Raw genomic sequence first — 72,089 nt, 5'->3', positions numbered from 1 at the left:
TTCCTCGGCTTGGCAACGAAAATGGTTAAAATAACATGTGTCGGACATAGGTTTCAACGACCACTTGTTGGTTTGTTGGTGGCAGGCTATAATGGGTAGCCGGAGGCCGCAGGTTTAAACCCATGGGTCTATCAGCCCATCTGTCTTTTGAATATAAATCTAAACTTGTCATTGGTAGTTGAACCACCTGTTAATTTTTAAATATAGTACTTTTAACGCATGTCCGCCCACCGACGACAAATCCGACACTCACTGGGGGTCACCAGCAAAACTAACGAGGCAAAATATTTTTTCTACTGGTGGCCTTATTCCGATGATTGTCACCAATCTAGTTTGTCCCCTGCTTAATGGACCACTAACCAAGTGCCACGTGGAAGCTCCTCATTGACTTCATCTTCCAATTGTCACAGGGATGTTGGTCCGTACTACCATGTCACCCTGTTGATGTCGCGGCGCCAGGTGTCGCTCTGTAAATGGGTTGTAGCACCATATCACCCTATTGGCGTCATGTTAACATCATCCTACCACCTGTCATAATGTGATTGGTTCATACTTCCATGTCATCTTGTTGACATCGACGTCTATACTGCTAACATCATCATCTGTTATACTAACATCAGCGTGCCAAGTGTCCTTGCCTGCAAAATTTTTAGTTTTTTTGGAAAAACTTCAATGGGCGATAACGTTCACATACGGTGTCTATTTGAGGTGTCATTCACGCCGTAGGATTTAAAATGAAGAGCTCTTCGATTTGGGATATCTTACACTAAATTTCAAGGAGTTCAAAAATTTAGCCTTTTGGGATCCTCTTGACTCATTCCTCCCCACTAATGAGCTTTTGGGCCGCCAAAAGCTTTATCAATCAATTGGAAAGTGAGAGAATTTCTCCCTCACTTTCTCCTTTTCAATTCAATGGGCCTTACTTGGATTCATTCCCCTGAAACCAATAACAAGATACTCCACCTCTCCTTATTGTGAACTCCTAGTTCTCCTGTCAATAATGATATCCTCATGTAGCTTGTCTAAGTATTATGGTGCAAAGTCATCCACTATATGAACCTATCCGACCCCTTCAATGTCAATGATCAAAGGGGGCTCATAAATCTTCAAGTTTTCAGCGTTGACCACTGAGTACATCTGCGTGTATGCTAGAAATCGAGATGAAAAGCATTGTCTCCAATTTTTTCTAATATGGTGAAAGGACCACATTGCATTGGTCTTAATTTCTTTCCTTCCCATTTCATTATGTCCTTGCTAACTTGGAGCCACACCCTGTCTAAAAACTGTAATTGTTGATCAACCTAATGGTTGTCATGTAGAGCCTTTTATTGAGCTTGAATTTTCTCCAATTGCTCTTGCACTGCCTTGTGAATCATCTGAATTTGTTGAATGAACTTTTGTGCTTTTTCCCTATCATATTGCTCAGTGGAATCTTCATCTCTCTCAAAGACCATGTCTAAAGGATCCTTTGGCAAATATCCAAAGCATTTCTTGAATGGTGAGCTCTGAGTGGAAGAATGCACTACCTTGTTGTATGCATTTTTTACATAACAAAGTTGCTCATCCCTCAACTTGGGGTGCTTTCCACAATAGCTCTAGAGTAAATGTATCACCGTGTGGTTGAAAACCTTTATTTTCCCACCATTTTGCAGATGAAATTCCATACTCCTCTGCAGCTTAGTGCCCATAATTCTCCACAAACTCATCCAAAACTCTCCAAGTAAACGAGAGTCTCGATTAGACACAATGGATGTGGGAAAACCAAACTGAACCCATACAAATTGGAAGAAGAGATGACCAGTCTCCTTTGTAGTGATCTACTATTCACAAGGAATTAAGACACACATTTTTATAAATCGATCCACAATGGCATACAAATATTCATGACCTATCCTATACAAAGGAAAACCGCCGACAAAATCCATTGACACACTTTCCCATGGATGACTCGGAACAAGGAGTTGTGTGTAGAGCCCCAATTTTATAATACTAGGATCGCAAACTGAACACAACACACATCCCTTTACATATCGAGTCACAACATTTTTCATGTGGGGCCAATAACAAAACCTCTGAAAATGACACAAATTTTTCCCTACACCAAAATGACCTAGCATAAGAGAGGTATGTGCCTCTCTTATACATGTATTCTTTCATTGGTGGGGACACAAAGTTTTCCAAGATGGTACAAAAATTTTCCCTACAAATGGTAATTGTGTACCTACAATCCATGAGTCAGCTTGAATAGATATCCTTAAAATATTCATCATCAACATATTGTTTAGCATAAATTTCAAAATATAAAGAATCATTTTGCAAAACTATAGATGCAAAAATAGGAGGGAAAGAAAGCATATATGACACTTTGTTGCTAGCGCCCTTCTTGTATTTTATTACTAGGTGAAATTGCTGAAGGAACCCCATCCATCTAAAATGATGTGCTTTTTGAAGCTTGGTTTGTGACTGGAGGTACTATAAGGGATGGTGATCTATGTGAATGATGGTCTCCTTTCTAATCAAATAGTGCTTTCATTTCTTCACACTTTGGACCAAGGCATACAACTCCTTGTCATATGTGGGATAGTTCACAACAGCTTGGGAGAATGTTTTCGAATGGTAACATACAGGTTTCCTCTGTTGAATCAAAATTGTTCCCATGTCGTACCCACTGGCATTTGTCTCGATATCAAAATGCTACCGGAGGTTAGGTAAGGTACCGATCTTCTCTTTCATGTATCAAAGTATTTCTACTACTTTCCTCCCGCTGAAAGGTTTGATTCACACATGTCAATGCATGCAAGGGGGATGCAATGACGAAGAAGTTGGCAACGAATATTCTCCAATATTGTATTGCACCCAAAAAGCTACGAACTTTTGTAACGTTGGTTGCTTTAGGCCACTTCACAATTGCACCAGCTTTAGAAGGATTTATTCTTAACTGTCCACCTCCAACAATGTGACCCAAGTAAACCAAAGAGGTTTTACCAAATTCACACTTAGACATTTTGACATCCAATTTTTATTTTTGAAAAATATCAAGCACCCTTTTAACATGGCTTACATGACTTCCCATGTTCTAAAAACAATAATGTCATCAAGATACACAAGTAAAAAATCATCAGGAAAAGGTTTGAAAATGTCATTCATCACTCTCATGAATGTGGTTGAAGAATTACACAGTCTGAATGGCATCACTAACTATTCAAGCAACCCCTATTTTGTCTTGAATGCAGTCTTCCGTACATTTTGTTCTGCAAACGTAACGTGATGATAGCCACTGGGCAAGTCCATTTTTGTGAAATAGACATCATTTTTCAATTGATCTAATAAATCATCAATGCGAGGGAGAGGGTACATATTCTTCATTGTTATTTTTTTAGTGCCTTGTAGTCCACACACATCCTCCATGTGCCATCCTTCTTTGGCACCAACACAATGAGTGAAATGCATGTAGAAGAACTTGGCCTTATGACCCCTTAGTTCAACACTTCCTACACCTATTTCTTTATCTCCTCCATATCAATGGTTGACAACCTATACCTACCAATATTTGGTAAAGGAGCATCCTACTGCAAGTGAATTTCATGTTGGATCTCATGCTTTGGAGGCAACCCACTTGGTTCCTGAAAAACCCATTATAGTTAGAAACAATTTCATACAATTCTTTTTATGAGTGGGATTAAAACCTTGGAAAGCTTCAGATGTTTGCACATATTTTTCTCTCACAACCATGAGAATGTGCCCTTTGTTGGAATTGATCAATCTCTTCATATGACTTGCACTTACAAGACTAGCACTAACTTGGCATGATGATCTCTAACAATGTATTCCACCTCATTTTTCATGAGATGATAATTGTCATGGTGAAAGAAAATTTCCTTCTTGTCATATAAATATGGACTCCCCAATAGAATGCCACATATATCCAAAGGTAAAACATCAAGGTCAACCTCATCTACTAGTTTGGATACAATCACAAACCTGGCCCTACATTGTTTGGTTACATGTAATTTGGCTTTCTCACACACCCAACCAAGAGAGTAGGGTTTCGGATGAGGCTTGGTCTCTAACCCTAATTTCTTAACCAAGGATTTTGAAATCAAATTTGCTTGCGAGCTTAGATCAGACAAGGTTTTCACTTTAGTATGTTTCATCATAACTCTAATGTGGAAAAATTTGGTCCTCTTTCGTTCATTAACAAGAGACTCATTTGAAGAACTTGTACATGCATGCAATTCAGAATTTTCATTAGCATGAAGAGAAAGGGTACATTGTATACCCACTATTATGATCTGTGTCTCGTCATCGGAGTCAGATCCAAGGTCCTATTGCATAGTTGCCAGCATATACTTGCTCTTTCCACCAAATCTCTTTGGCTTCAACTCTATATGCAACTTCCAACAATGTTCATCACCATGGCCTTCCTTCTTACAATGTGTGCAGGATGGTTTTTCTCCTTCTTCCTTCTTGGTTGTAGTTTCCTTCTTGTCCTTTCCCTTGACTTTTCCCTTAAACTTGCCATTATGAGGTTTGAAAGATGATTTCTTGGGTTGATCTTCTTTGTCATTATTTCCCCTACTTTCAAGGTGAATGGCCTTCACACTGGCCACATCAATAGTAGTAGGCTCAAATAACAACAAAGAATTCTTATTGTAACAATGTAAAGAACCAATATACTTAGTTAAATTTTCCGGTGAATCAAGTGAAATGCCCAAATTTAAAGCTTGTTTTCTAAACTCTTTTGTGAATCTTTTTACATTTTGACCCTTTCCTTGTCTCAAATATTGTCATTCCATCAAATCCTTTTGTCGATAACCCAAAGGATAAAACGTATATTTTAATGAAGAAATAAAATTGGACCAAGAAGAAAGGAGATTAATCAAGTTTTTTCTACCTTTTATGCAACTTTCTCTCCCACCAAACAAGAGTGGTGCCACTCAACTGAAGATATTCTAATTGGATCTTGGCCTCATCTTCCTTGATCTGTTGAATCTAGAAATAGATCTTGATCTTTCTAATCCAATTGTTTAATTTCTCTGCATTACATTCTCCATTATATGTGGGTAGATCAAACTTTACATCTAGCTTTAAAAATGGCTTTTTAGATGCATTCCTATGATGCCTATTAGAATGACAAGAAGAGGAAGAAGAAGAATTTTCATTGGTGGATGGATAGGGAGGGGGATCTCTCCTCAATCTCCGTGGTTTACCAAGGCATGCTCATTTAACTCTTTCTTCTCAGGCTTGACTGTATTCTCATGTTTTGCAAACAATTTTCCACTTTCTCTACCATGGTGAAGAAGATCTTGCAATAATTTTTCTCTTCCTCCATTTGAGCTTCCTCATCTGCCATGTTTTGTCTTCATGCTATACACCCCGCTTCGGTATCAAAGGATTTGAGTTTTCCTTCACCTCTTTGGAGCTTGTTCCTGGTTAGCATTTTCTCATGCAACTCGCATCAAGAAGACCTTCTCTTGTACCAAACTTGATCTAGATATTTTACTTCAAGGATGCATGTAGAATTATATTTAAAATAGTATGTAACCAAGCAACATAAAGACATAAAAGAAGTAGAATTCAAAAGAAACCATGAGATGAAAGGCACAAAAATAACTTTATAATGGAGTTCACCCAATGTAGGCTACGTCTTTGGGCCCTGCTCAATGTGGGGAGACCACTTTCATTAATTGGCAGTAAAATCAAATTACAAGCAATTACAAAATGACACCTTATACTTCCACTTTCGGGATGTCTTGAAAATATAGATTCTAAAGAAATAGGTTGCATGGTTGGAATCCCAGAGAAAAATCGTGAAAAATGACTATAAAGTCGACCTTGTTCTGGTTTGGTCAAAATCTAGCCCCCGGGAATCTCAAATACTCCCCCCAAAATTCCCTCTTGAGGGTTCACTGAAGTTCGGCTACCCAAATGATGAAAATAATTGCATTACTACGTTCCTTGTGGAAAATCATGTAAAATGAGTATAAACTCAGCATATTTCTGCTCTAGTGATTTCTGAGGCTCTAAAGAATCTAAAGGTTACCTCAAATATTCCCAAAGAATATTCTCCCATAGAATATTCCTCAAAATATTCTCACCGTACAAATATTGAAACACATGCCCAGGGGCAAATGGTTTCAATGGTGGCAAGGTTCCACTGTGTCTTTACACTTGGCGTGCTCGCTGCTCTCCTCAGAGCGGCGACGAAAATGGTTTAAATAACATGTGTCCGGCATAGGTTTCATCGACCACTTGTTGGTTTGTTGGTGGCATGCTATAATGGGTAGTCAAAGGCCATAGATTCAAACCTGTAGGCCTACCGGCTCATATGTATTTTGGATATAAACCAAAACCCACTGTTGGCATTCTAACCACCCTTTAATTTTTAAATATAATATGTTTAACCGCTCATCTGCCTGCCAGTGGTGAATCCGACACTCGTTGGGAGCCACCGGAAAAAATAACGGGGAGACAATGTTTCCATCGCCAATGGTCGTATTTCGACGACTACTGCTAGTTCAATTTCCACGCACGACGTGGCAACTTCTCATTGGCTCTCTATACACTGAGACCATCCGCCACTTGTCACAGCCAGGTTGGTTTGTACTGCCACGTCACCCTATTGACATCATCTTGCCATGTTTCATTTTGTTATTGTTTTGTACTTCCATGTCATCTTGCTAGTGTTAGCATTCGTATGACTGATGTCATCATCCATACTACTGACATCAGCATGCCAAGTGTCCTTACCTGCAAAATTTTTAGTTATTTTGGAAAAACTTCAATGGGCCATAACTTTCACATATAGTGTCCATTCGAGGTTTCGTTTGCACTGTTGGATTCAAAATGACTAGATCTTCAATTTGAGATAGGTTTCTCTTAATTTCGAGGACTTTGAAAATTTGGCCTTCTGGGATCCTCTAGGATCACTTGTGGAGCTCCTTCCTCCAAACCCTTGATCCTCGAGGCTTGGAGTACCTCCAAAGATACACAAATAAAAACTCCTTCTTAGCGAGGGAGCTACTTTCAAGACTAGGAAATAACCATCATCATCAACGACACTAGCCCATCTGGCGTCCATCACTACAGCATACCCTATAGAATGAACCTGGAAACCTTGGTAGTGCCTCTGCCTCATCACATATGAACTTGAAGATCCAAAACCTCCATAGGGATTCTCCCTTTAAGGCTAGACTCCTTCTGAGCCTACAAGATCTCCATCGGCTCAATCCTGTAAGCACTCATCCTCTTGGATCAAATACTACTCATGCAAATCACTCCAATCTCGGATATGAAACATCGTGATTCGATGAAGACTATAGCCTACCAACCTGTAGTCCATAACATGATTCCATCTCAATCAACCTGATCTCGAAACCAAAGAAACCCTTGAGTTGTCCCAACCATCCCTGACAAATCAACAAAGTCCATGATCAACAATTTTCCCTACAACAAACTGTTGTTCACCAGGCTCACCACCAATCCACCAAAACTCCCAGCCAATCTTACTGCCAACCCATTCAATACCACATCTCCATGTCTACAATTGAACCCTTTACGCCATGATCTAGACACCCACAACTCCCTCTGAGTTTCTTCATTGTGCACACGTTGATTCATTGTCCATAAAAGTTGCTCAAATACGCTCTGATACCATGTTTTTTTGCCATGATCCTAGTGTCTGGGATAGAATCTTAAATCTTTGATGCTACCAAACCAAGAGTCACAACGATACTACTTTCCAAAGTGGAATATAAACAATAGTAAACCCACTAGTGGACAAAATATGGATAACATTTTACAATTTTCAACCCAACTTCGTTATATTAATCAACATATAATACAACACTATAGGGCTCTCATACCAAGGATAATAGCCCTCCTACATCCACTGATACAAGACAAAAAACTAGGGCTTGGTGTCTGTCCATCGACAATCAGTCTGCCCATATAAGATACACTGACCATTTGGCTGATGTAGCACACTCTTTCAGCTCGTCTCAGTCGTACATTGTAGCTACCTAGTAGTTTGGCTGCCGATCTGTGGCTCCTACTTTTATCAATTCTCCAAGTCCATTTGGACACTAAACCTCAACTATCAATATTCTCACTACTTGTGCCTTAGTCCATCAAGGGCACAACACATCGAGACTCTTGTCGAGTGGTTCACAACTCCATTTGTGAACAACTCTCAATCCATCCATTGTTTCTCCTCAACTACTCTGGGACTTCAACACACTATGGTCTTCCTGTGTTGCTCCAATGAAGACCAACATAAGGCACAGAGGGTTGCCACCTATCACTATAAGATTTCTATCTCCCAAAATGAACATGAGCTAGGAGGAATACCCATCATCTATTGTAAAAGTCCTTCTCCACACACAAGTCTAGGGTTGCTCAACTGCACCTTTGGTTGATCAAACCTTGCACTCAAATTCTACCACTCTAGAAACCATCTATGTTCATGAAGATGGTGCACATTGGTCTCCAACTTGGGCATTGTCACGTTGTCCTCCAGCAGACCATAGCCCAATCGCTTTCTATACTTGGTCCACTCTCACGCTTCGCTCCAATAGACCACGAGTGACCAATCCTCGTTGTAGCATCTACTCCTAGTTAGGGTATCCAGTCATCTAGGAAGCCCTTCCTCTTGGCTAGCAACAGAATTTGCTAATAGTCTTGTTCTAGGACATAGTCTACATACAAATCATCAACTCAAGAGGATGACCAAACTGCCCTACAACATTTTGTTGTTCCTCTTGACATTATACAATTTTGATGATGATTTTCTCCTCTAGGTGTCCCCCAAATGTCCTAATCTTGGACTATCATCCACCTAGCATCTAATCATCATCAAGAGACCATATGAAACTCCCTGTTGTTTCTCTCTTTCCTAAGGTTTTTTTCATGTACCATACTGGTTAGGGCACACTAACAGCCCTACACCAATGCCCTAAACTTCTCCAATCAGGTTGTTTCCTTCAGTTGTTGGTTGCAAGGTACCCAAGGTGTAGTTGTGGGCCTTGTGCACCTCCACAACGCATCCTACAATACACAACTCAGACCACAACTAATCTTCCCACTCCAACTCTGCAATCAAGCCTAATACAATAGTAGAATACCCATGTTTTCCTTCGCTACCCTCAGAGGATACTACGGCCTGGTTAGAAGACCTTTCAACCTCTAAAATTCACCTCCCAATTATTGTTGTAGCGGCCCCTCACTACGACATGTATAAACATAGATATGCACACCCAAAAACATACACAAAATAGTAACATTTCTCACCTAAATTCTGCGGCCGTATAAACATAGATATGAACTCCCAAAAACATAAACAAAACAGTAACATTTCTCACCTAAATTTTGTGGCCTGATCTGCAAGGTAAGAATGCTCCATTGTGGTCACAAACTACCCTCAAGCCATCCCTCTTGCCTCCTGTTATGAGGTTGAGAGTTGTGGCTCTTCTTCTCTAAAATTCACACCCAAAACAGTGAGAATATCTCCATAAACTCAGCTACCTGCCTCAATCTCCCTTGCTACAAACTCGCACTATATTTCAAAGCTCCTAGTAATGATTGATGCACCTTTTGATGTGTAAAATAACTCCAAACTCACCTCTTATTTATATCCAACAAGAGGGCTCCAATGAATTTGTCAAGAGAGCTAAACTAGCCTTAGCCGACTTGCTTTCCTTGACAAATTAGCCCACACATAACTTCAAAAACTAATAACTCTTCAACGATAACTCGAAATTGGACGATTTTTGATGCTTCAGATTTGTCTCAACGAGTACTATCATCCTAATCCATCACATGTTGAAATCTCATTATGGATTTGGCCTAAATATCGATGGGTGAAAAACTCCAAGGTTGGGTTTCAAGCCCACAAGGACACTTGTGGAGCTCCTTCCTCCAAACCCTCGATCCTCGAGTCTTAGAGTACCTCCCAAGCTACAAAAATCAATAGTGCATGCGTCTCCAAAGGCTACCTTTAATGTTTTTTGTTATTTTATTTTTTTGTAAATAAGATATTATGTATCACTGAATCAAAAAATAAATAAATAAAACCTGAAAATTTCATTTTTTGGGTTGTGCAGGGGAGAGAGCCCGACACAAGGACCAACAAAAAATCCTAATGTGGCCTTAGCATTATCTTTTTTACATAGTAGCCATGGAAAAAATTAATTTTGTGTTCTTTGATGGAAACAGAGGAGAACCCTTTTTACAACATCCTCAAAAAGGAGAGTATTACTTATTACCGAAGCGGAGTATACTTGGCCTAAGTCTAATATTTCCAAGACTAAGAAGTCCATAGTAGTAAAACCTCCGCAAAGGAGAAGAGACAAAAGAGAGTTGGCCGAAGTCATTCTTGGTTGGTGGTCACCAGATCATCATCCAGGCTAATGGGGGTCTCCTAGGTGCTCCCCTATTGTTGCGCGATAGAGTTCAGGCAACTTGTGGAGGCTCATGCAAGCTCCTTCTTGATGCTTGGGGTGCCTTCAACTGCATAATGAACCTTCGCCATCACCTTCCTCCTAATGACCATATATTGTGGTGAATCCCGAGTTATGAACTGACAGTGATGGACAGCTTCAACATAGATTACAAACTTCTCAGTAAGGTTGCCAATATTTGTTTCGAGTACCTTGGTGTGCTCCTCCTAATCCTGCATTGCAAGCCCCATGATGGTTTTCATCTGCCACCATGTTTCTAAGGTAACATGCATAGAGGTTCTCGCGCGCTCTAGTGAGGGTAGGATCAGTGATCCAGGTGAAGTCGGTGTCAACTTCCTTAATCGTGACCTCTCTGCGAAGAATATTTTCTTGGGCTTCCAAATTGTCTATGCGCTATTGAGTTTCCGAATTAACAGCTGTTGAGTAGCGCAAAGCTGCATGCCTCGTGGAGGTCTCCATGCGGGTAGTAGGGGGAAAACTCAAAGAATGCCATCGGGAGGTTTCACGACTGCGGCCTCCTCACCAACTGGAGCCAGGGATGGAGCTATTCTTCAGAGCCATGAGAAAAATAGAGGGGCTAGGGAGTGAGAGGAACCAAAGATTGAATGACGAGCAAGGAGGAAGAAGAGCAGAGGAGAAGATAAGGGGGAGAAAGGGGAGGGGGATAAAAATCGAAGTCAGGGGATGAAGGGAGGCGTGGGGTGGGGATGACGGGCGAGAAGGGGAAGCATGCGAAGAATTGACGTTAGGTGGTGGAGGAAGAGCCAAGAAGAAAGGATGTGACGGGGAGGCAACGTCTGCACAAGGGATAAGGGAGGTGGCAGTAAGGGCCATGAAAACTAGCGAACCGAGGATGGGTCTGGGCGTGTGCGCCACAATGATTTCGTTCCTCCTATACTTAGAATCAGCCTTGAAATGATGATGGGTACGAACAGTTATTGTTCAGAAGATCTATATCTTTGTCATTAATGGATGTGCAGTGCTGAAGGAGGTCATCGTCCTCTAGATCCTTCCAAGCTCTGGAGTTCAGCTTAAGGGTCCTAGATGTACCCTCATTTGCAAGTCTATCCGCGAGCTTATTACCACTCCTGATGGCCTGAAAGTGGAGGCCTGCCATTTTGTCTATTTTGTTTTTGATCCATTGTATAATTTTGTTTAGTCATCAGTTGTCAGAGACTTTTTCCATGTCGATACGCTATTGTAACTTTTTGCCTATCTGGGTAGCCATCGTGGAATCTCCTTCCATGATCAAAGGACTAAGCTTTAAGTTGTGCGTGATGGTGATACCATTTTCCAGAGCATGAAGTTCAGCAGCATTTTTTGTGTTAGATCTAAGACTTTTGTGATCCATAATGTAGAAATAAGTCTTTCGGATTAATCACATTGATAGGATTTTGTCAAGATTTCGAACCAACTAATGTGGTCCATCCTCAGGGCAAGGTGAAGAATTAGTGGATCTTAAGGAATAAATAGTATGGATGCATCATTGCCTAGAATTAGCTATTGAGAAATAGCCATTGGTAAATTAGTTAAATTGTTTAATCAGGTAAATAAAATAATATTAGTTAGTTAAATTAGTTCATCAGGTAAGTAAAACAATATTAATTATTAGAGGAAAGGATTTATTTATTAAAATAATAAAATATATTTGGTTAAAAACTAGTAAAAATAAATATTAAATATTAAAAATGAATATAAAATAATTAAAAATGAACATATAATATTTTAATTATTTTATATTCATTTTTTATATTTTATATTTATTTTTATTAGTTTTTAACCAAATATATTTTATTATTTTAATAAATAAATCCTTTCCTCTAATAATTAATATTATTTTACTTACCTGATTAACTAATTTAACTAATTTACCAATGGCTATTTCTCAACAACTAATTTTGGGCAATGATGCATCCATACTATTTATTCTTTAAGATCCACTGATTCTTCACCTTGTCCTGAGGATGGACCACATTAGTTGGTTTGAAAAGTCGACCAAATCCTATCAATGTGATTAATGTGAAAGACTTATTTTTAGCATTGTTTGTAGCTGAACCTATGTTGCCCTCATATATCCAAATTATTTGACCTTTTGAGTTCATGAAGACCCCTCCAAGACCTACTTGGCCTTGATTACCTTTTGCAGCACCATCGTAGTTGAGCTTTAAGGTGCCCATCTTTGGAAGCCTCCAAAAGTATTTTTGATTGTCATGCCTGGAGAAGGAGGTGACTTCGTTAACCTTGATTTGAAGAAGGCCCAGCATTGAGAGAATTCTCACTTTGGAGTTGTTGGGAGGGGCTTTGGAAGTCTACGTGGGTAAAGAAGTCACAGTTTCCTAGATTTCTCTTTTGGTCTTCGATAATATAATTTCCTCCTGAGTGGAGATGCCCCGAAAGATTCTTGCATTGTGCTCCTTCCAAAGTACTCAGCAGACCAGACCAAGAATTAGATTCCATGCGCAATTAACCAGCAAATGTGAGGAGAAGGATGATCTCAAGTTCGAGATGGTGTTTTGTATGGAGGAGGGATCCTGATCTGGGCTATTGAATACCAGTAATGTCTAGTCCCAAAATTTGGACCCGTATGGGCTTTCATTCAGAAGGTGATTTGGGGTTTCCTCTTCATGCTGACAGAGATGACATCTGGAGGGGCCGCTGAAGCCTTTTCTCCTTAAGTTGTCCCATGTTAAGATCTTCCTGTGTATCACTAGCCATAGAAAGATAGATATTTAGGCCAATTCTTCATTTGCTATATGGAATTCCATTTCGAGTTTGGTTGCAATTAATCCAGCTTGGAAATGTATCTATAGGCTTCTTTTAAATTGAAAAGACCTGCTGAATTTTTTCCCTATCTAATTTTGTCTGATTTTGTCCTCAACGGAGTCAAGGAGGATTTGTATTTTTTGAAGTTTTGAAGAAAGATCAGACCAAGCTTGAGGATTGTTATGGGGATCCCAAACCTTTTGATCCAACCAAATTCTCCATCTGTCCTCTTCCTCACTTGGTTTCCAATAGTGGCTTACTTTAGTCTTCCCTATGTTTTTCCTGTCAGTCTTGATTTGATGGTATTGATCTTGATCCAGTTTTGACCTTTGTTTCCAAGCGTCTTCCCAGAAGAGAGCCTTGTTTCCATTTCCAATCTCCCAGAAACTATGTTTTTTAATGATATCCTTGTTCTTCCACGCTTGATTCTAGATAATTGATCCTTTGATATTTACATTTAGCCTGATGATTTGCTCCTGCGAAGGGGAAGGGATGTACTTAGATTTCCATAGGATTACCCAAGGGGAGTTGGGATTTGCAATCCATCTCCATAAGGTTTTGGCACCCAGGGCCTTCCCTAGAAGGTCTATGTCTCTTAGACCAAGACCTCCATCTTTTTTTGGCTTCCAAATTTTTCCCATGCAACCAAAGCCCATTCTGCTTAACCTCTGTGCCTCTCCATAAGAAATTCCTCTACAGGTTTCTAATTTTGTTTGAGATTACTCTGAGGGCAGCCAAAGTCGAATAGAAGTAGAGCTGGATGGCCTAAAGAACAGATTTAACAAGGACAAGACGGCCTACCAGATTGAGGGATCTGAAGGTCCAATAAGCAATTCTTTTCTCCAACTTATTGATCACGTCTTCCCAAGTAGCCCTGGAGAGTGGCTTATCAGTCAGGGGAACCCCTAGGAAGTTGGAGGGGAGGGTGCTGACGGGGAAGTCCAAAAGTCTGGTAGTGTTTCTACAGATCGACAACGGGGTGTTAAAGAAGAAAAACTTGGATTTTTCAAGGTTGATAGAGGTACCAGAGGCTGCAGAGAAGTCGGAAAGAATGGACTTAAAAGAGGATGCTTCTCTGATTATCGGGAGCCCCATAAGAAGGGTGTCATCCACGAATTGTTGGTGCATGGAGGGGGGAGCAGAGGCATAAGGTTGGAGGCCTGAGAGCTTGTTAGAGTGCAAAGCAGCAGAAATAGAGCGGGTAAGCCCTTCAACCATGATGACAAAGAGGAAGGGAGAGATAGGATCTCCTTGTCTGATGCCCCTGGTAGGATTGATGGGTTACAAAGGGGAACCATTCACGAGGATGGAGAAAAATTCTCCCAACACCATTGCCATGATCCATTTGATGTTGTCTTTGTGGAACCCAAATGCTTCCAGAACTTGTCTCATATACTCCCAGCTAATTTTGTCAAAGGCTTTGGACATGTCCATTTGAATCATCATACCAAGTTTTTTTTAGTTTTGAGAGAGTGGATGACCTCATGAGAAAATATGATACTATCCAGGGTTTTCCTACCTTCCACGTAGCCAGATTGGTGATGGGAGATAAGGAGAGGCAGGATGGATTTTATCCGATTGGCGAGGACTTTGGAGATGAAGTTGTAAATGACATTTCAGAGGTCTATAGGCTTGAATTTGTCTAGGGAGTCAACAGATTTTCCTTTTGGAATCAAGGTAAGGAAAGTGGAGTTTAGGGATTTGAGGATAGACCTCTGAATGCAGGACTCTTCCATAAGAGCATGGCCTTCCAGCTTGAGGATGGGCCAACAAGCTTTGTAGAAGTCAATGGTGAAACCATCCGGACTAGGGGCTTTTCCATTAGGAATTCCCATTATTACATCTTCCACTTCCTGGAGGGACACTTTCCTTAGGATAATTTTGTTATTCTCTTTAGTGAAGATTTTGGGGATATGGTTGGTGATATTTTCAATTTCCTGAACTTGGTCATTCCTTGGCTCTTTGAGAAGAGAGCTAAAGTAATGAGTGAGATCAACTTACAACTTCTCTTGAGAGTGAATGAGATGACCCTCTCGGTTCTTTAGAGCCAAGATTCTATTGTTCCTCCTGTGTTGTATCATTGATTTATGGAAAAAAAGCAGTATTTTTTTCCTCACATTTCAGCTAATTGATTCTAGATTTTTTTTTCCACAACTTCTCTTCCTGGATAGCTCTTTCCTCCCATCTTTGTTGTAATCTTTGTTCCTCTTTCTTTCTGCTCTCTGTGAGTCCTTCTTCAATTATATTTTGTTGTAGAAGTTCAAATTTGTGCTTCAATTTTTTTTCCATGATGATGTTGTTAAATGATTATTTGTTCCATTTTTTAATTTCCTCTTTGATATATTTTAGGTTTTGTTGGAATTTATACATTTTGTTGCCTAATCTGGTGGGAGGATTTGACCACCATTGTTTCATTTTTTCCATGAAGTCTGGGTGATCCAACCAGAAGGCTTTGAATCTGAAAGGTTTATTTTTTTGGCCATTGGAAATTTGAATCTTGAGAGAGATAGGCCAATGATCTAAGCCTTCTTGTGGGAGGATTCTCGCCTCTGTTTCCCAAGAGGTGAGATAAGTTGCCTCTGATAAAAGGAAGCGGTCTAACCGTGAGGCTATTTGATGATCTCCTCCTCTTCTGTTATTCCAAGTAAAAATGCCATTGCTGGTAGGTATGTCTATGAGGTTGAGGTTTTCTATGGTAGTAAGGAAAGCCTCAGATTACTTATCAAACTTTTGGATACCACCTCTCTTCTTAGCCAGATTAGTTATGATATTAAAGTCACCTACTATGATTTTGAAAGGAAGGTTTATAGGATCAAGGAGGTTGGAGATGCATTGGAGCATTTTTATTCAGTCTATAACCTTGTGTGGGCTGTAGACATTTGTTATGCTAATACTCTCATTGGTGCCAATGATTCTGAGGATCATTATTATGGAATCATGAGTGGCCAAGGAGGATATGAGGTCAAACTTGGAGTATTTCCATAAGGTCATTAATCCTCCCACCAAACCTATTTTCGAGTTGGCTAAGAATTTGTAAGGCTTGAAATAAGAGTTGAGAAGGAGAGGGGGGTGTACCGACTCGAGTTTGGTTTCTTGAATTAGAAGGATATCTGGATTATCAGACATAATTCTGTTTTTCAAGATTCGTTTCTTCCCAAGACTATTCAGTCCTCTAATATTCCAAGAAATGCAATTCATTGACATGGAGAGGGATTAAGGGCCAGAGCTTTTACCTTTCCTTCATTGATTAGCTTGGCTCCCAGTTCTTGGAGGAGCTGACTGGTGGTCTTTCTGCCTCTTTTCCAGCTTGGGCCTTTGAGGTTGAGTCCTCCTACTAGAATATTTTCTAAGATGCCCTTTGATGCCGTACTTTCTTGAATGGGGTGGAGTGCTATGAGTTTTAAATCTTCTTTGAGGAGATAAGCACCTTCAATTTTTTGTAATTGGTGTTCTGGTATGGCTTTAATTCCATTTAATTTCCATGCCTATGCAATTGTTTTTAAATCTACCCCTTCTAGAGCTTCTTCTATGGCACTTTCCTCTTGTGTTTCTTCTGTCGATTTTGCTCCATTTATGTATCCTCTTGTGAATTCTCCTTCCCACTATTCGTATAGACTGTGTCCCTATCTTCGTATTCTCTGTCTGCTTGGTTCAATCCCTCTTCTCCTGCTTCATCTCCTGTCAGGTAGTTGGGATCCGTTTGCTCCTGAGTGATGTTCAGTGCCTCAAACTGGTTTTGACTTGCCTCTTTGTATTGATTCTTCTTGGGGATCACCTTTTTCCTATTGTTCTTGTTCCTGGAGATGACTTTAGTGAAGCCTTCACTGTCTTTTTTTTTGCTTTCCTACTCTAGAGATTGAGTGGTTTTGTTAAGAGGACAGTCTCGGAACAGATGCCCATGCTCATGGAACTTCCTGCATTTGAAGGGTATATGTTCAGAGTCTATACTTTGAAGCCATACTACATCCCTGAATATTAATTTGATTGCTTCTGGAAGGGCTCCCAATCCATCAATATATATGCAGATACGGGCATAGGAAACGTAGTGTCTAGTTCTGGTACCTTCAGACATTTTGATATACTCCCCTAGCTGGTCTCCTATACCTTTTAAGACCGAAGGAGCCCAGTAATCAGTTGGTAAGGAGTAAAGGCGAACCCAGATTGGAACTCTTGTGAAATCCTCCTTTTCCGGTGTGAAGTTGTCCTTCCAAAATCTCATGTATAATCCGGTTGAGTTGTAGAAATAGGGTCCTCCTTCAAATATTCTATCTCTATCTTCTAGGAGGTCAAATATGACTGTGAAGAATCCTTTGGATCCCAACTGAAGTCTTATTTCTCCCTTGGGTGCCCATTTGCTTTGAATCCACCAGTTCAAGGCTCTTTCAATTGGCTAGATGCCCATAAACTTGCATATTACTGCATGTTCTTGCATGTATTCTCTGTAGACTGCTACTCCTGGGTCCTGGATTTCCAGTTCCGGTATTTTCTTTGTTATGGGGTTGCAGTTGTTCTTTGTTTTTTCCTCTGTTCTTGCATCTGCTCCTGAGATTTTTTTGGATTTGTGTCTGCTAGGGAAGGCATGTCCGAGGCCTTTCCATTTGTTGTTCGAATATCTTTTCTTTTCCCTTTCTCTATTCCTTTATTCCTCTGAGGCGGTTCCTTTTGATGAGAGTGTATTGTTCCTTCATTATCCGAGTTTCCTCTTGTCGAGCAGAAGGCCGAGCTGGAGGCAAACTTTGTGAAAAATGAATCCTGGTTTGGAGGCCTACCAGTGACCATGTCCTTGAAGGATTGGGCGCCAAGGTTCTGAAGTGGTTCCACCATGACGGCCAGGGGACAATGTGGCCCTGACCAGGCATGCCAGGGGAGGCCGTGAAGAGCGTGAACACAAATTAGGTCACCTTCATCGCGTATGCTTGCAGAGCTCTTTTCTTTTTCTTTTTTTTTTTAACATTACTAATAAAGAGATTTTTATTCATCATTTAAGGATAACAATTAATAAGGAGGGAAAATAAAACTCCTCTAAAAAACCCCACCAAGTTAATAAGTAGGACCTTTAATAAGTTAATAAGCATGACCTTTAATAATATTTTGTTATTTTAAACAATACTAATAAATGGATTTTTATTCACCATTTAAGGATAGAAAATTGCAATCAATAGGGAGCTAAAAGAAAACTCTTGCAAAAACCCAACTCATTTTATTGTTCATTCAAATGCAGTGTTAATATTTATGTGAAGAAACTATATAATAAAAATAAACCATAAAAATGTTAAGTAAAATCTTGGATATAAACTCATTGATAACATAATTATTAAGTTTACAATTTTCATTCAAAATTTTATTTTAGGATTTACATTAGGTGCGGCTTAATTATTTGAAGTTATTGTTTTTTAACTAGATTTTGATGACAGATTTATTCTGATATTGTGAATTTCCTTGCTTAAAATGCACTTTTTAAAGCAAATGGACTCAAGGCATTGAAAAAACCTAGCGCACTCAGTTTACATATATTTCAAAATTTAAGCTTACCATTCTCAAATTTTCAAATGGGATTTTCGATGAATAGACAAATTAATAGACAAACTAAGCTTTTACATTATTAATATAATGTGAAAAAATTAAATGGATATAAATAATGTTTTGAAAAAAATGCACAAATGAACTCCTATACCGCTTACAATAAAGCATATATCTTTCTTGAATGTCAACGTAAAAATGGCTCTTAAAAGGTTATGAAATGTGTCGTGGAAAAATGAACAAGTTACCATACTATCATTTTATAATTAATAATCATAACCATTAAAAAAATCAATCGTAAAAAAAATAAATAAATAAATAATTCTTAGTCCCTCTTAGTTAGGGACTATATTTTTTGGTACGAAGTGAATGTTTTTTTTTTGTAAGTTCAACATTGGTGAGGCTACATCATGGTCATGTCCAAGAATAACACCTAAGTAGAGTATGGAATTGAACCAGTGACTTAACATCTAGGAGTGCCTTAACAACACACCTGATCACTGTCTATCCAAGATCCCATCGACACAAAGTGAATGCTTGTTGAATTTGTATTAATTACTTATTTTTTGAAACTTTTTTTTAAGTTTTATAAAATTATATATTAATCTCATTTTTATGTAAAGAAAAAAAACATTTATTGAATATTTTAAACTTATATATTTAATTTTTGATTGGTTTAACTATTATGATGGTTTTTAATTTTCACATTAACACAACTCACATATTTTAATATTTTAGATACTCTATGCAACTTTAAATGATTTATTGTCCATGTAAGTTGTTTGTATAATTATTATTATCTAAATGATCACTCTAAACAATGGTGTAATCCAAGCTCTAATCGCCTACTACCTCACCACTTGTTCTTATACTAGATTGAATATCTTATATATGTGATAACCACCATTTTTGTTCGCCTTTTACTATCCATCTTTATTTTCCTTTCTTGGCATTGGAACAAAGGACATGACACAATGGCATCCCGCGTAGTTTGGCCCCTTGGCACATTGGACTTTTGAAGAGATACTCGACCTCTAAGCTCGTTCGACCAGTTGATCCCCAACCTCCAGTGAGACATTGGAAACCCTTCTATTTTAAATGTTATTGTATATATATTTAAAGGGTAAAAAACCCTAAAACATTATCGGCGTGCCCTTGCACCTCTTGGTGCAATGCTAGTGATATTATTTTTCAATGTATGGTATAAATCAATGTATAAAAGTCAATCGTTATGGACATATTGCTATATTATATACAGTTGATATTGAAATATTTTGCTTAAGGAAGAAATTTGAAATATCTTATTTGTGGTCTATATTGAAATATCTTTTTGTTGTTAATACTTTTAAATATGCCATTTGTCAACTACATTGAGCAACATAAGGAGTAATACATTTACCTCATATGAAGAAACGCACGACATAAATGTTTTAACCATAAGAATTTGTTTTTCACACACACACACCCATTTGGCACTTCCCCTCATTCCAAGGATGGTACTAGAGGTAAATTAATTAGTTTTGATAACCTAGGCCCACAATATTCACTAAACCACTTAGGATAACCCACAAATATATATATATATATATAGAGAGAGAGAGAGAGAGAGAGAGAGAGTTTATTTTGTGGCTAACATTAAAATATTTTTTTTATTAATATATTTTTTTAAATGTCATGTGTCAACTCTATGTTGAGCATAAAACAATTACTCATCTCCCTCATACTCAATTGCAGAAATTGCAGAAAGTGTCTCTTATCTCACTAACATTAAATGCATAATGAATTCCAAAGAGAGAGAGAGAGAGATTATTTTGTGGTTAACATTAAAATATTTTTTTTTATTAATATATTTTTTTAAATGTCATGTGTCAACTCTATGTTGAGCATAAAAATAATTACTCATCTCCCTCATACTCAATTGCAAAAAGTGTCTCTTATCTCAATAACATTAAATGCATAATGAATTCCAACCAAAAAAACTATAAGGCATATGGGATTCCAAAGACATCCATCATGCATATATAAACTTGAGTGCAGTATAGTGATTCAAGCTAAATAAACTCAAAGCCCCTTAAATTCACCAAGTAATAACTAGATATACATCACACTAAACATCAAGGAATTCCATTACTCATGTTATTCAAAGGCCTACAATTTAACAATACACTTATAACAAGAACTCAATATAGAGATTGAATACTTGTGTATTGAATAAGTCAATCCATGGAAACTAGATATTAGTGAGAAATTTTTGACCCAAACATAAGAAATTGCTCGTGGATGTCACCCTAATTTGTTATGGCCAACAAGGTGAAGTAAAAAAATAAGGATATTTAGGTCACTTTCTCAACCCAACAACTATTAGGATCAAGTAGACTATTTACCAGATAATTCTCTAGCCAACCTTCCAACCAACCCAACCATCATACTCCCTTCATTACCCCATATAATGCTAGAAATATACTCTTTCTCTTTTAAATAATTCTTAAGGTGTACCATAAGTCCTTCCTTTCCTTTACTGGATAATGGCTTTGAAATCTTCATCTCTGAGTCAATGTTATCAACATGTGTAGGGGTTCAATCTATGGAGTTCCTTAAATATTGAACCAACAGTCATATCTTAGTTCTTGAACACTCAATTAGTAACAATATATAAGGAAACGGCAATGGTTTCCTATCTAACCTAGCCTCTATAATATTGTTTAACCTTCCATCTGTCTCTCCTAGGTTTACCTCTTTCTCTTGCATATCTCTACCTGTTATCGTTATAAAAAAATGAGAGAAATAATAATAAAAATCATAAATAGCAATAATACACATAAATGATGCACACCATGATTTACCTTGGAAAACTTGAATTGGGGAAAAACAACAAACAATATATATATTATTATCTTACGACTTAAAAATATCCATGCCAACCAACACTCTAGCCTGACCAAGTGAGGTCTCTAGTTAACTCATGCACTTTACAATGGTGAATCCTCAAGCCTACTAAAGGCTTCATTACATGTAATCCATGGGTTTTAATAGCACGGGCCGCCAAAACCGTGCACCTAAAACCATCAGTGTGGACCTAACACTTTGACTCTTTCATCAAGTCAAGTTTACCCTAACATACCCCCTCTTTAAACTTGATTGGGGAAATTTGCATGTTATCCTCGCCTATCACCTTTGTTATGTTATATCCAGGTCTACAGTCGTATGCCCATGTATTGTAATTTACAAATTTTGTCTCTAAAGTATTTTTTTGTTATTGTTGTTTGGATCTTATAATGCCATTCTCTCATGTCTACACACATGTTCACACCAAGTGCTCACGTCATAAGATCTCACTTCTTAGGCTGCATTTCACTGTGTAGGACCTACATTTTCTCTTAGGAAATCTTCACATATGCAGGTCAAATCCCAATGGGTTTTTCTATGTTAGCTTTAACCTCAACATACAATGTGCTAGAATTTGCAACCATCTTCTCCTTCTACAACCCACATTCCCTTGGATATGATACCACTTATTATAGATAACAATAAAAATAATGATAAAAATCATATATAACAATAAACATAAACCATGCACACCATGATTTACCCCAGAAAACCTCAATTGGGGAAAACTAGCCAACAATAGATGTATAATTACCTTATGGATTAAAAGCAGCCAAGCAGAACAACATCCTATCTTGGCCAAGTGAGCCCTTCACTCAACTCAAGCAAATTAGAATGTAATCCTAGAGCCTTTTAAAGGCTTTATCACTTGTAATATATGGGTTCTAATACCACGAGTCACAAAAACCCAAAACCACCACTATATACCTAGAAACTTTGACTCTTTCACCAACTCTATTTTACCCTAACACTACTTAGGCACTTATTGGTTCTCATTAAAATCTCTTACATCAGTGAATAGAATAACCTCCTCGAATTGAATTGATATAATAAGATAGAATAGAATAGACTACATAAACCAATAAGAATGGTCAATTTAATGCGCATAAAGAGGCATGAGGAAAAAGATTAGTTGATATTCATGTGGATAGAATCCTTATGGAAGTGGAGTCTCTTACACTCATCATAGATTGTACTCAAACACAATGCTCTCATAACTAAGCCAGGTGGACTTCCTCACCAACCACCACTAGAATTCAATAATTTGTGATTTGGATTTTAATAAGAGATGCTTAAAAGTTGAATAGTAGGAGACTTAAACAAATCACTCAGTTATTTCTCAGCCACTTGTATCCCCCTTTCTTTTCCCTCTAGTTGAATCATACCCTCTTATTGCTCTATTGTGACTAGCCCTGGCCCTTATATTAATGTTCAAAATAATATTTACATATATTGAGATGCCATGGAAAATACATATGGTATATCAAAGATCCTTTATCAAAATATATCCCTAGAAATCCACTAGTGTAGCCTTGGTATTGAGATCTGCACTAGGAATGCATATAAGATATTTACATCATTTACACATATGGTCAGTTTAGATAACCTGACTCCTAACATTAGTCCAAAATGTCCAAAGGATTAGAACTAGGATATTACATTCCCCTCCATCTTGGAATAACACCATCCTTGGTGTCTCTTCTTTCCAACAATTTTTCATGTCTTCACTCTTTAGGTACATATAAAATGTCATCTTCTTCATTGCAACTTTAAATAGCTATTAGTTGTCATGAACAATTATAATATGTATACATTTCCTTCTCATAACCTCAAAACTCCTCCAAGGTATTTAGCAATCCATTATGTGCCTACAACAATCATCAAATGAGAAAAAAATGAATGTCACAATAAATTTATGAAGCAATTATCCCATCAACAAGAATTTCAAATTCATAATTGAAGCACATATATTCATAATATAAGTTAACATATGAAATTCAACCTAATACTTATCTCTATGAACATGTCTCTGCTCCATATGGCCATTATGGATGAGATCCATCTCACTATATTCTTTGACATGCGCAAGACCTATATTTTATTCTTCATACAAACTTAGAATATAGCACAAATCTCCAATAACAGGTTAATTCAGGTCACCTCTTCTATGGTTAAGCATTCCCTTCTCTTCTAAACAATCATTTATGTGATCCATCATTTACCAAGGTTTGTATTTTGCATAAGACCACATAATTTAAAGCCTTACTCCCAAGGTGTCCCATTATAAACCTACACATGCAATAGCTTAAGGTGATGAAGGCATATCTAAGGGTTTTACTATCATTAAAATAATATCCTCCTCATTATTTCTAGCTTACAAGAACCAAAATTCACCCTTACTAAACAAATCCAACATCTCACATATCATGAACATATGGTTACCATGAGATGACATCATAAAAAATTAATCATAGATTTTAATTGTTTCCACATAGAAACCAAAATACACGACTATGAGATTCCTCCTTAATGTTTAGCCTTTTCATGTGGTATTCATTGATCTTCATATAGATTTACACTCATTTCCATATCCAATAAATTTCTAACTACAATCGCATTTTCCCTAATAAAACCTTTATTCAACCAAACAACTATTAATAATTATGCATATAATATTTCACAATAGCATGTGAAATGATCATAGAATTATGACTACCAATAATTCAATCACTTTAAAGTGTCAACCTACTAAATGTAATAAAATATCATTTATTATATATACATTACCAACACAAAGGACAATCATACATTTCAATCAAATATTTTGAAAGTTGATAGACTCACCCATACTTCTCCTACTTCTTTTGAGTTGCCTCTTCACCCAACAACCGTAGTCTAGCCCTTACTATCGCTAAATCCAAGAATGGCAGTAGCGTAGGCACTATCGCCATGAACCTTTCACCCCTGCCTTACCTTTGATTAAGTGGTTTCCATACAACCTATTCACCTTCAGAGCTAATAATCACCTCAAATGGACAAGTTAAATGTAGATATGTGTGCAATGATATGCTATATCGTATATCAATGGCTTCTTCCCCACTGAATTATTCTCCCATTGCTTATTTCCCTTCCATAGGAGGTCGGGTCTAAAACAAGTTTACTAAGGAAAACATATGTCACAACATTAAGTTAGAGATGTTATTTAGTGAAGGTTAATTGATATTGTCCAATAAATAACAATTGCCAAATAAATTTGGTTAGTATAGAGTTAAGAGATGAAAGAAGAAAATAATAATATAATTTTAAAAATAATGTCACAACCAAATAGTAAATGTTGACCTATTAAATGATCATGACTTTGACTCCAATCACAAACCTTTAACATTAACTCTAAAATTTTCCATGCACAAAAACTCTACGAAAGAAAATGGTGAAAACCAAAGACACCTAAGTTTTTACAAAAGTAAAGTTGATCTCTTCTTATAAGATTTAAATAGGTATTTACACCTATCATTAGAGAAATTTTAAGGTCAAAAATGGGCCTAAAAACAAAAATGTACAACAAAAAATCAACTTTGTAACAACCAATAGGATTCAATTGATGATGTCAACCATGGGGGATGATTCACCATTTTTGGAGTAAAAAGGTAAAAGATAAACAAATCAAAAAACTATTTTTTCAATTCATATTTTCAACTTATTTCCCTATGATTTTTCTCAAATTTTGAGTGGAGACACCTATTGGATGTGGAACAATCATGTTTTTCATGTATTTCACATTTTTTGTGTAGTAGGGTCCATCAAAAGTATGCCACATGGGTACGTCTTTGATGCAAAATTAAATTTCACATCCAGCAGATACTCCCTCCCGGAATTTGAGTAAAATCATAGGGAGATAAGTTGAAAAAATAGTTTTTTTCTTTTTTCCCTCCAAAACTTGATGAGGTAATCTACTCTTATTTTATTATTTCCACTATTATTTTATAATATTCCATAGGAGGCCCATTTTAGACCTCAAAATTTCTCTAATGTAACTTTTAAGGACAACATCAATAACCTCTATCATAATTTTACTACTACCCTCTCCACTTCTATTAACAAGTTTCCTATCTAGGTGACCTATAAAAAGAATAATAGAACAACCAACCCTTGGTATGATAATGAGTGCAAAGTTGTTAGAAAAAAGCATGGATGCTCTTAACGAATCTTTAAATATTGACAAGTTAAACATGTAAAAATCCATTATTAAAATTAAGAAAATGTATTACATAAATAGAAAAAACATGTGTTACACCTATCTAAATCAAATCCTTGGAAGTTCTGGAGGAAAATTAATATTTTTAAAACAAAAGAGAATAATCTTATTCGCTTGAAGAATTGGGATTCCCACCTTAAAAACTTGTGTTTCCCCTAATGCCATGAACACCATTTTGAATATCCTTGTAGAAGATGAAAACTTTTCTCTGGACGACATTGAGTTCAGGGTTTAAGTGTCTCACAATAGGGAAAGCTAAGGACATTGAAGGATACCAAGCTAACACTTTGAAGATAGTAGGGCATATCATCATCCCTCACATACACAAGCTCTTCGATTTGGCATTGAAACAAGGGTTCCTTAAGCCTTGGACGCAAAGCCTCATTGCACATATCTTTAAAAGTGGAGATAAAAATTCCTTCTAATTATATGACCATTATGAAATTAGCCAAAATTTAACCAAGTTGTATGGAATTATTTTGGAAAACAATAATAGCATATGGCTAGAAAGCCATGATAAAACAACTAAAATCCAAGTTGCATTTGGGAGATATCATTCAATTGTATACCACCTTGTTAATTTCAAGATAATTGCAGAGAAGTGTCATAATAATAAATATGATCACTTGTATTCTTTCATTGACTTTAGAAAAGCTTTTGACACTATTCCTGGGAAAAACTAATGGAAGAGGCTGGAAGAGATAACAATTCCTCTTGAGTTGAGGGTTATTGTGAGAAGGTAACATTATTGTGAAGCTTAGGACCACTGAGAGTTGGCCAAAAGAAATTAATTATAGTCAAGCAAGGATGTTCATTTTCCCCTACCATTTTTGGCATATAAATTGATAAGCTAGAAGAGTGTTTGGAAAATGTAGCTTGTGTTTGTCCCATGTTCACTAGTATAGTCATAATTTTTCTCCTTTATGTTGATGATATTTTTCTCTTGGTTAGAAGTCTTTATGATATTGACAAGTAATTAATAATCCTCGAATATTTTTGTCCCAAAAGGGACATGACTATTAATATTGACAACAAAATTCATGCTAATCAATTCCAAAAAGATCACCTATGATACTTTAATATGCAACAACAACTTGGAGGAATTTCCTTCATACAAGTATTTTGGAATCAATATCCATCACAAGATAAACTGAAATTGTCCCATTTAGAAAAGGATAAATGGAGGATGGAAAGCATATTATGGACTTGAAAATAATTGTAAGTCAACATACCTATGGATAAGAGATAAAAATAACTCCTCTTTGAGGCTCTCATCATCTTGGTTATGTTATATGCAAGTGAGGTATGGGGTTCTAGTATCTCTAGAGAGTCATCAAGGAAGATAGAAAAGATCCAAAATAAGTTATAACATACAATCTCAAGATAAAGGAAGTACCACTATCCTATCCTCCTCATTGAAGCAATATTTCCCCCCCAATGAAAACATGGCTATAATTAGGTATCTTATATATAAGAAGAGACTAAACAACATGGAATACAAGAGGTTTCCTAAAATTGTTTCTAACTCCAGCCAAAACTACCAACTTTGGCTCAAGCAAGGATGGTATAAGGATGGTTGGTCTTGGCTAGACCATTGAGGGATAAAAGAAGAGATCATTCTTTCGCATAAGGATACTATTAAAAATATTATTACATCAAAATTTAAGTAGAAATTGTGGGGTTATAAAGAATTAGAGGTAAAAAACAAGTTAAGATATTATAAGGAGGTGATCAACACAAATCTTGAAAATCAAAATTATCTCTCTATCTTTCTCATGTAAAGAAGAAAATACGCATTGCTAAAATAAAAACAAATTCTCATGAGCTCAGTAATGAAATTGATTGTTGATCAAGCCCCAAGGGATAGCTTAGTTGGTCGAGTTCCTGTTAATAAGTACCTCGCCTATCGAGAGGTCACGGGGTCAAATATCCTCGACGCCCTTGGGGTTAGGCCTCGCTAGTTTGGTCGTCGGGTAAATCCCTTCTAGTTGATCTATCTGGATTTTCTCGTGGATGTAGCGACTACTCAGTGTTTGTGAACCACCCTAAAAAAATCCCCAAGGGATAGCTCAATTGGTCGAGTTCTTGTTGCTAAGTACCTCGCCCTTCAAGAAGTCACAAAGTCAAATCTCATCAATGCCCTTGGGAATAGTTCTTGCTTGTTTGGTCGGCAGGTAGATCCCTTCAGGTTGATCTACTTGGTTTTTCCCATGGATGTAGAGACCACTTAGTGCCTGTGAACCACATTAAAAATGAAATTGATTGTTGGTCAATTCCCAAAACACGTTAGGTTGATAGAGTTTGTAACTTGTGGCACAAGGAGGGTTTAAGGTGAAAACCACCTTATCTTAGATTGTCCAACTTCTACTCATATTAGATCTAAATTTTAAAATATTTGTCACCTCACTACAAAACTATGGTGATCATGAATCTCTTCTTTTATTACTTTTTGAGTGTAGAAATAAAATTCTAAAAACCTCCAATTAATTTCTTACAGTCTAAATTTGATAAATAATTTCAGTTTTAATAGACATTAATTATCATCATCATATACTTATCTCCAAATTATACCTAAACTTATTCAAATAAACAAATAAAATAAATTAATTGAAAATAATAAATAAGTTTTAGCAATCTGAAAAGTATAATTATTTTTTTCTAAAATTTTCGTTTTACTGAGTTAATTTAGTTTCCTCCCATAACGTTGTAGATTAATTAAAAATAAATAAATTTTAACAATTTGAAAAATATAATTATGTTTTTCTAAAATCTCGTTTTACTAAGTTAATTTCCTTCCTAACGTTGTGGATTAAGAGCCTTCTTCAACCTCACTAGATGACAGAGAACGTTCAACATTCAATTAATGTGAACCTTTCATTTGGTATAATTAATTTCAACGTGATTGTAGGTATAATTAATTCTTATAATAGTAATCTTATTGAAATAAGAAATATTCTATTTAAAAATGGAATTTTATATATTTTGTGGGTATATATTTTAATATAAATAAAAAATAATTTTTTATTATTTATAAATTATTAATAATAATACATTATTATTATTATTATTATTAATTATATATTTTAATTAATTCATGAGTTTTGGATAGATGATCATCAGATATTTTATTAAGGTATTTTTTGATGTAAAGTTATTGGTTCAATTCCCGAGCTAATATATTGGACATATAGAAATATAGTCTTATTCGACCGTGATTAAGATAATATATTAGACATATGAAAATAGTCATGCCAAATAATTTACAAAAAATAATTATATATTTTAACTAATAAATAATTTTATTTAAAATATATTATCATAAAAACTTAGCCCTTAACCCTTTTCTAGAAAGAAAGAAAAAAAGTAAATTACACAAAATCATAAAAACCAATAGAAATCTATTTCTCTCCCATAATTAAATCTAAACAATTTTAATATAAAATATATCCATATCAAGTTTATATATATATTAAAAATCCATGAAGTGGATATAGAAGTACACTCGGATACATTGTAAATCTATCCACGCTCTATTCAATTCTCATAGACTACATATTGGGAAATGTGTTTCTAGCAGCAGTTGAACCCCTTGGGTCAGCCAGATTGCCTAATGGCAAAGTAGGATTTTTCATTTCAGTACCAAATCATAAAGGATTTCTAGAAACACTGATCTTACCATATATTTCTACTCCCAGAATTTCCATAATGGTACAAACAATGCAGGAAGTAGAATTGTCAAAGAAAAAGATTGAAGAACTGAAAGACTTTAAATCTTCAATTAGAATCTAAGAACAATTCCAACTTCCCAAAATCATACAAAAAATTGCAGAACTAAGAAAGCACCTAGAAACTGATTGTTGTTTAGAAAACCCAAAGGCTCTTTGCCACAGAAAGCAACACACAGTAGAATTGCATTTCAAATATAAATATGAAGGAAAATCTTGTAAGAGTAGGGCAATTCCCATTAATAGAGACTATAGAAATCTCTGCCAAAAATAAATATCTAGTCTTCTGCAAAAAGGACTCATCAGAGAATCCAGCAGTCCGTGGATCTACTATAGATTTTATGTAAATAAGCATTCAGAACAAATTAGGGGAGTGCCCAGACTTGTTATAAATTATAAACCTCTAAACTATGTTTTAGCAGATGATACCTATCCTATTCCACATAAAGGAAGCTTAATTACAAAAATTGCAGGAGCCAAAGTATTCTCAAAATTCGACATGAAGTCTGGTTTTTGGCAAGTTGCTATCAAAGAAGAAGACAAATTCAAAACTGCTTTCAACATTCCAATAGGCAACTATGAATGGAATGTAATGCCTTTTGGACTAAAGCATGCTCCATTTATGTTCCAGAAGGCAACGGATCAAATTTTCAATCCCTACTTTGAATGGCTAATTATGTATACAGGTGACGTGTTAATTTTCTCCAACACCATAGATGAACATTTCAGACATATCCACACTTTTTCCCAAGCTGTGAAAAGAAGTGGTTTAGTTCTAAGCAAAAATAAGATGGAATTGTTCCAGACCAAAATCAAATTTATGGGACATGCGATAGAAGATGGCTAGATAACTTTGCAGAAGCATGCTCTAGAATTTGCTAATAAGTTTCCAGATGTAATCACAAACAAAACACAACTGCAGAGGTTCCTCGGTTGCTTGAATTATGTTAGTAATTTTTATAAAGGGTGTGCAGCGGACTGCAATATTCTTAACCAGAGATTGAAAAAAGAGCCTTCACCATGGACAAATGATCACACTAAAGTTGTCCAGAAAACCAAAAGCAAAGTCCATACATTGCCAATCCTCTATCTGGCAGATGAAGATCTCCCCAAAATTGTTGAGAGTGATGCTAGCAACCTTGGATGGGGAGGAATACTAAAGCAAGTCAAAGAAGGGACCAAGAAAATTGTACAATTTGCCTTAAAACCCAACAGAGAAAATCTACTCCACTATCGAAAAAGAGGTAAAAGTTGCCTGGAACTGTATAGACAATTTTGATATACACCTTGTACATAAATATTGTTCGCTTAGAACTGATGCTTCAGCCTTGGAAAAGGTTCTAACTAAAAAATAAAAAAGCCCAAATAAGCCAAGTTTGCTAGATGACAAGCACTATTTGCTAACTTTGATTTTGAATTTGATCATATCAAAGGAGAACAAAATTTCTTGCCTGACTTCCTAAGAAGAGAATATCTGGAACAGAATGACCATTTGATGGTTTTAGTAACCAAATGGAATCCAAACACTCAGCAAGAAGAACTCTGAAATATTTCAGACGACACTTCTTGGTCAGTATACACAGAATAATGGAAGCCAACATGGCAACTCAGAAACACCAAGGTCATGGATGCCAACTTGCAGCCCCACACAATCTTACAACATCTAGTGCCCGAAAGGAAGATCTATCCAAAATCCAGCAAGTGGATTCATGACATGATCTACAAAAGATAAATATTAGAAGCTAATCTTGCAAAAGACATTTTCTTTGAAAGCTTCAAAAACATAAGTGTAATTTGGACCGAAGGAAGTGATAGGACAAAGGTCTATCATAAAAATTACACTATAAATAGGACATGGGACCAAACCATTTCTCAAAATACACGTGACCATAGAAAGATCTAGAAATATTATTTCCAGACACCATCTACAATTTCAAAGGCTACATTAATCTATGATGGGAGCTTTTATGCCGAGATGGGAAAACAGAAATCCACTACACCAGTTTAAAATTTGGGCCAACATTTGTAAATCAACTTTTGTGGCGACCAGAATGGCTAAAAACTTGGTGGATGTGGTTTGGAGTCAACAAGACTGCTATGGATCCTAGATATTTTGAAAATTATACTCAAAGAGATTGCATGACATGTGCTCAAAATTATCATGATTATTTCCATTATCCTTGTAAAACCATAGCAGGCCTAAATGCAAACTCAGATGACTGGATCTTGAAGACCTTTATGAGTGGACACTTCCAGTGCATTGTGTTAACCAAGATCAAGCATCATATTGTCTTGGGAAAACCAATGATTGTTAGAAGAATTTACTCAAAGGCTTGCGACACCTGTGGATCATATGATCATCCAACACTTGGAGGATTCCCAAGTACAAACGCACTAGGGACATGATTAAATATTCACGGGTTCACGTGGGCTCCTGATATAAAGCATTCATAGTGTACAATAAAGTCTTGTATCTTAACTATGATAGAGACCAGGTTTTTTCTTGATATTACCGACAAAAATATCCCATATCTATATAAATAAATTATAGTTTTGTGGGATTCCCTTAAATCTCCACTTTGTATAGATGTCATGTACTATTCCGAGACTCGGAGCACTTCTCCGACCTTTGGTGTGATTTGATCCACATCTTGGAATCATTGTACAAAACACAGGTCATCAGAAAGTTGTCCCCTTCTCATCTTATATAAGGATAGGAGTAAGGTTCGTTTGGGCATCCGAGTTTGGAGAGAGTTGAGTCTGAGTCTTAGAGAAATTTCTAGCTTTGTGTGTTTTAATTCTGAGAGCTATCTCCCTAATCTACATCTGCGAACACTCTGTTCGATCTACTTGCATCACAGAGCAAGATCTCTTTAGAGTCGAGTTTGGAAGCCTGCGCATCAAGGCCTAAAAACCTTGGTGAGAACCTGAAGTGGTTGAACTCTATAGGTAGAGTCTTTAATTTTTTATATCTTCTTCAAAGACAGAGTCTATGTCGGGCTAGGAAGCCTCCAAATCTCATCTGCAGAAATTTCTCCTTAGGAGATGATATAATTGGTAAATTCCCCCACAATCAATCTCTAGATTGCAAAAATTGAAGATTTTGAAAATTGTAACCATCTTCTGAAGTCAATAGAAAGAAATATTTCTACATTTGATATGCCTATCTGTGTCATAACTCTGAGTAATACTTTTTCTTTATGAGTATTGAGTTGTTTCTGAGTAAAAATCTTCATATTCTATAAGAAGAGAGGCTCGTCGGAGGTTTGTTGAGTGTCTAGGGACGTCCACTCGCTGAGGTAAGGAGGTATTTGAAGAGCATTAATACGTGACAACACAGAGGTTTGTGTACGAGTTCGTGTATCACAAAAGAAAGAAAGGATATTTTGAATCAGCAAGCTTCGAGAACTCTGAGGAGGAAGCCCCTACTAAAAAGACTATTTCTCTCTTAGACCCGAAGAAGCTTCGGGAAGAAGCTAGAAGACATGGCACCCAATATCTACACCTTGGTTATATAAGAATCGACATAAGTGCCCTCATCCACAGATGGTTAAATACATATGTGTTGGCCACTATTAGGGATCTCACACATAACAGATATACATATTCATTAATCGGAGGCATTGTTGCTCCCTTGTCAAACGACCTTGTTTGGTTTGACTATCATCCGAATTTTTATGTCTATGTGTTCAATGAATGTATAAAGGATATCCTACAATTGCAAATCAAAACAACTGGTTTTGATATGAAGAGAAAAAGAACAAATATTTCAATTCATACTAGAGGGTATTTTAGACACACAAACACATTGTATCCATCAGTACTACATACTCCCAGCCAAGAATCCAAATCAAACACTCTTGTAATTACTGATCCTCATAACTAGAAAATAGAACATCAGACAATTAGATGGGAAGCCCTGAGTTTTCCTAAAAATTGGGTCATAGATCTCCCTCAGACTCCAAAAATCCAAAATATTACAACTGCACAAATCCAAGAAGGATCTTCTTCAGCTACCCTGTCTTTTCCTCAAAGATCAATTATTGACCATCAAAAAATAGAAAAATCTTGCATGCCATTCAGCCAAAGTCAAGTCTTGACCTTTGTCAACCTTCTACTTCTACATCTGTATATAATTCATATCCAAATTGTTTACATGACACTTTAATTGAACTAGCACAAATTTTGCATTTCTCTGATCTCGAAGTTAAATGTCATGGATGTTGTTCAGTAGTCTGCTTAAAAACACTTACAGATTTAGTTCTCCAAAAAAATCATAATCCAGCCATAGGAGAAGCTCCACCAACCGCTATTGCTAATTCATGCCCAAATCCCAAATGTTCTGACATTCCTTTTCCTCATGACACCATCATGATGATCCATGAACTTCCTTCTCTAGAAAACAAAGACCCAAGGCTTACTGAAATGTTCAGTAAAATGCATCCACCCGGAATGCCAAGATATGGATTGGGATATATTGAACGACTTGACAGTCTAATTCTACAATCCAGATTGGAAAACCATATCCCTGAAGACTGCAAAAAGCTTTCTATTCCAGAAATGTATAAGTTCTTCTCATTAGTGGATGGATTTCCAAAATTTAAAATGACCCTGAATGGATGAAAAGAATGTTAAATTGGGATTTATACACTCATCCTGCATGAAAAGAATTTGATTTGAGCACACCAGGTGCTGAGAAAAGAAATTTATCTTTACAATGGAAGCAATATATGGAAGATACATATTCCTGGATTTCCTTTTACAGTTGGAAATAAATGGAAGAAGGGCAAGAAGTTCACATGGTAGATGCAGAGGTATTTTCTGCACAAAAATATTCATGGACCAGCCATGATGGCACCAAGATAGACATTACCACCACTTTTCCACCATTCAAAGGAATATTGTTAGGTGAGTCTAGTAATGCAGCAAAAGCTATTCCTTTGGTCCCCACAGATGAGTCCGCACTGGGCATTGATGAAAGAATACAGAAAGCCAACGTGTAGATAAATTGGAAAAATACTGCTCTTAAAGGGTTAGAAATGAATATGATCAAATCCCAAAACCATAAGGTTTGTTTTGATTCCCTACATGTTGTTGTAAAGGATGTAAATAATAATCTAAACAATGTAAATTATTTTGCTTCTACTTTGAAAGGATTCATTAGAGAATCTTCTATTCAAATAGAAAGAATAGAAAGGAAAGTAGATTTTGAATTCAAAACTACTAACAGTCTTATGTGTTGTATGTGGAGCATGATTGTTCAGAGGTCTTTGTTTCAGCCGGATGTATACCCTAGGAAGTTTGTAAACCCCTCGACGCGGGGGGGTGCAGGGGGGACTTGTCCCCCCCGCAAGGGTCCGGAGGGGCCGATCCCCCTCGGCTGGGGGGTCCGGGGGCCAGCAATCCCCCGGCGGGGGGCTCGGGGACAGCGCCCCCGAAGCTAAAAACAAATGTAAAATTGCCTTGTAAAAGTATAGTAATTTCTAGTCAATCTGGGCCGTTCATTAGGCGGATGATCTGATGGTAGAACTTATGTTTAGTTTAGGGTTTTTTGCCCTAGAAGGCAACCCCTCTCTTTGTATGAGGGTATTGTATTTGAGGCTGTGAAATAGATGTGTATTATGTGAGCGAGAAACAGAGAGGTGAGACTGTGAGAGAAAACAGAGGATATTACAGCGGGTTTGTTGTAGGTTGTGTCTCTTCATTTTGCTGGATAATAGAAAGGAAGGATTGGTTGTTCGGGGTGGACGTAGCCCAAACTAGGTGAACCACGTATATCTGTGTCTCTCGTGTTTTGTGTGTTTTCTGTGTTTATATTTCTGCAATATTTTATGTGTTCCATTGCTCCGTAATATATAATTTTCTAACATTATGGGAGAATGGGCTGAGAAATTTGAAAACCTTTCCATAGCACCCAAAGATAAGCGCATTCCTTATTCTATTTTTTTTAGCCACCCTGTAAATATCCAACATGTTGTCAAGCAAGTAGAAAAAGTTCCCTATTTATTCCCAAAGGAAAAGCCAAAACTGCATGAACAATCTCCTAGCAGTTCACCAAAAGTCTCCTACTCATTTTTTTCAAAAGCTTTCACTAAAAATGAATATCCCAAGTCTCCTAAAAAGAATTTACTTCCCATCTATGAGCCCCTCTCAAGCTAGTTTTCTAGATTTCCAGCCCCTGACCTAGTTGGTAATGGTAAACTTCCAGAAACTCACACCTTTCAAACTGGCTCTTACAAAGAATGGAACATTGACAATATTAGCACTGGTCAAATCAAGCAAATGATTGATCAAATGTTTACTGAATATAAACTTATGTGTATGTGGGGCAAAACAGAAGTTGAATCATGTAAAACAATCATACAATGTTTTACCGTACATTGAAAATATGGTGTGATGTTGAATCATCTCCTGCACTTATTACATAAATGGAAGCAGAAGTAGTTAAGGACGAAGAAGGTGATGTCATCTACAATGAAGATGATACTCCACAAAGCAACATGATAAGAGCCCTCACCTCCTTTATTCTTATGCACTGGTGTGGAGCTACAATTGAGATTGCTAACAAGCATGAGATGGTACTAATGAACCTCAAGTGTAAAAAAATGTCCCAATATGAATACTTTCATCGTGACTAGACACAGCAAATTTATGAAGTAAAAGAAATCCAAAATGCATTATGGAAGCAGGTCTATCTTTCTGCTCTACCTTCTAAATTCGTTGAGTATATCCAGAGGCAAGAAGTCTTCCAGAATTCTTTTGAAGCATACACTTGGCGTGAAATTTATTGCAATATCACCAATAACTAGTAGGACTTTGCACCAGCATGAGGGTGAACAAATCAATGCAAAATTTGTCAAGACTGTCAAAGAACAAATCAATTTGCAGTAAGTATGGGCTTGCAATTGATGATTCAATTGTTCAAAGAAGAAAGAGTAAGAAAAGCAGCAAAAAGGCCCAGAGGCAGCCTACAAAAAATTCAAAGGTATGTGCTTACAAAACAAACCAGCACAAGAAAGGATCTTACAGATATGTCCCTAAAACTCATTATTATGAGCCAAAAGATATCCATCTTAAAACACAAAGGCAGGATGGAATATTATGTTGGTTATGTGGCCAAAAGGGACATACAGCAAATAAGTGTCCTAAAGGTAAAGAATCTAACATGAACAGAGGAAAAAAATCACAAGAAGCTACCTCATGAAGATACCAAAGGCAGACAAGAAGACATCCTGGAATCACCTTCAAAGAAGAAGTGCATTTAATGAAAAATTACTGCTACAACACTTCATAAACAACAAGTAGTACTTCCTATAATTTTGATTCCAGCATTGAGCATGTAAATATATAGCAATGTGAATGTACTAGAAACTGAAGATTGAAATTACAATAATTCAGAGTTAGAATCAATCCTTAGTTCAGAAGAAGAGACCAAACTCAGGTCAAATAAGGAAAAATAAAAAATATGTATGGCATGTTAGTTTCCTATACTAATAGGTGTCATAATTTATGATTGACTTAGTTTATCTCTGTAATATGTACATACCTTTGCTTTCTGCAAATGTTTTCCATATTCAAAAATTAAAAATGTAAAGAGGGTATGCCCTAAAAGAAAAATCAAAGGGCATAAAGAAGGAAAAGGGTCAAAAAAGATGAAAAATGAACCCCAAAAAGAAAATACCATGAAAGTGTGCAAGCCCAAATGCCACTACCATTTACTTTTATGCATAATAATGATTGTGTGTAACTTTTTATTCATGCCACAATCCATGGTAACCAAACAGTGTAATCTTGGTTATTCCATCTTTTCAATTTCATGCTTAGAGATAGAAAATAAAATCTAACCAAACTGTTTAACCTTGGCAGATAATTAGATTAGGTAGAGTGAATAAAAGGAGCTCAACAGTTTAATCTGAGCCCTTGGATGTAATAAGGATAGACTTAGATATATTCCCATTGTAAAAGAAAAGAAAAAGTCTGATAAGGGTTTGCTAGTTTAAGTGCACCCTAATAAAAGAAGTAAAAATTGTAGGATGTGTAGGGGGGTAAGTAGATGATTGGTTGCAGAATTATGTATGATGAATGCTTAAGTTAAAAGCTCAAGTTATATACTCTCATCATCAAAAGAACTTAAAGATATGGATGACAATGAAGACATTTACATCATGGACAAAAGTCAAAATAATTAACTTCCTCACTCATTTTTTCCCTAAATTTTACTAATTTCCCATAAGTACTAAAGGCACCAACAATCTGAAAGTTAAAGGGGCTTAGATTATTTCTCTTACTTCTGGAGGGTACCCTTTCCCATATTATTAATAAAAATCCCAAAATAAATAAATATCCCATCCCGATGGTTTGAAAAATAAACCATAAATAAAGTTAATTAAATTGGATTAATTAATCAAACCGAGAACCAAAACCCCTGACGTGTTAAGAAAGGATTAATTAATAGCCTCCCCGCCAATCATATCACCTCCGATATCATTAAAGTTATTAATCCTTCATTCATCCAATCATATCATCCTCGATATAATTAAAATCATTTTAATTATAGTCGGACCCCTCCATTTAACTCCCTAACACTTTCCGCTGCCGACTACCATCCGATCGGCCTTCCCTCATCCAACGGCTCTTGCCCATTTCGTGCAGGCCTTTTAGATGAACATTAACCACACCATGCAAGCAGTTTTGATTTTTCACCGATGCTACATGTCATCCAATTTGTGGCATCGCGCGACCCTCTGCCAAATCCACCCACGACTCGTAAGCGGTGGATGGCCCTTTCAATACCGCTTCCCCGCCTTTTGATAAACCGCTCGTTTGTTCATTTAATTGACTTTTGCACCATATTTCAAAATTCTACCCATTAAACCTTATAACATAAAAACTTGTGTTTTCGTGGTTTTCGCCCGTTCGACTGTGTAAACCTATGAAACCCTCCAGCGCCTCCAGTTGAAGCCTCTTCTAACCAATTCAAGCATGGTTTACCTCCCAAAATCACTCTGAACTCACTCCATAGACCTATAAAGCTCGATAAAGCCATTAATGACCCTCCCTATCAACCCATTGTTTTCCTAACAGTTGGTTTTGTTTTACAGGTGATCAAAAGACCGCAGCCTTGGATAAACAGTCTTAATAGTAGTCATAAGACTTGTTTACTCTGATATGGTTATCAAGTTTATTCAAAAAGAGATGGAGAATAAAACATACAGTTAACAGACAAGCAGAGGAAACATGAAATTAAATGATTTACTGTTGAAACAGACAGTGAAAACCTAAACTATACATTGAAGGTAAAAGGACACAGTAAAGAACAGTCAAAGTGTATCAGGGTTAAAAAGTATCAGATTGAAGACCAAGTCAAGTAAAGCAGCTAGCATGAAGATAAACAGCAGGGAAGACAGTTACAGAGCATACAAATTCATGTCAAAGTAAAGATAGATGAAAAAACAGAGTGGTAAAAGTAAATAGTAAACAGTAAAAGTAAAAATGGAAGCAGTAAGGGTTAAACAAAGATGAAAACACTTTCACCAAAAACAATGAAGTTTATCCAAAGTAAAAGTGAAAAACAGTTAAATGAAGTTTAAGGTTAAAAGATGAAATCAGAGCAAAAATGGTACATTCTTCAGAAATTTCTTATTTAGGTCATAGTTTTGCAGAAACTATTGTGGCCATTCCAAGAAGTATTTTGAGAAACTGGAGGAGGTTTTTGTTCCTAACAAGCCAAAATACAAAAACCTATCTCACCTTTTACACAGGTATTACCAAAAGGGAGATAAGTGCATGACTTCACAACCTATTTTTCAGTTTGTGCAAAGTCTTGTTTTTGACATCTTTTTGCAGAGAATATTGTGAACAGATGGAGTTGAATATTGGGAAAATGAGAGAGTTTTATCTCAATATCATACTTATCTACAATAACCTCTTTCACGTTTTACATATCTATCTCGGATTGAGATATACAAGCATATCATTGGACCCTAAGTTTGCATAATTTCTGGGAAGAATGCACAAAGGAAGGATGCAGTTAGTGACTGGGATGCCTCATCATCAAATAAGAGTTGCTATCAAATTCGATTTTCTCTTATTTGTCACCATAAATCCATAAAAGTAGTCCCAAATAGATTCATTAGTTTTGAATGTCCTTTATTTAAGTTATATTATTGTAAAACAGTTTGAGATATTTGTAAAACCATTCTTGATATTTCTTCAAGATATTTCTGTTTAGAATTAGTATAAATACTTCTTCATTTGAAGTATTTTGGGTTGGATTCTATAACATCTCTGTAAATCTATGCTATCAAGCTGAGAAATCTTTTTTACTCAAAGTTCAATTTTTGTTGGAAAATGAATGAAAGTTTAGGACATTTCATCAGATTATCGTGCAGTATAATTGCAAATAAGTATTCTATCCTTGTGATTTTATGTGTTTTCTATATGTTTCAATGTTTCATGCATCTGAAATCTAAATCGTAAAATAGTCAAAGTATATCAGAATTAGCTTCTTGCTCTCTACTATCAACAGTCTACCATTTATATGTTTTCTTCTAAACTATTTCGATAAAGGAATTCTTAATTGCTCCTCCATCCCTATAGTTTTTCTATAATAAGTCCCTGGTATAGTATTCTTAATTGCCCTTTGCTGGTTAATCTATCTCCCCTTCTTATTTCTTATCCTAATTTGAGCATTCTTGATTTCCCTCTAGTTTTGAGAAGAACTATCATCCATTCAAGCCCCAAGTTTTTTTGTACTCTGCTATCCTACCTGTTGAACTCATACCTGTTAATCCAGTGAATTATCCCTGATTGACTCCATAGCCCAATGGCCTAAAGCCTAGTTTTCCCATTTGTTTCAAAACCCCACCACCCAATCAAAATCAGAAAACCCCTAACTTTCATAACTAGCCTAATATCCCATCAAACAAAGCTAAATTATAAAGAGAGAGCCCTCTTTGGACTTAGGTTGGATAGAACCCAAGTCTAAAAGATTGGTTTGTGGTTACCTCGGAAATTTCTTTCTTTAACCTTGACAAAATTCTGAGTGATAACATAGTGGCGACTCCACTGGCGAGAACTAACATTTTCTTCAAAATCATTTTATAGGTTTAGATCTGATCTATGATGGTGGAAAGTGATCAGACACACAAAGGTTAAAATTTTCCACCTGGCAACTCCAAATCAATTCTACAATCAAGACTCCACTGGAGAAATGAACCCGAAAGAACTATGTGAAAAGATCAGTCTTTTAACTTGGTTTGTTATCCAAGACATTATGTTCTTTCTCATTGATAAATTTTTTCAATGTATATTGTATTTTAGAGATGATTTTAGATTAAATTTTTATTATTTTCCTTTGAAAAATGTAGATATAAAGTCTCCTTACACATTTGAACAACAGTCTTCTAACTCTTATGAAGATCATTTTCCAATTAAGGAGAATCAAAAAATTAAGACTAATCATACAATCCCTGTACATATTCCAGTACCTCATAAACTTCCCGATAGATATAAGCCACTCATCTTACCTTCTACACTCCATGCTTTCCCTAACGATTATTACAAGCACCTCCCTAGGTTTAATGGAGAGAATGGTATCACTACCCAAAAACATATTCAAGCTTTTGAGGATTATCTTAACTTATTTGAAGTAGATGAAGAGGATGTTAGTATTATGATTTTTGCTCTTTCTTTGCAAGACAAAGTCAAGAGTTGGTTCAAAACCCTACCTAAGGCAAGCATCTCAAATCTCCAGCAGTTTCTCAAATTCTTCCTTGATAGATGGATAATAAAATTCAATCTTCTTGTAATCATAGAAGAATATAATCAGTTAAAAAGACATCCAAATGAAACAATACAACAATTTTCAGACAGATTTAATCAAATCTATTATTCAATACCATTAAATATAAGACCTCCCCTTGGTTCAGCTCTTTTGCATTACCCAAGAGCATTTGATCCAGAGATATAATTTCATCTAAGAGAAAGAAACCCCTCAACAATGGAACAGATGCAAAACATGGCAATAGATGTAGAAGTTAATCTGCAAATTAGAAGAGAAAAGTTGAAAGCAGAAGCAAAGGAAAAACTCGACATTTTGGGGAAGAAAATAGAGGAAATGATATAGAAGATCACCATGAAAGATGAACTTTTTGTTCAAAATCACCATGACACATTTGTTTCTCAAAAAGAAGAGGTTGACAACTATGAACAAATTCCTGTTAATTCCAACTACCATAAATCTGAAGATAGAGTTATAGAACCATATGTGGAGGGGAAATCTGCTGATCTAATATGTACATTTGGTGACATTACTTCTTATGATGATGTGCCTAAGCTTGATCACTATAATACTGATTATGTTTCTCAAATCCAAATTAACTTTGTAGAGGAATCAGAAGCTAATTTGAGGAATAAGGAAGTTCAGGTTCAGCAGCTTGAAAATAGTGATCAACTTGTTCATTTCAGCTATGAGAATGAGGAGGAGAGTGCAGAAAATTTTGAAATAGGTAAAGGAACTCTACCATTTTGTTTTGCTTCATTTCATTTTATCAGAGATAACTTTCATACAATTAGAAATCAAATGTCAATAAGTTTTGATATTAACCATCTAGAGGGCAATAAAATCCTTGTGCAAGGCTTCTCATATCTAGATTTGCAGTGCCAAAATGCCATTGAATGTCAGGTTGCAGAAGAAGACTTGGAAGCTGGAACATATGATCAAATGATCCAAGATAATTCCCTAACATTTTGTTCTGAAGCAGTTCAGTTTTTGAAAGGAAATTTGCATAATCTATATGTAAAAAAGGATGAGCAGTTTTTAGAAAATCATGCAGTTTCATTGGAACCAATAGAAAATAGATGGCAACAGTCTCTTCAAGTCTTTCATGATCCAATAGCTGATGTGTTGGATGGAATTTGTAGTAAAATTCCTTCTACATTAGCTAACTATGACTTTGAAAAAGGTATTGATACAGACTTGGCTAGGCAACTAGTTTTCTTGCCATTTTCAAAAGAAACATCATCACAAAGCTCATTTGAAAACATGCATGGTGATAAAGATGAAGGTATTATTTCAATTTCATGGCATGCAGGCCATACACAATAGATGTACAGTTGTTTGAATCAGTTCAAGTATAGTGTATATATTTTACAAGATCTTTTTGTACAGTTTCTAGATTCAACAAAGGAAATGAGGAATTTCCTTATCTTCTCAAAAGTTCACAAAGTTATTTGATTTCAGGATCTCAATTTTAACCACCAACAAGCACAAGCAACAAAAGTCACCAACGTATATGATTCTTGAGTGGTTGCATTGGTTGTTTCACTTTACCTAACCAACAATCAGAAAGCTAATTAGAGTAAGTAGGTAGAATTTTAGTTTGAATAAATTCAGTTTTCAGCAACAAGTTTATGTTAGATCATATTTCAGTTTGCAGAAAAAGGTGTATTTTCAATTCAAAATTTTTAGTCACAAAGATTATACAACAGAGCATACACATGTGTGGGATTGGCCCAATGGATTAGGCTACTAGTCAACGGTGTTCTTGACATTTCACAAGGAAATGCCATCCCCAAGTGAAGCCGATGTTAGGTTCCTATACTAATAGGTGTCATAATTTATGATTGACTTAGTTTATCTCTGTAATATGTACATACCTTTGCTTTCTGCAAATGTTTTCCATATTCAAAAATTCAAAAAAAAAAAAATGTAAAGAGGGTATGCCCTAAAATAAAAATCAAAGGGCAAAAAGAAGGAAAAAGGTCAAAAAAGATGAAAAATGAACCCCAAAAAGAAAAGACCATGAAAGTGTGCAAGCCCAAATGCCACTACCATTTACTTTTATGCATAATAATGATTGTGTGCAACTTTTTATTCATACCACAATCCATGGTAACCAAACAATGTAATCTTGGTTATTCCATCTTTTCAATTTCATGCTTAGAGATAGAGAATAAAATCTGACCAAACTGTTTAACCTTGGCAGATAATTAGATTAGGTAGAGTGAATAAAAGGAGCTCAACAGTTTAATCTAAGCCCTTGGATGTAATAAGGATAGACTTAGATAGATTCCCATTGTAAAATAAAAGAAAAAGTTTGATAAGGGTTTGCCAGTTTAAGTGCACCCTAATAAAAGAAGTAAAAATTGTAGGATGTGTAGGTGGGTAAGTAGATGATTGGTTGCAGAATTATGTATGATGAATGGTTAAGTTAAAATCTCAAGTCATATACTCTCATCATCAAAAGCACTTAAAGATATGGATGACAATGAAGACATTTACATCATGGACAAAAGTCAAAATAATTAACTTCCTCACTCATTTTTTCCCTAAATTTTACTAATTTCCCATAAGTACTAAAGGCACCAACAACCTGAAAGTTAAAGGGGCTCAGAGCATTTCTCTGACTTCTAGAGGGACCAAACCCTTGGCCAAATAACTTGTAAGGCCTAAGTGCTAAAGCCCCTTCATCAAAATTCACTCCCTTCATAATTCATTTATTCCCTTCAAATCCTTTTTCCAAGGTAAAATCACTCTTTTACTTAGGAAAAATAAATGGTTCTTATAACCCCCCGCCCCCCAAATGCATTTTAGCCTAAGTCATAATGTTGGATGATGAATGTATTTTCGGAAACATTTATTTAGCACATTTTATTTTTCCATGGTCATATTAACTCTTAATCCTTATTATTTATTTAACTCTCGAAACAAATTACCCTTTCCCGTATTATTAATAAAAATCCCAAAATAAATAAATATCCCGTCCTGATGGTTTGAAAAATAAGCCATAAAAAAGTTAGCTAAATTGGATTAATTAATCGAAGCGCGATTAATTAAGAACCAAAACCCCCGACGTGTTAAGAAGGGATTAATTAATCACTTGGATTAATTAATAGCCTCCCCACCAATCATTTCACCTCCAATATCATTGAAGTTATTAATCCTTCATTCGTCCAATCATATCATCCCCGATATAATTAAAATCATTTTAATTATAATCGGGCCCCTCCATTTAACTCCCTAACACTTTCCGCTGCCGACTACCATCCGATTGGCCTTCCCTCATCCAACGGCTCGCCCATTTCGCGCGGGCCTTTCAGATGAACATTAACCACGTGATGCAAGCAGTTTTGACTTTTCGTTGATGCTATGTGTCATCCAATTTGTGGCATCGCGCGACCCTCTGCCAAAACCACCCACGACTCATAAGCGGTGTGATGGCCCTTTCAATACCACTTCCTCGCCTTTCGATAAACCACCTGTCTATTCATTTAATTGACTTTTGTGCCATATTTCGAAATTTTTCCTGTTAAACCTTATAACGTAAAAACCTGTGTTTTCATGGTTTTCGCCCGTTCGACTGTGTAAACCTATGAAGCCCTCCAACGCCTCCACACGAAGAATTTGCTAACTAATTCAAGCATGGTTTACCTCCTGAAATCACTCTGGACTCACTCCATAGACCTATAAAGCTCGATAAAGCCATTAATAACCCTCACTGTCAACCCAATGTTTCCTAACAGTTGGTTTTGTTTTACAGGTGATCAAAAGACCGCAGCCTTTGATAAACAGTCTTAATACTAGTCATAAGACCTATTTACTCCGAGATGGTTATCAAGTTAATTCAAAAAGAGATGGAGAATAAAACATACAATTAACAGATAAGCAGAGGAAACATGAAATTAAATGATTTACTATTGAAATAGACAGTAAAAACCTAAACTATACATTGAAGGTAAAAGGACACAGTAAATAACAGTCAAAGTGTATTAGGGTTAAAGAGTATCAGATTGAAGACCAATTCAATTAAATCAGCTAGCATGAAGATAAACGCAGGGAAGACAGTTACAGAGCTTACAAATTCATGTCAAAGTAAAGACAGATGAAAAAACAGAGTGGTAAAAGTAAATAGTAAACAGTAAACAGTAAAAGTAAAAATGGAAGCAGTAAGGGTTAAACAAAGATGAAAACACTTTAACCAACAACAATGAATTTTATCCAAAGTAAAAGTGAAAAACAATTAAACGAATTTTAAGGTTAAAAGATGAAATCAGAGCAAAAATGGTACATTCTTCAGAAATTTCCTGTTTAAGTCATAGTTTTGAAGAAACTATTTTGGCCAATCTAAGAAGTATTTTGAGAAACTGGAGGAGGTTTTTGTTCCTAACAGGACATTCTACAAAAACCTATCTCACTTTTTACACGGGTATTACCAAAAGGGAGATAAGTGCATGTATTCACAACCTATTTTTCAGTTTGTGCAAAGTCCTATTTTTGACATCTTTTTGCAGAGAATATTGTGAACATATGGAGCTGAAGTTTGGGAAAATGAGTGAGTTTTATCTCAATAACATACTTATATACAATAACCTCTTTCAAACTTTATATATATATCTCGGATTTATATATACAAGCATATAATTGGACCCTAAGTTTGCAGAATTTATGGGGCAGAATGCACAAAGGAAGGATGCAGTTAGTGACTGGGATGCCTCATCATCAACTAAGAGTTGTTATCAAATTTGATTTTCTCTTCTTTCTCACCATAAATCCATAAAAGTAGTGCCAAATAGATTCATTAGTTTTGAATGTCCTTTATTTAAGTTATATTATTGTAAAACAGTTTGAGATATTTGTAAAACCAATCTTGACATTTCTTCATGATATTTCAGTTTAGAATTAGTATAAATACTTCTTCGTTTGAAGTATTTTGGGGTGGATTTTATAACATCTCTGTAAATCTATGTTGTCAAGCTGAGAAAACTTTTGTACTCAAAGTTGGATTTTTGCTGGAAAAGGAATGAAAGTTGAGGACATTTCATCAAATTCTCGTGCAGTATAATTGCAAATAAGTATTCTATCTTTGTGATTTTATGTGTTTTCTATATGTTTCAATGTTTCATGCATCTGAAATCTAAATGGTAAAATAGTCAAAGTATATCAGAATTAGCTTTATTTCTCTCTACTATCAACAGTCTACCATTTATATGTTTTCTTCTAAACTATTTCGATAAAGGAATTCTTAATTGCTCATCTATCCCTGTAGTTTTTCTATAATAAGTCCCTGGTATCAGATTCTTAATTGCCCTTTACTGGTTGACCTATCTTCCCTTATTCTTTCTTATCCTACTTTGAGGATTCTTTATTTCCCTCTAGTTTTGAGAAGAACTATCATCCATTCCAGCCCCAAAGTTTGTTTCTACTCTGTTATCCTGCCTATTGAACTCATACCTCAGCAATTTGACTTAATCCAATGAATTATCCCTGATTGACTCCATATCCTAATGGCCTAAAGCCTAGTTTTCCCATTTGTTTCAAAACTCCAACAATATCAAACAAAACAACCTCCCTGAACATTAATACTAGCCTAAAATCTTTTCAAACATCGCTAAATCATAAAGAGAGAGCCCTCTCTAGACTAGGTGGGCTAGCACCTAAGTCTAAAAGTTGGTTTGTGGTTACCTTTGAAATTTCTTTCTTTAACCTTGAGAAAATTCTGAGTGATAACATGGCACACACCATTGAAGACGATAAGTCAAAGGTTTTGTTGAGCATCAAAACGTTGGCAGAAGGAGAAATGAAAGAAAAGCTGCTAGAGGCTTTTCTACAAACAATGCACAAAGAACAAGGCAGTACTAGTTCGAAGAATAATCAGGCTAAAGCCCTATTTGTAGATGATTCCTATGAAAAGAACACCAAATCTGTTCAAAGAAAAAAGGAGCATACCAAGCCAAGGTCCTTAACCTTTGGATAATTCATCACGGAAATATACCATCTCAAAAAAGAAGTTGCTGGCCTGAAAACACAGATGCCTCAAATAGAAAACAAGAAGGAGCCTATTAAGAATGATAATGTAGAGATCTATGAAGCTAAACCCTATTATTGAATGGGATTTGGAGAAATGAAAATAATGACAGTCCAATATCAACAGCATCAACAGCATCATGTGTTGTTGACCATTGATATCCAAGGAGAAAAGCTCACTTTAAGAATGTTGATTGATTCAGGCACAGATATCAATGTTATTAACAAAAAGATTGTCCCAGCTAAATATTGTAAGGTGGCTCCTCGATAAGTAATTGGAATTGGAAATCAAACTTTCAAGTATGAAGTTCCTATTGCCACCATCTGTTTCAAAAAATACTATATGAAGTTAAAATTTGCAGTAGGAGAAATTCCCATAGAATACATATTGGGAAATGTGTTTCCAGCAGCAGTTGAACCCCATGGGTCAGCCAAATTTCTTGATGGAAAAGTATCATTTTTCATTTCAGTACCAAATCATAAAGGATTTCAAGGAACACTGACCTTACCATATATTTCTACTCCCAGAATTTCCACAATGGTACAACAATGCAAGAAGTAGAACTGTTAGAGAAAAATATTGAAGAACTAAAAGACTTTAAATCTTCAATCATAATCAAAGAACAACTCCAACTTCCCAAAATCATACAAAAAATTGCAGAACTAAGAAAGCACCTAGAAACTCATCATTTTTCAGAAAAAGAAAAGGCTTTCTGGCACAGAAAGCAACACACGATAGAATTTCCTTTCAAAGATAAATATGAAGGAAAACCTTGTAAGAGTAGGGCAATTCCCATGAACAGACTATAGAAATATCTGCGAAAAAGAAATGTCTGGTCTTCTACAAAAAAGACTCATCAGATAATCCAGTAGTCCATGGAACTACGATGGATTTTATGTAAATAAGCATTTAGAACAGATCAGGGGAGTGCCCAGATTTGTTATAAATTATAAACCTCTAAAATATGTTTGAGCAGATGATACCTATCACATTCCACTTAAAGGAAGCTTAATTGCAAAAATTGCAAGAGCCAAGGTATTCTTAAAATTCGACATGAAGTTTGGTTTTTGGCAAGTTGTTATCAAAGATGAAGACAGATTCAAAACTACTTTCAGCAATCCAGCAGGGCACTATGAATGGAATGTAATTCATTTTGGACTAAAGCATGCTCCATCTAAGTTCCAGAAGGTAATGAATCAAATTTTTAAGCCCTACTTTGAATGGCTAATTGTGTATATAGATGATGTGTTAATTATCCCCAAAACTATAGATGAACATTTCAGACATATCCACACTTATTCCCAAGCTGTAAAAATAAGTGGTTTAGTTTTAAGCAAAAAGAAGATGGAATTACTCCAAACCAAAATCAAATTTCTGGGACATGTGATAGAAGATGGCGAGATAACTTTGCAGAAGCGTGCTCTATAATTTGCTAATAAGTTTCCAGATGTAATCACATACAAAACACAGATGCAGAGGTTCCTCAGTTGCTTGAATTATGTTAGTAATTTTTATAAAGGGTGTGCAGTGGACCGTAATATTCTTAACCAAAGATTGAAAAAATAGCCTTCACCATGGACAGATGATCACACTAAAGTTGTCCAGAAAATCAAAAGCAAAGTCCATACATTGCTAATCCTCTATCTAGCAGATGAAGATCTCCCAAAAATTGTTGAGAGTGATGCTAGCAACCTTGGATGGGGAGGAATACTAAAGCAAGTCAAAGAAGGGATCGAGTAAATTGTACAATTTGCCTTAAGTACATGGAACTCAGCAGAGCAAAACTACTCCACTATCGAAAAAGAGGTAAAAGCTACCTGGAACTGTATAGACAAGTTTCATATACACCTTGAACATAAACAATTTTTGCTTAGAATTGATGCTTCAGTCTTGAAAAAGATTCTAACTAAAGAAATAGAAAAGCCTGGAGAAGCCAAATTTTCAGATAGCGTGCACTATTTGCTAACTTCAATTTTGAAGTTGAGCATATCAAAGGAGAACAAAATTGCTTTCATGACTTCCTAAGCAGAGAATATCTGGAACAGAATGACCATTTGATGGTTATAGTAACCAAATGGAATCCAAACAATCATCTAGAAGAACTCTGAAATATTTCAGATGACACTCATTGGCCAATATACACAGAATAATGGAAGCCAATGTGGAAACTCAGAAACACCAAGGTAATGGATGCCAACTTGCAGCCCCACACAGACTTACAGCATCTAGTGCTCGAAAGGAATATCTATCCAAAATCTAACAAGTGGATTCATGACATGATCTACAAAAGATCAATATTAGCAGCTAATCTTGCAGAAGAAGCTTTATTTGAAATCTTCAAAGAAATAAGTGTAATTTGGACTGAAGGAAGTGATAGGACAAAGGTCTATCATAAAAAATACACTATAAATAGGACACGGGACGCAAACCATTTCTCAAAATACATGTGGCCACAGAAAGATCCAAAAATATTATTTCTAGACACCATCTACAATTTCAAAGGCTACATTAATCTATGGTGGGAGCTTTTATGCCAAGATAAGAAAACAAAAATCCACCACACCATTTTAAAATTTGGGCCAACATTTGTAAATCAACTTTTGTGGCGACCAGAATGGCTAAAAACTTGGTGGATGTGGTTCAGAGTCAACAAGATTGCTATGGATCCCAGATATTTTGAAAATTATACTCAAAGATATTGCATGACGTGTGCTCAAAATTCTCATGATTGTTTCCATTATCCTTGTAAAACCATAGCAGGCTTAAATTCATACTCATATGACTGGATCTTGAATACCTTTATGATTGGACACTTCCAGTGGATTTTGTTAACCAAGATCAAGCATCAGATTTTCTTAGGCAAACCAATGATTTTTAGAAGAATTTACTCAAAGGCTTGGGACACCTGTGGAGCATATGATCATGCAGCACTTGGAAGATTCCCTAGTACAAACGCATTAGAGACATGATCAAATATTCATGAGTTCATGTGGGCTCCTGATATAAAGCATCCACAGTGTACAATAAAGACTTGTCTCTTAACTATGACAAAGACCAAGTTTTTTCTTGAGATTCCCAAAAAAAAATATCCCATATCTATATAAAGAAATTACAGTTTTGTGGGATTCTCTTAAATCTCCACTTTGTATAGTTGTCTTGTACTATTCCGAGACTCGGAGCACTTCTCTGACTTTTGGTGTGATTTGATTCACATCTTGGAATCATTGTACAAAACACGAGTTGTCATAAAGTTGTCCCCTTCTCATCCTATATAAGGAGAGGAGTAAGGCTCATTTGGGCATCCGAGTTTGGAGAGAGTTGAGTCTGAGTCTTAGATAAATTTCTAGCTTTGTTTGTTTTGAGTCTGAGAGCTATCTCCCTGCTCTGCATGCGCTAACACTCTGTTCAATCTGCTTGCATAACTGAGAAAGATATCTTTAGAGTCAAGTTTGGAAACCTACGCATCAATGCCTAAAATCCTTGGTGAGAAACTGAAGTCGCTGAACTCTATAGGTAGAGTCTTTAAATTTGTATATCTTCTTCAAAGACAAAGTTTGTGTCGGGCCAGGAAGCCTCCAAATCTCATCTGCAAAAAAAATTTCTTAACGGATGATATAATTGGTAAATGCCCCCATAGTCAATCTCTGGATTCAAAAAATTGAAGATTTTCAAAATTGTAACCATCTTCTGGAATCAATAGAAAGAAATATTTCTACTTTTGATATACCCATCTGTGTCATAACTCTGAGTAATACTTTTTCTTTATGAGTATTGAGTTTTTTCTGAGTAAAAATCTTCATATTATGTGAGAGGAGAGGTCGTTGGAGGTTCGCTAAGTGTGTAGGGATGTCCACTCGTTGAGGCAAGGAGGCCGTTGAAGAGCTTTAATTTGTGATGACACAGAGGTTCATGTACGGGTTTGTGTATCAAGACAGAAGAAAAGAGATTTTGAATCAACAAGCTTCAAGAACTCTGAGGAGGAAGCCCCTACTAAAAATACTATTTCTCTCTTAGACCCGAAGAAGCTTCAGGAAGAAGCTAGAAGACATGGCACCCAATATATGCACCATGGTTGTATAAGAATCGGCATAAGTGCCCTCACCCACAGAGGGTTAAATACATATGTGTTGGCCACTATTAGGGATCTCACACATAATAGATATACAGATTCATTAATTGGAGGCATTGTTGCTCCCTTGTCAAACGACCCTGTTTGGTTTGACTATCATCCGAATTTTTCTATCTATGTGTTCGATGAATGTATAAAGGATATCCTACAATTGCAAATCAAAATACATGGTTTTGATATTGTTAGCACCTAAATCTGCCTTGGGCTGAAGGAAGGAAAAATTCAGGGTAACCACAAACCACGCTCAGTCTGGTAGCTAGCCCTACCAGAACAGGAGAGGGCTCTCTCCGGGTCACACTCAGTGAATAAGTAAACGGAATGGTCTGAGATGACTAACAGTGCAATATTGATCTTAGGCTAGTAAGTAAATATGGATACAAGAAACAATTTTTTTTTTATGAATGACTGAGTTTCTGGGATGGTATGGGACCAACGAACAGCAATGAGCAAAGAATTTAATACAAAGGCACAGATTACTTCGTGAGGCAAGACAGGTGGAAAGTCTAGCAATTTAGTTTGAAATAACGTGGAATGGAGGAATTTCTTAGGAGGGTGAAAAGGGCATAAGTACATGAATCCTTTTCAACAGAAGAAGAACACTAAACATGAAATTTTCCCACAGGCAGAGCAATAAAAATGAATTCTACCTTATCTAACTTAGAAAATTTCACTGGAAATGAATATGAAATGAACTGTGAAACATTACGAAATACATATGAAACATAAGAGACACATTTTCTACACTCACAACCACATGAATCTCATGAAACAGAGCCACTGCCTTTCATTAATCCTCTATCAAAATATACAATGAAGAACTGAGTTTCTCTCCCACAGTCTCCCAGAAATTACAAGCCCACCCAACCCTTTGCAAATGGTTTGCATACAATAAATATACTATGCCATGAGGAAATAGAACGACCAAGAGTTGGGGAGTTTTTCGAATCATTTCAAAGTGGAAGTGGAAAGCCAACCATTAGTTACAGGTGCAGCATTACAAAAATGACAAATGGCTTAGGTGATTGCTCGCCTTCCTTTGCCACTTGGATAAGAGCCACCTTTAGTGAAAATTCTTTTTAAACATTGCCTTAGTTTCCGAGAAAAATATATTGTAAATGAGCGGGCCCACTTGGAGAAAGTCGTGAATCGAAATTTCACGAAACGGGCGCGATTTTGGCCTTTTTCTCTATATGCGCCGCGCCACTTTGGAGGCAATTTTGAGGTACCTGTAGGAGTCCAAATTATGCCCAAGTGTGCTTTTTGGAAAACCTGGCCTGTCTACTTTCCAACCCAAGTGGAATTTCTGAATTTGGTGCTCATTTGCCCCTCCAATCTTCATTCTCCCAAGCCTGCTTCCTGTGTGTCAAAATAGGGGCAGAGAGGTCATTTTTTGAGTGTTTTTGACCTCCTGGAGACTCAAATCATGCCCAAATTTCTTTTCCAAGCACCAGTAGTCATGATTTTTCATGCTGAATCCAAAAATGCAAACCATTTTTGATTTGGAGCTCCCAATCCTAAGCGCGCACAGGGAGAAAAAACCTGTGTTGTGACCAAAAATTTTCCATGTGACCAAAATTGCCCCGAATTTCTTGAAATTTGGGCTGGAGATTCTCTATGAGGTGTTATGCTGGGCCAAAGAGGCTTCGACCAATATCTAAAGTCGATCGAGCTCCCTGTGCCTCTTTTGCTTCTTGATTGCCTTCCTCAATTTCGCCTTCAAATTCCTAATTCGGGCATTGCATAATTTGTTTCGCGCCATGTAGTGGATAGCCATGTGTCTCAGCAATGCATGGTCCTTGTCGACCTTGTCCAGCAGCCTCTCCAAGTTCATGTTAACTCTGTCAAGATTGGCCTCCCGATCCTCATTGATCTCTTGCTCCAATGACGTGAGCTCAACTCTTCTCCTTTGTGTAGCTTAGCGATGCTCACGAATGTTTTGTAGCTCCATGATCGCTTGCTGATCCTCAAGCTATTCGTTCCTCTACTCCAGATATTTCATGTTCCACTTAGCCCTCTCCAAGTCAATGGATATGGCTTCGATCTCTGATTGCTACTCTTGGATGATCTCTCTAAGTTGTGCATTTGTCAGTTCTGTATCTGTCTCATCATCATGAAGGAGAACGAATTCAGTCTCTCGTTCACCTGATGGCTCACTTGAAGGCCCCTCATCCTGTATTGGCTCCTTGCCTTTGTCCTGTTCCTGTGATGCTGATGTCAGAAGCGAGGCCCCTTCCACCCCGGGTGGAGATAACACTCGCTTTGCCGCTGCAAACAAACGTCTGGTGCCTTTCTGATATGTGATGAAAACCGGCACACTAGCAGTCTCATGGCGCTCATACCAATGAGAAGGTTCACCCTCATGCTTAACCTCTAATAATACCTATGAAGTCACGGGAGATGAAATCATCCCAGGTAATGCCCTGCAATCCCAGCTGATGAACCACCAAAATCTTAATAAGAGCAAAGTGATAAACACTGTTAAGTTGCTGCTGAGGGGTCTTGTGCTGCATGAAGGTGTTCATCCTCTCTATGTTCCTGCAAATGAAAAATGGGATGTTCATCATCCATACCCCAGTAAAGTGCATGAGCAACCTGATGTGATAGGCATATAGACGAGAGAACCTCCCCTCACAGCTGAAGTACTTCATGATCAACTTCATGAGTGGAGCATATTCATCTTTCAAATATCTGAATGGAAAGACTTTTGTGAGCTGCCTCAAGCAACTAGCCTTAATGTAAGGCTCATAATGTTGCCGATCAACTTTTTGTTTCTTGTGCCATGGTTCTCCAACATTCGGTATACCGGTTGCTAATGAGACAATTTCGGGTGTCAGTGTGAAGGTGACCCCGGCCAAGATAGAGTGATCTCCATGTAGGTGAAGCACAAAAAGACAAGCCAACCCATGATGAACTTGAACATTAGCCACTCTTTGACAAAATTCAAAACATGATAGATGCTGGAAACATGACATAGCAAGAGGGCAGGTCTGCAATTCAGTGAGGGTGGCTGGCTCATCCCTGACATGTTTGCCACTCTTCTGATGTCTCCTAGGAGCATGTTCTTCCAAGGATGAATCACTTTGTGTCTCCATCTCATACTCTGATGAATGCTCAGATGCCATGATTGCTGTGTGTATTGTACTTGGGCTGCCCTTTGATGATGGTGTGAAACTAGGTGTTGTTGTGATATCTGCCACCAAGGGGAACAATGAAAAAAAGGGAGTATTAGGAGGAGAATAATATAATAGGAATAGGGGTTATGGGGAGAAGTTTTGTTTAGGGATATGTAGGGGGGTTTGGGGATTTGATAAGGTAAGGTTTTTGGGGTTTTGGTAAGGTAGGGTTTTGGGGTTTTAATAAGGTAGGGTTTTTGGGTGTTATGTTGACAAATAAGAGGATGGGATAGGGAATGGAGTTTGGTAATATTTTAGGGTAGGGGTAATAGGGAAAAATGAGATAGGGGGAAAGGGAAAAATGGAGAGGAGGGAAAATATGAGAGGTGAAAGAGGAGCCTTGGCATCAACACCACAATTTTTCAACCCTAGCAACAAAGGCTTTGGTGTTTTCTAGTGGTTGGTTTTATGAATTTTAGTTGCCACTATAACTAGCCATGAACCACTATAACCTTCACAAAAATACATGAGCCATTGAGATTTAGAGCCTACCTATCGATTTGAGGGGTTTCAAAGGCAACTTGAGGCAATTTGGCACGATTTCGGGCCTTTGTGGGTGTGCGCCGCGCGAAAAACCCAGTGCACCGCGCTCTTTATATGCGCCGCACTCATTGAAAAAATACACTAAGGGATGGCTCTGTGTGCGCCACGCCCTCTGTGTGCACCGCGCCCCTGTGTATATGCGCCGCGCTCCTGGAAACTGCCTCCAACGCTCTCCAACATGCACTTTGCCTCTCAAACACTTTGCAATATCTCCCTATGCACTTGATTTGCACAATGGCTTTGATTTTGGTGGAAACTTGTATATAAAGACTTGGAAGTCATGGGTTAAATTTTTGCTTCTTCAAAAACCCATTTTTCTAATGTTATGTTTTGACACTTTTTCACTGACTTAAAGCAACACTGATTTTCACTTTCCCTTTGAAATTTTAGCTCAAATGATGAAATTTTTGGCACTCTTTGCAGGGATTGCACGACAGGACATTTGGCCACGGAAACCATGCTTGCATCTGAAGAAATCAACTGACAACTTTTTTGAAAATTTTATCACCAATGACACTGTTTGACTTTTCTTCAAAACAGAGTTTTGAAGAACAGTCGAAGTTTATCAATATGATGATGAAACTCTCTAAATCATTACTTTGTAAGGGCCTCACTCTGGCCTGCATGGCTTTACTGGACATATTTAAAGACCAAATTGATTAATCCCTATACTTAATGATCGAAAATGACTTTTGTCCATTAAAGGACCAGACCTTGACTGTCATGGACTTTGGTGATCATTGACAAAAGACCTAAGCCAGCAGGAGCCATACATGGGGGGAAATGACTAGCAATGACCTTTTCCGTCAGATTATGGCATGCCCCTAGCGGAATGCAACTGAGTGAATGGAGCGGGACTCCTAAAAATGAAATGCATAAAGAGTTTTGATCTCTAACGGAGGACTGACAAGACCGACTCTAACATTGGCTCCAATGGGGGATGGTAGCTCCAGCTCCTTGGAGCTGCCAAGAACTGTAGATATTTGGCTGAGCAGACAATGCCTTCGTCAATTGGGCTATGGAGTCATTATTTTGAAAAACAACACAAGACTTTGACACATTTATTGATTGGAACTTGACTTAAACCGACATTAATTGTGAAACCAACATGACTGAAAAAACTAACTCAATGCAAAAGGAAATGACTCATGACTGACTTAACTAAAACAAGAACTGACAAAAATTATTCAATGGCAGCAGTCCATCAAGATTCGAGGGTTTCAAATTATGATGACAACCACCTGCATATTAATGCAATATGTACAATCATGTGTAATGTGTATTCCAATATAACCAATCAAGCAGATGCCTTCTTGATTGATTCTCCTGATAAGATCTCCTCGTCAACAACAGATACTGGTAACTGGGCATCCAAAAACATAGTCAACCACGATCTCCTTCATCACTGAATACTGCAATAATCACCTTCACTGCTGACTACAACAGATTTGCCATTGGATCATGAAAAACATGAATATTTACCTCCTGTTTAGGAAACAAGATGTCTTTTTCTTTTGATGTTGATCTTCCTTCATAATGTTCTTCAGAAAAAGTATGGTCCTGGTCCTCAAAAATTTCTGAACAAGTGGATGAGCATATTTCCTCTTCAAAGAACACTTCAAAACATGAGACATATGAGGAAGAATCTGAAAGAGAATCCCGAATGATCTGATCTTCTGAAGTTTGAATATATCGTAGGTCATCTTCATACGATATGACAGCCAGATTCTCATTACATTCATCAATCATGAGAAAAGAAACTTCAAATGTTTCATGAAACTCAAGCATGGCATTTCTATCATCTACCATAAATTCATCCAGAGGAACTTTTTTACTTGCTTGAGCAATGATCTCATCTTGTTGTTCACGAGCTGACTGGATTACCTCTTCATGAACACTGTGTTCTGCTGACATGAGAACATTCGGATCCAAAACTCTGTCTTCTTCATCCCAGATGATTTTAGCAGCAGAGTTCTCTTTCATGGCACTTAGTACAAGGTTTTCTTGGTCATCACAATCTGAATCTACATCTGAAATGGGTGACTTGACATTATCACATTCTAGAATTAGAACTGGACTTCCTTGCATGCTGTCTTCTTCTATGGACAGATCTGAATCGACACTTTTTCTTTCATCACTTTCAGCCATATGGAACTCTTCAATCTGCTGATCTATTTCATGTAATTCATGTTGACTGTCAAGATGCAAAATTCCTTCATTTTCCACCGTACAAAGATCTTGATTCTACTGCAACGTTTCCTGAGCTTCTTGATGGGACTCCTCTAGTTTCTCTTCATGTTGCTTAAATGGATTCTCGTACAAGGCTTCCATGATCTCATCATCCATAAAATTATCATCCTCATAGTATTTTTCAAGGCTTTCAATAAAAGTAGAAACATGTTTGCAACAGTCATGAACTAGATTTAATGATGGATAAGATTCTTGATATCTTTCAATGAACAGGGCATGAAAATCCTTTAAACAGTAAATACAAGCAGGCGGCAAACTTTCATACCAAGATTGGGCTTCACCTTTGTTATTGGGAAACTAGTGTCTATGCAGAGCTGCTAGTCCCACTAAGGATGGTAGCTACCTTAGAAACAAACACACTAAAAACTACTTTTGTTTTCCTTTATGATCAACAGATAAGAGAAGAATAAGGAGACCAACCTTTGTCTTGCGCTTGGTTCCTTGCTTGATTCCTCTCTCTTCTGGTAGGTCTTTGCCACTCGCTTCCTTGTCTACCCAGCTTCAAGGAGTACCTGTAGAATCAAAGCAGCATAGCACTATCCAAGAACATAGATCTATTATCATAAACAATATAGGATCAGATGTACATTGACCACACAAATGCATAAATCATCAATCATACAAGAATGTGGAGGACAACTTGAATAGATTTATTGATAATCAAGAAAGAGAAAAGAGGATTACAACCAATTATTCTGACCTAGCATCATCCTCTCAGCAAGAAAGCCCTTCTTCACCTCATGAAAAGCTTAGATCACCCAACACTATGATATTGCACCAAGAAACCAACAACACTTCCTTACAAGATATAAAATTCCAACCTCTTGGATCTCTGGGATGAGGGATCCATATATAGATGTCTGCAAGGGAGGTGAGTCAGCTTTTGATATTTGATTAGTGTCTTCTCTCTGATAATTCTTGATTCCACTTGGAGATTGATGATCTCTTACTCATCCCTGGTCGAATTCAGAGAGGCAAGTGTCACAGGAGAGGTTTCTGGAAGATTCCATGCTCCTCCACCTTGCAGATTGACCCTGCCATTTGTCCCTTCTCACCCATCGCACCCCATAGAAGGGCTTTTTGACATGCATCGCACCTATTGTGTGTATTCAGGTGGGATGCAACGCACTTTGCCTATGGAGCGGGTGAAATGGTCCAGTTTTGACCAGTTCTGAGTAGTTTTTCATGGAGAACTTCTGGGAGATGCTGTAATCAGTTGACCTTGTTCTTTAGGGGTTGGAACAACACCTTTAGGGACTTAGGAGCCCTTCGTTTATGGAAATTTATGCTTGGGGTTGCAATGCCCAAAAATGTTTATAACAACCTTCCAGAGTGGCCAGGAATATCTTCATCAAGCAATCTTCAGGAAAATCAACCTTCAACTTGCAAATATGCATGTGAAATCGAACTAGATGTAAAGCAGGGTCCTTCTTACCATCATCTTTAAACGTAGGCAGATTCCTTGACCAATCTACCTTCGGAATCTTATTTGGAAAGCCTGGAATGTGATCTCGTCTCATGCGAGTGTATCTTCTTGCAATCCGCTCCATTTAAAAAACAAAAACCCAAAGCTACTGATCCCTCAGCAATGGAGTCACCATGAAGGATTTATTACTGGATTCTTCAGTGAATGGAGTCCCCAAGTGAATGATTTCAACCTTCTTATGTCTGATCGTTGTTCACCATCAACAATCAGCTCTGAACTTGAGATATGTACTAGGGCAAGACAATCTACAAGCAAACCATTTTCGTCCCCAGTGGAGTCGCCACTATGTTAGCACCTAAATCTGCCTTAGGCTGAAGGAAGGCAAAATTCAGGGTAACCACAAACCACGCTCAGTCTGATAGCTAGCCCTACCAGAACAGGAGAGGGCTCTCTCCGGGTCACACTCAGTGAATAAGTAAACGGAATGGTCTGAGATGACTAACAGTGCAATATTGATCTTAGGCTAGTAAGTAAATATGGATACAAGAAGCAATTTCTTTTTTATGAATGACTGAGTTTCTGGGATGGTATGGGACCAACGGACAGCAATGAGCAGAGAATTTAATACAAAGGCACAGATTACTTCGTGAGACAAGACAGGCGGAAAGTCTAGCAATTTAGTTTGAAATAACGCGGAATGGAGGAATTGATTAGGAGGGTGAAAAGGGCATAAGTACATGAATCCTTTTCAACAGAAGAAGAACACTGAACATGAAATTTTCCCATAGGCGGAGCAATAAAAATGAATTCTACCTTAACTAACTTAGAAAATTTCACTGGAAATGAATATGAAATGAACTATGAAACATTACGAAATATATATGAAATAAGAGACACATTTTCTACACTCACAACCACATGAATCTCACGAAACAGAGCCGCTGCCTTTCATTAATCCTCTGTCAAAATATACAATGAAGAATTGAGTTTCTCTCCCACAGTCTCCCAAAAATTACAAGCCCACCCAACCCTTTGCAAATGGTTTGCATACAATAAATAGACTATGCCATGAGGAAATAGAATGACCAAGAGTTGGGGAGTTTTTCGAACCATTACAAAGTGTAAGTGGAAAGCCAACCATTAGTTACAGGTGCAGCATTACAAAAATGACAAATGGCTTGGGTGACAGCTCGCCTTCCTTTGCCACTTGGATAAGAGCCCACCTTTAGTGAAAATGATTTTTAAACATTGCCTTAGTTGCCGAGAAAAATATAGTGTAAATGAGCGGGCCCACTTGGAGAAAGTCGTGAATCGAAATTTCGCGAAACGGGCGCGATTTTGGCCTTTTTCTCTATATGCGCCGCGCCAAAACCTATATGCAGCGCGCCACTTTGAAGGCGATTTCGAGGTACCTGAAGGAGTCCAAATTGTGCACAAGTGTGCTTGTTGGAAAACCTGGCCTATCTACTTTCCAACCCAAGTGGAAGTTCTGAATTTGGTGCTCATTTACCCCTCCAAATCTTCATTCTCCCAAGACTGCTTCCTGTGTGTCAAAATAGGGGCAGAGAGGTCCATTTTTGAGTGTTTTTAACCTCGTGGAGACTCAAATCATGCCCAAATTTCTTTTCCAAGCACCAATAGTCGTGATTTTGCATGCTGAATCCAATAATGCAAACCATTTGTGATTTGGAGCTCCCAATCCTAAGCGCTGTGCCATTAAAGGGAGAAAAAACCTGTGTTATGACCAAAAATTTGCCATGTGACCAAAATTGCCCCGAATTTCTTGAAATTTGGGCAGGAGATCCTCTATGAGGTGTTATGCTGGGCCAAAGAGGCTTCACCAATATCTGAAGTCGATCTAGCTCCCTTTGCCTCTTTTGCTTCTTGATTGCCTTCCTCAATTTCGCCTTCAAATTCCTGATTCGGGCCTTCCATACTTTGTTTCACGCCATGTAGTGGAAAGCCATGTGTCTCAGCAATGCATGGTCCTTGTCAGCCTTGTCCAGCAGCCTCTCCAAGTGCATGTTAACTCTCTCGAGATTGGCCTCCCAATCCTCATTGATCTCTTGCTCCAATGACGTGAGCTCAACTCTTCTCCTTTGTGTAGCTTAGCGATGCTCACGAATGTTTTGTAGCTCCATGATCGCTTGCTGATCCTCAAGCTATTTGTTCCTTTCCTCCAAATATTTCATATTCCACTTAGCCCTCTCCAATTCAAGGGATAAGGCTTCGATCTCTTATTGCTGCTCCTGGATGATCTCTCTAAGCTGTGCATTTGTCGGTTCTGTATATGTCTCATCATCATGAAGGAGAATGAATTCGGTGTCTTGTTCACGTTATGGCTCACATGAAGGCCCCTCATCCTGTATTGGCTCCTTTCCTTTGTCATGTTCCTGTGATGCTGATGTCGGAAGCGAGGCCCCTTCCACCCCGGGTGGAGATAACACTCGCTTTGCCGCTGCAAACAAACGTCTGGTGCCTTTCTGATATGTGATGAAAACCGGCACACTAGCAGTCTCATGGCGCTCATACTGACGAGAAGGTTCACCCTCATGCTTAACCTCTAATAATACCTGTGAAGTGCTGAAGAGGTCACGGGAGATGAAATCATCCCAAGTAATGCCTTGCAATCCCAGCTGATGAACCACCAAAATCTTAATAAGAGAAAAGTGATAAACACTGTTAAGTTGCTGCTGAGGGGTCTTGTGCTGCATGAAGGTGTTCATCCTCTCTATGTTCCTGCAAATGAAAAATGGGATGTTCATCATCCATACCCTGGTAAAGTGCATGAGCAACCTAATGTGATAGGCATATAGACGAGAGAACCTCCCCTCACAGCTGAAGTACTTCATGATCAACTTTATGAGTGGAGCATATTCATATTTCAAATATCTGAATGGAAAGACTCTTGTGAGCTACCTCAAGCAACTGGCCTTAATGTAAGGCTCATAATGCTGCCGATCAACTTTCTGTTTCTTGTGCCATGGTTCTCCAACATTCGGTATACCGGTTGCTAATGAGACAGTTTCGGGTGTCAGTGTGAAGGTGACCCCGACCAAGATAGAGTGATCTCCATGTAGGTGAAGCACAAAAAGACGAGCCAACTCATGATGAACTCTAACATTAGCCACTCTTTGACAAAATTCAAAACATGATAGATGTTGGAAACATGACATAGCAAGAGGGCAGGCCTGCAATTTAGTGAGGGTGGTTGGCTCATCCCTGACATGTTTGCCACTCTTGTGATGTCTCCTGGGAGCCTGTTCTTCCAAGGATGAATCACTTTATGTCTCCATCTCATACTCTGATGAATGCTCGGATGCCATGACTGCTGTGTGTACTGTACTTGGGCTGCCCTTTGATGATGGTGTGAAACTAGGTGTTGTTGTGATATCTGCCACCAAGGGGAATAATGAAAAAAAAGGGAGTATTAGGAGGGGAATAATATGATGGGAATAGGGGTAATGAGGAGAATTTTTGTTTAGGGATATGTAGGGGAGTTTGGGGATTTGATAAGGTAAGGTTTTTGGGGTTTTGATAAGGTAGGGTTTTGGGGTTTTAATAAGGTAGGGTTTTTGGGTGTTATGTTGACAAATAAGAGGAGGGGATAGGGAATGGAGTTTGGTAATATTTTAGGGTAGGGGTAATAGGGAAAAATGAGATGGGGGGAAGGGAAAAATGGAGAGGAGGGAAAAGATGAGAGGTGAAAGAGGAGCCTTGGCATCAACACCACAATTTTGCAACCCTAGCAACAATGGCTTTGGTGTTTTCTAGTGGTTGGTTTTATGAATTTTAGTTGCCACTATAACTAGCCATGAACCACCATAACCTTCACAAAAATACATGAGCCATCGAGATTTAGAGCCTACCTGTCGATTTGAGGGGTTTCAAAGGCAACTTGAGGCAATTTGGCACGATTTCGGGCCTTTGTGGGTGTGCGCCGCGCGACAAACCCAGTGCGCCGCGCTCTTTATATGCACCACGCCCATTGAAAAAATACACTGAGGGATGGCTCTGTGTGCGTCGCGCCCTCTATGTGCGCCGCACCCCTGTGTATATGTGCCGCGCTCCTGGAAACTACCTCCAACGCTCTCCAACACGCACTTTTCCTCTCAAACACTTTGAAATATCTCCCTATGCACTTGATTTGCACAATGACTTTGATTTTGGTGGAAACTTGTATATAAAGACTTGGAAGTCATGGGTTAAATTTTTGCTTCTTCAAAAACCCATTTTTCTAATGTTATGTTTTGACACTTTTTCACTGACTTAAAGAAACACTGATTTTCACTTTCCCTTTGAAATTTTAGCTCAAATGATCAAATTTTCGGCACTCTTTGCAGGGATTGCACAACAGGACATTTGGCCACAGAAACCATGCCTGCATCTGAAGAAATCAACTGACAACTTTTTTGAAATTTTATCACCAATGACATTGTTTGACTTTTCTTCAAAACAGAGTTTTTAAGAACGGTCGAAGTTTATCAATATGACGATGAAACTCTCTGAATCATTACTTTGTAAGGGCCTCACTCTAGCCTGCATGGCTTTACTGGACATATTTAAAGACCAAATTGATTAATCCCTAAACCTAATGATCGAAAATGACTTTTGTCCATTAAAGGACCAGACCTTGATTGTCATGGACTTTGGTGATCACTGACAAAATACCTAAGCCAGCAGGAGCGAGACATGGGGGGAAATGACTAGCAATGACTTTTTCCGTCAGATTATGGCATGCCCCTAGCGGAATGCAACTGAGTGAATGGAGCGAGACTCCTAAAAATGAAATGCATAAAGAATTTTGATCTCTGACGGAGGACTGACAAGACCGACTCTAATAAATATGAAGAGAAAAAGAACAAATATTGCAATTCACACTAGAGGGTGTTTTAGACACACAACCACATTGTATCCGATAGTACTACATACTCCCAGCCAAGAATCCAAATAAAGCACTCTTGTAATTATTGATGCTCATAACCAGAAAATAGAACATGAGACAATCAGATGGAAAGACCTGATTTTTCCTGAAAATTGGGTCATAGATCTCCCTTAGTCACCAAAAATCCAAAATGTTACAGCTGCACAAATCCAAGATGGATCTTCTCCAGCTACTCTATCTTTTCCGCAAAGATCAATTATTGACCATCAAAAAATACAAAAAGCTTGCCATGCCATTCAGCCAAAGTCAAGTCTTGACCTTTGTCAACCTTCTACTTCTACATCTGTATATAATTCATATCCAAATTGTTTACATGTCGCTTTATTTGAACTAGCACAATTTTTGCATTTCTCTGATCTCGAAGTTAAATGTCCTGGATTTTGTTCAGTAGTTTGCTTAAAACTCTTGCAGATTTAGTCCTCCATAAAAATCATAATCCAGCCACAAGAGAAGCTCCACCAACCACTATTGCTAATTCATGCCCAAATCCCAAATGTTCTGACATTCCTTTTCCTCATGACACCATCATGATGATCCATGAACTTCCTTCTCTGGAAAATGAAGACCCAAGGCTTACTAAAATGTTCAGTGAAATGCGTCCTCTAGGAATGCCTAGATATGGATTGGGATATATTGAACGACTTGACAGTCTAATTCCACAATCCATATTTGAAAACCATATCCCTGAAGGTTGCAAAAGCCTTCTATTCCAAAAATGTATAAGTTCTTATCATTAATGGATGGATGTTCAAAATATAAAATTGACCCTGAATGGATGAAAATAATGTTAAATTGGGTTTTATACACTCATCCTACATCGAAAGCATTTGATTTTAGCACACCAAGTGCTGAGAAAAGAAATCTATCTTTACAATGGAAGTAGTATATGGAAGATACATATTCCCGGATTTCTTTTTATAGTTGGAAATAAATGGAAGAAGGGCAAGAAGTTCACATGGCAGATACAAAGGTATCTTTTGCACAAAAACATTCATGGACCATGATGGCACCAAGATAGACACTACCACCACTTTTCCACCTTTCAAAGGAATATTTTTAGGTGAGTCTAGTAATGCAGTAAAAGCTACTCCTTTGGTCACCACACATGAATTCGCACTAGGCATTGATGAAAGAATATAGAAAGCCAACGAGTAGATAAATTGGACAAACACTGCTCTTAAAGGGTTAGAAATGAATATGATCAAATTCCAGGACCATAAGGATGGTTTTGATTCCTTAAATGTTGATGTAAAGGATGTAAATAATAATCTGAACATTGTAAATTATTATGTTTCTGCTTTGAAAGGATTCGTTAGAGAATCTTCTGTTCGAATAGAAAGCATAGAAAAGAAAGTAGATTTTGAATTCAAAACTACTAACAGTCTTATGGGAGAATTGGCTGAGAAATTTGAAAACCTTTCCATAGCACCCAAAGATAAGCGCATTCCTTCTTCTATGCTTTTTAGCCACCTTGTAAATATCCAACATGCTGTCAAGCAAGTAGAAAAATTTCCCTATTTATTCCCAAAGGAAAAGCCAGAACTGCATGAACAATCTCCCAACAGTTCACCAAAAGTCTCCTACTCATTGTTTTCAGAAGCTTTCAATAAAAACAAATATCCTGAGTCTCTTGGAAAGCGTTTACTTCCCATCTATGATCCCCTCTCAAGCCAATTTTCCAGATATCCAACCCCTGACCTAGTTGGTAAGGGTAAACTTCCATAAACTCACACCTTTCAAATTGGCACTTACAAAGAATGGAACATTAACAACTCAGCACTGGTCAAATCAGGCAAATGATCAATCAAATGTTTACTGAATATAAACTTATGTGTATGCGGGGCAAAATAGAAGTTGAAGCCCATAAAACAATCATACAATGTTTTACCTGTACATTGCAAAGATGTTGGGATGTTGAATCATCTCTTGCACTTGTTACAGAAATGGAAGAAAAAGTAGTTAAGGACGAAGAAGGTGATATCATCTACAATGAAGATGATACTCCACAAATAAATATGATAGGAGCCCTCACCTCCTTTATTCTTGAGCACTAGTGTGGAGCTACAATTGAGATTTCTAACAAGCATGAGATGGTATTGATGAACCTCAAGTGTAAAAAAATGTCCCAATATGAAGACTTTCATCGTGACTGGACACAATGAATTTATGAAGTAAGAGAAAGTCAAAATGCATTATGGAAGCAGGTATATCTTGCTGCTCTACCTTCTAAATTCATTGAGTATATCCAGAGGCAAGAAGTCTTCCAGAATTCTTTTGAAGCATACACTTGGGGTGAAATTTATTGCAATATCACCAAAGCACTGGTAGGACTTTGCACTAGTATGAGGGTGAACAAATCAATGCAAATGATATCAAGACTGATAGACAAAAAATCAATTTGTAGTAAGTGTTGAGGCAAATTAATTATCTATCATTTAATTGTCAACTCGAGAGTTTCGTAAAACTTGTGAAGCATGTGTGCACTATATATGCTAGAAATTAACTTCCAATTTAGATCAATCTAACTACTAAACCAAATAAAGACAAACCAAATTCACCTATTCTAATTCAACAATCAATTAAAAGGAAATTATAGTATAGTGTTTGGAATTGAAATCTTAATCTATCACACTTGCGGGAATTGAAATCTTAATCTACCACACTTGCAGGAATTGAAGTCTTAATCTACCACACTTGCAGGAATTGAAAAGCACACCACTCTTTCAAAAATGAAATTGCATGAAATGAAATCTACTCTAAGGGATCATGTGTGTATTATCAAATCAAGATCCTATGAAATGAATAATCAAAACCACATAATATGAAATGAAAGCAAAAACAATAATTCTTAACCTCTAGATATGAAAGCAAATAAAAACAATCACTCTTAACCTCTCACACAGGAAAAGATATGAAATAAATAAATCTTAATATATGAAAAACAATAAATCTCAATCTATGAAAAACAATAAATCTCACACATTATAGATGGCCAATCCAAAAGCATGAGGGATGGAAAGTTGAGAGGCTCCAAATACAAACATAACCAAATCAAAGTGAACATCACTCATGAGCATGATGCCAAATCCAAATTCTATATTCAAAATAAGAGCATTTCCCCAACTTTTCACATAAAAATTATAAGAAAAAACTTCCCCTATTTATACAAAAAGATGAGAAGTTATCTCATTAATGAGAGTCCATGAATCTCTCCCTATATCTATAGAGTTACAATCAAAATAGGAAATGATAAGACACATGTCTTCTTAGAGTTTCAATACAAATAGGAAATGATAAGACACATGTCTTTTTAGAGTTTCAATACAAATAGGAATAAGACACATATCCTCATGATCCCATGATCTTCTCCATTCAAATTCGAATTTTTCTTTAGGAAGCCACATAAGGGTCTTTTAGAAGCTTCCTTTTGACCTACACATGTCAACAAGCTCATCCCATTTGTTAGGTATAAGAATATGCACATTATTTTCTATATTTTAACCACAAATTCACTTAAAATGCTAACAATTAATAAAGTTTGGAAAAAACATAAATGTAACCCAATAATGATAACGGTAAGGTAAATGTAACGAAATAGAGGTGGAGTGAAGGTGACAATATGGAAATATAAGTGAAAATGCAAAGGAAGTGAATGACAATTTCAAGGCCCAACAGTAAGTATGGGCTTGCAATTGATGATGCAATTGTTTAGAGAACAAAGAGCAAGAAAAGCAGCAAAAAGGCCCAGAGGTAGCCTACAAAAAATTCAAAGGTTCGTGTTTACAAAACAAACCAGCACAAGAAAGGATCTTACAAATATGTCCCTAAAACTCATTATTATGAGCCAAAAGATATCCATCTTAAAACACAAAGACAGAATGGAATATTATGTTGGTTATGTGGCCAAAAGGGACATATAGCAAATAAGTGTCCTAAAGGTAAAGAATCTAAGATGAACAAAGGAAAGAAATCACAAGAAGTTTCCTCACGAAGATCCCAGAGAGAGACAAGAAGACATCCTAGAATCACCTTCAAAGAAGAAGTGCATTTAATGAAAAATTACTGCTGGAGCACTTCAGAAACAACAAGCACTACTTCCTATAATTCTGATTCCAGCATTGAGCAAGTAAATATACAGCAATGTGAATGTACGAAAACTGAAGATTGCAATTGCAATAATTAAGAGTCAAAATCAATCCTTAGTTTAGAAGAAGAGACTGAACTCAAGTCAAATAAGGGAAAAGAAAAAAATTGTATGGCACACACCATTGAAGACGATGAGTCAAAGGTTCTATCGAGCATCAAAATGTTGGCAGAAGGAGAAATGAAAGAAAAGCTGCTAGAAGCTTTTCTACAAACAATGCACAAAGAACAGGGCAGCAATAGTTCAAAGAATAATCAGGCTAAAGCCCTATTTGTAGATGCTTCCTATGAAAAGAACACCAAATCTTTTCAAAGAAACAAGGAGCATACCAAGCCAAGGTCCTTAACCTTGGGAGAAGTCAGCACGGAAATATACCATCTCAAAAAAGAAGTTGCTAGCCTGAAAACATAGATCTCTCAAATAGAAAACAAGAAGGATCCTATTAAGAATGATAATGTAGAGATCTATGAAGATAAATCCTATTCTGGAATGGGATTTGGAGAAATGAAAATAATGACAATCCAATATCAGCAACATCATGTGTTGTTGACCATTGATATCCAAGGAGAAAAGTTCACTTTGAGAACGTTGATTGATTCAGGCATGGATATCAATGTTATTAACAAAAAGATTGTCCTAGCTAAATACTAGAAGGTGGCTCCTCGACAAGTAATTGGAATTGGAACTCAGGCTTTCATGTATGAAGTTCCTATTGCCACCATCTGTTTCAAAAAATATTGTATGAAGTTAAAATTTGCAGTAGGAGAAATTCTCATAGACTGCATATTGGGAAATGTGTTTCTAGCAGCAGTTGAACCCCATGGGTCAGCTAGATTGTCTGATGGAAAAGCAGGATTTTTCATTTTAGTACCAAATCATAAAGGATTTCTAGAAACACTGACCTTACCATATATTTCTACTCCCAGAATTTCCACAACGGTACAAACAATGCAGGAAGTAGAACTGTCAAAGAAAAATATTGAAGAACTGAAAGACTTTAAATCTTCAATCGTAATCAAAGAACAACTCCAACTTCCCAGAATCATACAAAAAATTGCAGAACTAAGAAAGCACTTGGAAATTGAGTGATGTTCAGAAAACACAAAGGCTTTCTAGCACAGAAAATAACACACAATAAATTGCCTTTCAAAGATAAATATGAAGGAAAACCTTGTAAGAGTAGGGCAATTCCCATGAACAGAAACTGTAGAAATCTCTGCGAAAAAGAAATCTCTGGTATTCTGCAAAAAGGACTCATCAGAGAATCTAGCAATCCGTGGAACTGCTATGGATTTTATGTAAATAAGCATTCAGAACAGATCACGAGAGTGCCTAGACTTGTTATAAATTATAAACCTCTAAACTATGTTTTAGCAGATGATACATGTCATATTCCACATAAAGGAAGCTTATTTGCAAAAATTGCAGGAGCCAAAGTATTCTCAAAATTCGACATGAAGTCTGGTTTTTGGCAAGTTTCTATCAAAGAAGAAGATATATTCAAAACTGCTTTCAACATTCCAGCAGGGAACTATGAATGGAATGTAATGCCTTTTGGACTAAAGCATGCTCCATCTAAGTTCCAGAAGGTAATGGATCAAATTTTTAAGCCCTACTTTGAATGGCTAATTGTGTATATAGATGACATGTTAATTTTCTCCAACACCATAGATGAACATTTCAGACATATCCACACTTTTGCCCAAGTTGTAAAAAGAAGTGGTTTAGTTTTAAGAAAAATAGGATGGAATTTTTCCAGACCAAAATCAAATTTCTGGGACATGTGATAGAATATTGCCAAATAACTTTGTAGAAGCATGCTCTAGAATTTTCTAATAAGTTTCTAGATGTAATCACAGACAAAACACAGCTATAGAGGTTCCTCGATTTCTTGAATTATGTTAGTAATTTTTATAAAGGGTGTGCAGCGGACCGCAAGATTCTTAACCAAAGATTGAAAAAAGAGCCTTCACCATGGACAGATGATCACACTAAAGTTGTCCAGAAAATCAAAAGCAAAGTCCATACATTGCCAATCCTCTATCTGGCAAATGAAGATCTCCCCAAAATTGTTGAGAGTGATGCTAGCAACCTTGGATGGGGAGGAATACTAAAGCAAGTCAAAGAAGGGACCGAGAAAATTGTACAATTTGCCTTAGGTACATGGAACCCAACAAAGCAAAACTACTCCACTATCGAAAAAGAGGTAAAAGATGTGTGGAACTGTATAGACAAGTTTGATATACACCTTGTACATAGATATTGTTTTCTTAGAACTAATGCTTCAACCTTGAAAAAGGTTCTAACTAAAGAAATAAAAAAGCCTGGAGAAGCCAAGTTTGCCAGATGGCAGGCACTATTTGCTAACTTTGATTTTGAAGTTGAGCATATCAAAGGAGAAAAAAATTGCTTGCTTGACATCCAAACACTTAGCAAGAAGAACTCTGAAATATTTCAGATGACACTCCTTGGCCAGTATACACATAACAATGGAAGCCAACATGGCAACTCAAAAACACCAAGGTCATGGATGCCAACTTGCCGCCCCACACAGACTTACAGTATCTAGTGCCCAAAAGGAAGATCTATCCAAAATCCGGCAAGTGGATTCATGACATGATCTACAAAAGATCAATATTAGTAGCTAATCTTGTAGAAGAAGCTTTATATGAAAGCTTCAAAGATATAAGTGTAATTTGGCCCGAAGGAAGTGATAGGACAAAGGTCTATCATAAAAATTACACTATAACCATTTCTCAAAATACATGTGGCCACAGAAATATCCAGAAATATTATTTCTAGACACCATCTACAATTTCAAAGGTTACATTAATCTATGGTGGGAGCTTTTATGCCGAGATGACAAAACAGAAATCCACTACACCATTTTAAAATTTGGGCCAACATTTGTAAATCAACTTTTGTGGTGACCAAAATGGCTAAAAACTTGGTGGATGTGGTTCAGATTTAACAAGACTGTTATGGATCCCATATATTTTGAAAATTATACTCAAAGAGATTGCATGACATGTGCTCAAAATTCTCAGGATTGTTTCCATTCTCCTTGTAAAACCATATCAAGCCTAAATTCATGATCAGGTGACTGGATCTTGAAGACCTTTATGAGTGGGTACTTCTAGTGGATTGTGTTAACCAAGATCAAGCATCAGATTGTCTTAGGCAAACCAATGATTGTTAAAATAATTTACTCAAAGTCTTGGGACACATGTGGAGCATATGATCATCGAGCACTTGGAATATTCCTTGGTACAAATGCACTAGGGACATGATTAAATATTGACATGTTCACGTGGGCTCTCGATATAAAGCATCCACAGTGTACAATAAAGTCTTGTCTCTTGACTATGACAAAGACTAGGTTTTTTCTTGAGATTCCTGACAACAATCTCCCATATCTGTATAAAGAAATTATAGTTTTCTAGGATTCCCTTAAATCTCCACTTTGTATAGTTGTTTTGTACTATTCTCATACTCAGAGCACTTCTTCGACTTTTGGTGTGATTTGATCCACATATCGGAATCAATGTACAAAACATGGGTTGTCAGAAAGTTGTCCCCTTCTCATCTTATATAAGGAGAGGAGTAAGGCTCATTTGGGCATCTAAGTTTGGAGAGAGTTGAGTTTGAGTCTTAGAGAAATTTCTAGATTTGTGTTTTTTGAGTATGAGAGTTATCTTCGTGCTCTGCATCTACGAACATTCTATTCGATCTGCTTGCATCACGGAGCAAGATATATTTAAAGTCAAGTTTGGAAGCCTGCACATCAAGGCCTTAAAACCTTGGTGATAACTTGAAGTGGCTGAACTCTATAGGTAGAGTCTTTAAATTTTTATATCTTCTTCAAAGACAGAGTTTGTGTCGGGCCAGGAAGCCTTCAAATCTCATCTGCAAAAATTTCTGCTTAACGGATGATATAATTGGTAAATGCCCCCACAGTCAATCTCTGGATTGAAAAAATTGAAGATTTTCAAAATTGTAACCATATTCTGAAATCAATAAAAAGATATATTTCTACATTTGATATACCCATCTGTGTCATAACTCT

The sequence above is a fragment of the Pinus tabuliformis genome, chromosome J (genome assembly GCF_031772625.1).
Source record: "Pinus tabuliformis cultivar Carrire ecotype Pingquan chromosome J, CPIR1, whole genome shotgun sequence".
In the NCBI taxonomy this organism is placed as follows: domain Eukaryota; kingdom Viridiplantae; phylum Streptophyta; class Pinopsida; order Pinales; family Pinaceae; genus Pinus; species Pinus tabuliformis.
The sequence above is the reverse complement of the archived record's forward strand: the minus strand, read 5'-3'. Positions refer to the sequence as shown.